This window comes from Rhodamnia argentea, chromosome 8 (genome assembly GCF_020921035.1).
Source record: "Rhodamnia argentea isolate NSW1041297 chromosome 8, ASM2092103v1, whole genome shotgun sequence".
NCBI classification, from domain to species: domain Eukaryota; kingdom Viridiplantae; phylum Streptophyta; class Magnoliopsida; order Myrtales; family Myrtaceae; genus Rhodamnia; species Rhodamnia argentea.
This window is the reverse complement of record NC_063157.1, coordinates 19,853,816-19,925,904: the sequence shown is the minus strand read 5'-3', so window position 1 is coordinate 19,925,904 and position 72,089 is coordinate 19,853,816. Positions and strand designations below refer to the sequence as shown.

The window sequence follows — 72,089 nt, the reverse complement described above, 5'->3', positions numbered from 1 at the left end:
CGGAGTTGGAACCGCATGGTGCGCAGTGTCGCCCTGTGGTGCCCCCGCAATAGTTCCACGAATGTCTTCAGCCGGTCTCCTTCTAACCCGCAAAAAGAGAAAGCAATGAAGTCATTGCTCCAAGGATTTACAGTAAAAATAAAGGACAATAACAAATAGCTTACAAGATATTTCTTCCTCTGCTGTACACTTGTGGACTGAGTTGGGTCTGGAGTTGGAACCGCATGGCTGCTTGTGTTGTCCTGCGATGCTCCTGCATAATTGGCTTATGTTGTCTCCGATTGTTGTTGTTGGTGGTGCTGTTTCTTAGCTCGACAACCAACCTTATTGTGCCCTTCTCCATGGCAAAATGAGCATCGAATTATTCCACCAACCCCGCTCATTTTGTTACCACTTTTCTCAATTTCTTCCAATCTCCTTTTCTTTTTAGGCCTGCCAATTTGCTTCTTCAATGGTAGAGGTTTTGGGGGTTGATGGTTTGTTTCCTCCCAGAATTTGCTACTCCTCGCTAGGCTGCATCATGAACCGATATGCAGCCGAATACTGATTTTTCTTATAACAATCATCAACATAATCCTCTGCATTGAGGTTCTTCAACTGAATGGCACATATAGCATGTGAACATGGTATTCCAGTCAATTGCCATGCTCGGCAAGAGCATTTTTTCCTTTCCAAGTGGACAACATAATTGTCACCATTATTCTTAATCTCGAAGCCATCGTCCCCATTCCAAATCGGCTCGCAAAACCTACTACCCCGTACACTCTCCTCCAATTTCTTTACAATTCTAGACCCACATTGTGTAGGCCACTTTGTACATCCATCTCTCTACCTATGTAGCCTAGTCATGACCATCACTCTAATGTCTTCCAGCATATTAATTATTGATTTGCACCTGGCTCCTATAATCGTGCCGTTGAATGCCTCACAAAGATTGTTATCAACGATATCGCAATTGAATTCTTCGCTAAAAAAGGCCTTACACCAATGTTTTGCTTGAGTGCGGAACAAGGCTTCAAAGGCTTCAACAGACAACTTATATAGGGCTTGCTTGTGAGCTCTAAAGTCCGCCATGTTAGTGCTTTTTGCAATCAACCAAAATTGCTTCCGTAGCTCATCGCCTCTATACTTCTTCGCCCAATTTGTATATATGTGCCGAGCACACATTCCGTGCTCAGCATATTTCATCAATTCAGCTACAACTGGAATAAGCCCCTAGAAAACCAGCAAACATTAATAACATACATAAAATGAGAATCATTAGAAAGACAACAGTTAAATCACATTGTCTCACCTTTTGTTGATCGCTCATAAATGCCCAACCACTTCCGTCGGTTATGTCAAGATCAGCCATTAGATTTTTCAAAAACCAAGACCAAGTGTCCTTGTTCTCCGACTTCACAACAGCCTAAGCTATTGGAAACATTTGGTTGTTTCCATCTCTTCCAATTGCTGCCAATATCTCTCCTTTGCATAAACCCTTCAAAAAACAACCATCTAACCCAATCACTCTTCTGCAGCCAGCTAAAAACCCTCTTCTGCATGCCTCAAAACATATGTACATCCTGTGAAATCGTGTCTCATGCTCATCTAGTGACGGCTCTTCAACCTCGACTTGAATTCTACTCGGTGGATTTTGAAACCGACACTCCCCGGCATAGTTCCAAATATGTGCATACTCTTGCTTGTACATGCCCATCAATTCACCCATCACCTTGTGCTTAGCTCTTTTGCACTGATTTCTAGACACGTTCACACCTACTTCCTCTCCGACTAGTTGCTTCAATCGAGTCCTGTTTAGCTCTGGCATGGCCTTAATGGTATTGAAAAAGTGCTTGGCCAACCACACACTTGTCACTCTATTATTACGAAAATCGATACCACGCTTATGCTCTTCCTGGAGTGACCGGATTTGAAATGAGCCAGTTCTTCTATCCAATGCAGCATATATCATACATGGACAATTATCTTGTGCACACTTCACCCTAATATAGTTCTTCGTATTTCTAATGAACTTTAGATTCCTCTGCTGAGTGATTGAATACTTTATGATAGTCTCTCTCAATTATTTTGCATTATCAAATCTCATTGATAAGCAAAACAAAGGGCTTGCAGAATTTGAATCGTAAGAAGGGTACTTACTTGACCTTTTCCCACTTTGAAGCGCACCATCTTCATTGTCATCTAAGCCGCCACAATGATTCTCACTACTTTCCTCATTTTCCATATCATCAGCATCATTGACAGCAGCTCCATCTTCCCCGCCCGCAGAAGTACCCTCATCAACTACCCCAACTTGTCCTTCTTTCCTTTGTCGAAATGCTCTTACTTCTTCTCTTGCTTGTGCAATTTCTACATCATCAGCATCACTTGGGCATTGTGTATGCAGCAAGATTTCCTCATCTTCATCACTGGACAATGTAACTTCCCAAGAGCTCACATTTATTTGAGTCGATTCTTCAGCTACTGTGTCTTCATCATCAGATATGCCACCAATTCTTTCAAGTTAGCTGACACGCCTCTAACACGCGAGCCGTATGGAAAGCCCGATTGTCCTCTCGCTTGTAGATTTTTTTCTAAAACAGATGCATCCCCATCCCGGGTTTCCACATGAGCTTCCAAAATTGCTTCCTCACCTCCATTGCCATCAACATACACAGACACCTCTTGACCATGAAGAAAATAGTAAACAACATCCCTAACACCACTATCATCATGCAAGCGTCTCATTCCATCCTTCGGACTTTGACCAGGTATTGCATAATATAGCTTAGTAATTTTGCATCGCAACTGTTGCACTATATCCTTCTTAAACTCTTTATAAGACAATCGACTCACACCGATGAGGACAAAAGCCACATCTCCACCGACATATTTAGTCTCATTATCTCCAATTACAAACTTCCCATCGTAGAAAACTTTGACCGGCGCAGTTGTATCGCCCATGGTAACACTGTTGATTTAGAAAATAATTATTTCTATAACGGACACCACAATGCAAGCTATGTTGACACTGCATGAAAGATAAAATATATTTTTTATATAACAAGGACCACAACACAAACATGCAATATAAAAGAAATAATTTTTATAGCATTCTCTATCATCTGCTAACAATTTTGCTAGCCTTTGCAGCCAATTACAATTAGTTTTTTCCCCATCACAGGGACCACAACAACAGAAATCTTTAACAATGCGGTTATAGAAAAACAATCCTTTTTTATAATGGGGACCACAACCCTCGACACTGCACAAAAGAAAGAATAATTTTTTCCATGACAGACAAGGACCACAACAAAGCAAAGACACGACAACTTCATCACTCGGTCCCCACTACCCCATCACATTCAGTAAACAACAATCTCGTTGTCGACCAATGGACACAAAACGACATAAGGTACAACTCAGAAAATGAAACTCACCTTTATACTATGCCAGCGATACCCTAATTTTTCCCTCCAACGGATCGCCTTTCTCGCCTTTTCTTTCGCTTTCACTCACTGTCAATAACGCCAAAATGAATAAACATGTGTGTCGTTTATTAATCACTTCACACAAACAAAAAATCACTTACCTTTGCTTGTGTCGACCTCGGTTCGTCACGCGACAAACACTTCCTCCGCCTTCGTAGACTCCGACATGAATCACAAGAATAGAGTAGGGCCTTCGATCGATTTGCTTGAGACACTAAAGATTGATGAAGATCGGAGCCCTAATTTCATTTGGCGAGCGTCGAATCTATCGGACAGAAATCGATTTGCGAGAGGGAAGGTTTGGAGCCCTAATTTTCCTCGAGCCAATTTTGATCGTTCTCTCTCTCGATCTCGAAGGCAGGTTTAAGAGTTGATCGTGCGGCGTCGTTTTCTCTTTAAGAGGGACATGCTGGAGAAGAATTTGCACGGTGGACTTGTAACTCTTTTTTTAATTTCCACGTCACAATAAAACATTAAGTAAAAAGTCCACGTAGGATGTTTTGCCGGAGATGGCACTCAAGTGATCCCTTTTGCTCCGATTTGGTACTTAGGTGATCGAAAAAAAAGTTGTGGCACTCAAGTGATCGCCGTACAAAAGTTATGGCACTTGTACTATACTTACCCCCTTTTCAAACACATTTGAATATGCATTTGATATGAAAAATCCCCACGGAGAGTTAATTTTCATGAAAATGACCCGAAGTTCTTCAAATGGGATTGTTTTAAATGAATTTTCAAAAGGAGGTTGCCACAATGAGAAGAGATAAGTCATATCCTAAACACATCCTACAAACACTTGAGGGAGATGAGTGCCAAAGATTGAGAGAAAACCTTCACCTATGGGTATAGGGATCATTCGTAGTGATTATGTGGATTTAAATTATGAAAGGCACCTTCATTTCATATCCACATACATATCTCTAATTCCTTGCGAGCCCTTTTCAACCAAAAGGAGATTTTTTAATATAACCCTGTTAAGAACCACCCTACATTAGGGGCACAATTAGAGATTCGTTGTTTAACACATTGGAAAAAAAGATTGAAAAATATTTTATTGTACTAACTTGCATTAATCTTTTTGTGATAGCTCTAAGTGATATCCCGTAGAAGCTCGAAACCTTGAGCTAGATGCTCCCTTGGAACCTCCTCTAGAACCTCTACTTTGGTTATCTATTTCCGTTAATTTTCACAATACCTGAGTCAATATAATTCCATGAAGGAATTAGAGACCCAAGCCATCTACTCGAGTCCAGCAGTTCCACACTACTTAATACAGCAATAGGCATAAAGTTGACAATCACTCAACCAGAAAGCTCTAAGCACACCTTAACAGGGTAACATTAAACACGTAGCACTAAGCCAATCAATTATGCCAATCACAGGTACATTTTCAAATGCCATGCATAACGCGCCTAACCCTAGTAAATACCTAGGGTCTCTCTATCTAACCATCCCAAAGTCATCGCTCTTTATCACTCCATATCTCATCCAAACTTGGATCGAGCTAACCTTGCTTTGATACCAATTCAAACGGGGATGTCACGGTTCGAACCCTACGAGCTCGTTACCATCCCCTCTAGCCACGCTTACGTACGGTTCTCCAGGATTGAAGACCAACAAACTCTTACGGAAGCAGAAACCATTCCCGTACGTAAACAAACAACAATACGACAACTTGGGACGGTAAAAGAAACTTATATACATATCCACATATCCCTTACACAAGTCAACCCTAAGGCTTTAGAGGCTACTATACAAGCCTATGACCACCTATAACAAAAAGATCTAGTGGTTGAAGCCTAACTTTCCTATAAAAGAAAAACACTCAACAAAAGTCAAGAGGCCAACTACACTAGGCCCCATCAACGCTGTCATCAGCTTCAGACCCTAAAGTTTCCTCCATCTCCTCATCTATTTCAGGTGGAAGTTCCACATCCGATGGCTCAACGATCTCCACATCCTCTTCTGGCATCGGGTCTTCTAGGTCGGACTTCCAATCCTCGGGACCGGTGTCCGAGCTCGTTACTATACCATCGGGAGGGGCAGCTTGAGTGGGGTCCCGTTCCCCAACTTCGTCGTAGGGGATGTTAAAACCCCTCAACGATCCTATTAGTATGTCCCCATGCCTATAAGTCCAAGCCAGGTATGTATGTGATTTCCAAAAGTTCTCTCCGACATCTACCCGGATGGTAGTAGTATGCCTATAATACACTTTGTCTTCCCCCATAGGATATTCTGTAACTACCGTCTCCATATCCCGGGGAATTCCAAATCTCCAGGGCGGGTCGTTCACCGTCGAGGCAGTGGGTCCGAAAAAAAGATAACCCACGACGGGGTGAGAATAAATCTCAATACGAAAGTTCATAATCCTAGATTATGGCGCTATTGCCTCTAGACACATTCTAGATGAGCAGTTCTCAACCGATCCTCACTCAATCAATGGAACCCACAAAATAAATTTCAGAAATAACCGTCGATCTTTCTCCCAACTTGGTACGCCTTTAGAAGAAATATTACGTTACTCAGAAGGCCGTGTTTAATGCATCAGGCTATGATAAAAGTGGACAAATCCGCGTAATAACGCCTCAAGCTATTATATAGTCCGAACCCGCATAATAACACCTTAGGTCAATATAACCCGCATAATAACGCTTGAGGTTAGTATCTCACATTTAATGCCTCGGGATAATATAATAAACAGAACTTTGCGTTTAATGCTTCAAGGTAAAATATGGTCTTATAAATACAAACCCCGCGTAATAACGCTTCAGGGTAAAATTCCACACTCATGCTCAATTATTCCTTATAAAGACCATATAATAATAATAATCCCTCGATCACTCGACTAATACCACACGATCATATAAAACCTCCCGATCGATCAACCTTAACCACACGATCTCGCTAAACTTCTCGATTAGCAGATCAAGACCACAAAATCTCACAAATTTTCTCTAATAAAATATTGGGACCATGCGATCTTTCTAATTTTTCCCAATTGCTCAATCGAGACCGCTCCATTTAATTATACTGAAGAAATATTCTATCGGGACCACGTGATTCATTCACGTTGAATAATTAATAAATCGAGACCACCCGAGTAAATCACACTAATGCAATAATTAATTTCCACTATACGATCAATTTATGCTAAAATAATAATCATTCTATACCATACAATCACAATTATGCTAACGTAGCAATTAATATATACTGTACGATTAAAATTATACTAACGTGCAATTAATACGAATCATACAATCAAATCATACTAACATAGCAATTTTGTTGGACCGTACGATTAAATTATGCTAACGTACAATTTATACGTACCACACGATTTAGATGTCATAAAGTAGGATTAAATCATAGCCATACGATGAATCCATACAAAGCAACTTTCAATCATAGCCGTACGATTATTCTAAGTAAAGCAACTTTTGATCATGGCCATCCAATTCCAATCATGGAATACTATTCACCTCAAGACCACAAAATTTTCTCTCTCTCCTCTCTCCATTTTCAGCCACCAAGCTTGAAGAACACAACCAAGGAATTTTTCACTCAAAACTACTCAATTCTAAGTCCTTTAGCATCCTAAATACCTAATCAAGATTTAGGAACTAACTTACTTCAAAATCTACCAAATTCTTCGGTGAAAAGTTGAGAAAATTTTTTATCCAAGCGGCGGCTCCGGCGGTCCTCTCTCTACCGGCTTTAACCCATGACAATCCGGTGACTCCGAGTAGCTCACGGTGGTAGCTCGGCTTCGGTGGTTCAAGGTGAGGTCTGTGGTTGCTTGGTAGAATTTTGGTGGTGGTGGCGGCGGCAAAGGGAGAATTCGGCCAAGTGAGGTAGAGAGAGAGTAGTGAGGGAAATGAGGCCAATAATGAAGATGAAGATGAAGACAATAATGATAATAGGTTAGGATATTTTAGGTGGATATTTTGGTCTTGAATTATTGGTCTTGAAAAATGAAGAGGGAGATATTTATGGAGTCCATCAATAATTCACTTAATTTGCTCTTCAAATGCAAGAAGGGTAATTTGATAATTTCTTTCACCATTGACTAGTCAAATTCGGCCATGAAGGGAAAAATGACCAAAATGTCCCTTGACTAAAGTGGAGAAATGGGTATTTTCCAAGGGTAAATAGGTATTTTCCCATTTCCAATCCTAATTTCATTTTTCCGAACACTTTGGGGCAAACAGCAAAGTACTGTACTCCGGATGAGATAACGTCCAAAATTTAATTATTAGAACTCTTGAAGGTCCGACGTCTAATGTCGAAGTCCGATTCGCGATCAATCTCAATTAATTAAAATTTCAGCGTATTTCAAACTAACGGATGGCTTTTAAGAGTTACATGTATCGACCCGTGATTAATATCACGTTTAAGAATTACTCGAGCCATAGCGACTTTGGTTTTCATTTAACTGGGAGGGTTAATCACTAGTCTCAATGGACACGATCGTTAGAAAATAATTTAGGGACGTTCGGAACTCACATGAGGTCAAATAGAATCACCCATGATCCAAGCGTAGAGTATCATCCGAATCGTTCCTTAACCGTTCAGGATTGGCCTATATTGGTCCAAAATATTCCCTCAACAATTTTCATGACCAAAGAGACAATCAAGGATCAAGTTCTTAGGTCAACGTACTTGATTTTTTTAGCTAGCCATTCTCATTTGGTTAGTCTTCTCGAGAGGGATCAATTCTAAGTGAGATTTAGCTTAAATACATCAATGAGACATTTCATTCATTCAAAACTTCAAAAGTGAGTTGAAATACAGGATGTCACATAAGCACCTCGACAGCTGGCCCCTGGCATATGTTGGCATGTGCTAAATGGCTCATCCGCGTCGGGCGTGGATGTGTTAGTCGGTGTCTCCTTTTGGTTGCTCGTGTGTCAGAATTGGACACCAATTTGAGCTCCTTTCCTCTCAGTTTACTTCGGTTATCATTGGCACTGGAAAATGGATTCGTCGTCCCTCGTCCGGCTGTCTCAGCACGTGAAATTGGGCTCTTTGGGATTGGAAATTCGAGGCCTACAAAGCCCACCCCTTGCGATCTTCAATTGGGTACATTTGGGGTGTCAATTTTGGCGTTCTTCATTCGGTCTCCTTTGGAGCAAACATGCACGCGAAACTGAAGAGAAATACATTCTGTTCTTCCGCTGGGTCCACCCAGGTTGACAGGGTCGGATCTTCCAACACGGTTGACCCGATTTGACAAAAGTGATTTAATTAAGTCAAAATTAGTCCAAAATTTCACAATTTTAATGTCAAAATTGAATTGTAAAACATGGATATAGTCTTAAAATGACCATCTTGAGTCCATTCAGTCCAATTTAGCATAAAACCCCCCAACTCAAAAGTTTGACCCGAGTAGGAATTTGATCAATTGAGGTCTCTAATGACTAATTTGAAAAAAATTGATCTCACCCATGGTATTATAATGATATTTTGAATGAAATCGCCTAATTGATCACAATTTTAATGACATGGACCAAACTGAAATTTCAAATAGGTCTATTTTTCAATTTGTTCCATTCGTGGAAATGATTGGACCAAAATGCAATTAAAGGTATTAGAATCAAATTGCAAAACTAGCACAAAGTGAAAAGAACACTAGAAAGGACTCAATTTGAGATTTTCGTTCAACTAGAGACCTAAATGCAAACTTTTTGAATTCAAGGTTCCCGATTGAATTTTTAGGATTTAAAGTGACCATATCAAATTGGGATTAAAATAAAACTAATTGTTATTTTTTTTCATATTTTTCTGATCACAAATGCTATTTTTCTTATTTTGGGGGTATTTTTTAATTAAAAAATTGACGGAAATTTAGAAAAAAAATTCAGAAAATATTTTTTTGTTCAAAATTGGTTCCCTTGGCTTAGCCAAGGCTTCCAAAGTTTATTTTGCAATTTTATCAATTTTTGTTGATTTTTGATCAATTTTCTAAAATAAAGTGACTAAAAATCATGTCTCAACAATTGTTTTCTATTCTACAAAGATCTTCTTGGTGTTAATCATACCATTCTGTAATCTTGCTAGGGATCAATTGTACAAAAGTCAATGTAGTGACTTAATCCAAATAGTGTGATTTATCTTCTAAAGGATTAGCATTTGCCATTTGTGACTTGTTGAGGAGATTACTAGTGCAATCTAGCCCATATTGTGGCTTTTAGTCTATAGAATGGACGTAAGCTTTGTGAATAAACCGAACACTATATATTGTTGTGTGCTCGTGTCTATCTTGATTTTTCCGTATCATAGCACACAATCTATTCGCATTACTTTGAATATCTGCTGAACCAAATATTTTGCCATTATTCGATAATTTCCGCATAAACTGAAATAGTTTCAAAATAACCTATCCCCTCTCCCTCTCTAGGTGACATTGTTAGGTCCAACACCAAACATGTTGAAATTGACTTCCACTTTGTCCATGATTTTGTCACCAAACAACAACTCATTGTATAATTTATCTCCACGGCTGAACAACTGGCTGATGCTCTCACCGAAGCTCTTTCTACAGCACGTTTTGAATTTTTACAAGACAAGTTGAAAATTTGCTATCTTGACTCTTCCACTTGAGGGCATGTATTAACTAAATATAGGTCTATCGATTTTGGAAGTCCATCGTATCTTTGGAAGTTGAAAAGTTTTTCATTTTATGTGTTTCTTTTTTTGCAAATAAATCTTCCAAAATATACTCTTGGTTATATAAATATCCACCTAAGTTTAATGGAAATATAAAGCCATTGTTTCATCATGGTTCATGGGAGGAGGAACCGCTCTTTAGGGTTCAATCTTGTATAAGCTAGCTTGAAATGCCTTTCCTTACCACACATGGAGAGCTAGAAATATATAAGTCTCACAGCTATTCTATTTGTGAGATTGTTCATGCTATTAAATGTGACGTGAGATATAAATTTTATTGTCAAAGGAGAGGAAGCTTGCTGTTTTTCCTAGTGCTCAGAAGACTCTTTGCTTGAATTGGGGGTTTTAGAAGCTTTTAATCATATAATGGATCATGTTCATGCATATCATGTCTTAAGTGTTTTTTTGGGCATAAATAACTCTTGTTAAATTTGGATGGATAAGCGTTCATTGGTTTAAATAAAAACAAAAAGTAGACAATGCAATAGATAATGAATGAAAAAGAGCAAGCAAGCCCAATCGTACCTTGATAGTTGACACAAAGATTATCTTTTGCATATGTTTCCTATCGAATATGTATGTGGATAGAAACTTATAAAACTAAAGATAATGAATCAAAGGCAAAGGAAAACAAGACAAATACAAAGAATTCGGGAATTGGTAACACCATCCGTATCAATTTACAAACCATCTAAGCTCATAGGACAGCCATACAAATGTGAATAACGACATAGGCCAACCCGACATATAAATTTTTCTTAAATCCCCTAAATTTTGAGGTACAATTGGGTCCTTAAATGTACTCCCTCTATATAATTGATTGATCAGTAGTCAAGTAATAAAGATCAAAGATTTAACACCATAGGATTTGGAAAATTACGCATGGAAAAACATCAATCACATCTCTCTCTCTCGCTCTCTCGGGATAAGTACGGTACAAGTGCCATAACTTTTGTATGGCATTCACTTAAGTGTTATAACTTTCAAAACGTTCCCTTGAATGCCATGTCGGAGCAAAATCATTCACTTGAATGTCATTTTTGCCGAAAAAGCTGATGTGGACTTTTTCCTATTATTTTATTAATTTCTCGATGCCACATGGATTTTCTTTACATTTGCTAATATTTTATGAAACTTTTTTTTATTTTTTATTCATTTTGATGTTTTTATTTTTTAAAATTATTTAATATTTCAAAAAAAAAAAAAAAAGAAACCCTTAGGTTTCTCGGTGGTGGCCACGAGGTCACCGGCGAGGGTCTCGCCGGCCACCACCAGGCCGGCCTAGGGGCCGTGGTCTGCGCTCGCCCGGGCCGGCGAGGTCGCAACGACCTTGGCCAATGAGGCCGCGACGGCTCTGGCCAATGGCTGTTGCAGCCTTGGTAGTTGCGGGCGAGGGCCTCATGCTCCTACCGGGTCAATGGCCGAGGGCCGTCGCCTCGACCTCACGACGGCTCGGAAGGTCGAGGCAACAGCCCTCGGGCCATTAGCCGGCCAGGGCATGACGCTCTCGCCCAGATCCGGCGAGGGCTTCGCGCCCTTGCCCGCGATTGCCGAGGTCGTGACGGTCGTTGGCTAGGGCCGCGTAGCCTCACCGGCTCAGGGCAAGCCGACCCTGGCCCCTAGGCCGGTCGGTCTTGCCGGCCACCACCAAGAAATCAAGGGTTTGGCCTTTTTTTTTTTTTTTTTGAAATTTTCAATAATTAAACAAACCAGAGAAATAAAATTTGCAAAAAAAAAAATTTAATGAAAATTTCCATGTGTACATTAAATATTTAAAAAAATCGGTTCGCCGGCGCTACGTTAGCTTTTCTAACGTCCACGTTAACAATGATACTTAAGTGAACAATTTTTGAAAGTTATGGCACTTAAGTAAACGTTTTGAAAGTTATCGTACTCAAGTGAATGCCGTACAAAAGTTTTGATACCGATAGTATACTTATCCCCCCTCTCTCTGCCTCCATTACTAGAGGAAGGACTCCGTGTTCTCCATTTGGAGGAGATAAATTTACTGATGCGAGAAATTTCGTTTAGTCAGAGTAGAGTAGAATGGGAATGGTTGACATGCGAGAAATTTCTTTGTGGGCTTTGAGGATTAGAATTGATAAATCAAGTGCGTATCTTAGACATTGAAGCAGAAACCGGAAGACGGTTCAAACTGTTGGAAAGGTCAGACAAATGGTGCCCAAGAGCATTGTGAATGTCACTTAGCCGGCAGCCACATGTGGCGGGGAACCCAAGGCCGTCTACGAATCCTATACGCATCTGTCAAAATTCTCACTATCTTTTGGACCGCCTACGAGTATATTTAAGACCTCGCCATTAGTGTCATACAAGCGGGGGACGATTTCCGCTGTTCAAAATGACTACTCAAATGGCCCCTCTTTCAAAGCTTCTCCTGATGAGTTTCATCAGCTGTGTTGTGTTGATGCCCTTTGGAGGAGCGTCTGGTGAAGATGGCAAGGCAAGACGAAATTCTTGTCGCTGCGTCTTGGAGCGAATTCAACGTTAGACAGTTTTGATGTTCATTTCGACTGTGTTGATGATTATGTTTTGTGCATTGAGACAGGTTTATGTGGTGTACATGGGCGGACTTCCCAAACAAGCAGACTTCTTGGCGACGTCGGTGCACACCAGCATGCTACAAGAAGTAATTGGCAGGTTGATATTCTTTGTACTTTCATTTCCTTTCATCAAGTTCTCTAAAGCATCATGAAACTATGTAGCACATTTGATACTTAGTAAACTTTGTCAATTCTATTAAACCAATCAGCGACACATTTTTCGCATTAGTATTATCACTGGGTAGTGCCTAATGTGCTTCGTGCCCCTCAACTTTCTCCTAGAGGATACGATATTAGGGAAAAAGTACATTAAAAGTATCATAACTTATGCACGGCGTTTACTTGAGTGCCATAACTTTCAAAACATTTATTTAAATGCCATAACTTTCAAAAATCGTTCACTTGAGGCTACGTCGGAGTAAAATTGTTTACTTGAGTGCTATAGTAACTTTTCCGCGTGTGCCACGTCGGCTTTCCGGCTTGCTACAGTAACTTTCCGGCATGCCACGTCAGCTTTCCGGCTTCCACGTCAACATGGCACTCAAGTGAACGCTTTTTTAAAGTTATGACACTTGAGTGAACGTTTTGAAAGTTATGGCACTCAAGTGAACGTCGTACAAAAGTTATGACACTTCTAGTGTATTTTTCCCTGATATTAGATAAACTTGAATTCATTCAAATAGTTAAAAGATGGGTCTATCCTACATGAGGAATGCCCAACAACTCGCATTAATTCTCGATCACATGATTGCCAATAACCGATCGCGTAACATTACTTCTCTCACAGTGAACGATCTTATTCAACATTGCATTTCGAGCTATACATTGGCTTTGATCATTTCTGTGTGTTGACAATGTGGGATTAAGAAGGTCCCTATAGCTAGACATGGATCATCTCGGTGCAGATCATAACCGAGTTTAACCTTGTCATTGAACCATTTTCTTCTGCAGTCACGCATCGGAGTCGTTAGTGCACAGCTATTCGAGGAGCTTCCACGGATTCGCTGCCAGACTCACTGAAGACGAAGTTGCAGAAATCGCAGGTTCGAAATATACCTAAGTTCCATTGACGATAACAGTCCATTCATGACATCGTTCGATGTACTGTAATAATTCGTCAACCTATGTATAATCCTCATCAGGAATGGAAGGAGTAGTGTCGGTGTTCCCAAGTGAGAGGCATCAACTACAAACGACGAGGTCATGGGATTTCCTGGGCTTCTCTCAGAGCCTGCAAAGACTACCGACTGAGAGTGACCTCATTGTTGGAATGTTTGATTCGGGCATTTGGCCTGAAAGTGACAGCTTTAGCGACAAAGGGTTTGGCCCTCCTCCAACCAAATGGAAGGGCACTTGCCAAACCTCCAACTTCACTTGCAATGAGTACTGCATTATGCATCATCTTATTGCTATCTTACGTTGTGTAATGTGATAGTTGACGGAAGCTAATTTCTCTTTCCTGGGTTGATTGTTTTGTAGTAAAATCATTGGAGCCAAATACTACCGGCAAAACACGACACATTTACCAGGGGATTTAGCTTCGCCTAGGGACACCGAGGGTCACGGAACTCACACTTCGTCGACAGCAGCCGGTGGCTTGGTAAGCGGAACGAGCCTATTTGGCCTCGGCTCTGGGACAGCCCGAGGAGGAGTCCCTTCTGCCCGCATCGCCATGTACAAAGTGTGCTGGGCTGATGGCTGCTACGACGCGGACATACTTGCCGCGTTCGATGATGCCATCGCCGACGGAGTGGACATCATCTCCATCTCCATCAGCCCATTTGTCGCCCACAATTACTTTGAGAACTCAATCGCAATCGGATCTTTCCACGCGATGAAGCATGGCATACTCACATCAGCGGCGGCAGGGAACTCTGGCCCTAAACCGGCGACTACCACTAATTTTTCTCCTTGGTTTCTCTCGGTCGCAGCTAGCACGATAGATCGAAAGTTCGTCAACAAAGTTCTATTAGGAAACGGAAAGTCTTATGAGGTAAAAGAACCCTACAAATGCCTAATTTTCACTTCAAATACAGATCTGAATTCGTACATTTCTCCTAGTATATCTGCACTACTAAATGGTAGTATGTAGTTAGCACTTATACATAATGCGATTATTATATACAGGGAGTCTCAATCAACACTTTCGACCTCAACAACACGATGTATCCCCTGATATATGGAGGAGATGTCCCAAATATTGCACAAGGATTTAATTCGACCAGATCAAGGTGTGTGTCTGTGTATGTTGTTAGAAAGAGTGAGATTGAATTATCACTATGCATCAAATTAATGAACATAGTATATATATCTTGTAGTCTCTGCGTTAAGGATTCTCTGAACAGCGCTTTGGTGAAGGGTAAGATCGTCTTGTGTGATGCACTCACTTCCGCGGACGCCGCACTAACAGCGGGCGCCACCGGCTCAATAATGCGAAACTTGGGAAGCACGGATGTGGCGTTTACCTTCCCAGTGCCTGCCTCCTTCTTGAACGCTGCGGACGGGAGTGAAGTTTCTCACTACCTGAACTCAACTAGGTAAAGCGTTTTGCAATCTCAACCCATTTTAACGTCCTCAAAAAAAGAAGGATGTGCTGGCTCAATAATGCAAAATTTGTGGTCAGACACTTACTAAAGAGTGAATGATGTCGGGAACTTTCTTTCCTTTTGTACTAGAAACCCTACAGCAACCATATTTAAGAGCACAGAGACCAAAGATGTGTTGGCTCCGGCGGTTGTTTCGTTTTCGTCGAGAGGCCCAAACCCAATCACCAGTGACATTCTCAAGGTATGATCGGACCCGCGGAGGTGATTTGACGCATCAATTAAGAATTGAGGAGGAATTTGTTCAATTACTTATAATAGCCAGTATTGACATTCATACATGTTGTGTGCAGCCTGATCTCACGGCCCCAGGCGTGGACATTCTAGCAGCGTGGCCCCCGGCTTCGACCATGACCGAGTCATCGGGCGACCCAAGGCGCGTTTCTTACAATATAGTTTCCGGCACATCCATGGCTTGCCCCCACGCCACAGGAGTGGCCGCTTACGTCAAAGCGATACATCCGATGTGGTCTCCGGCAGCTATTAAGTCAGCCCTGATGACAACAGGTAGTGCCTGAAATTGCATTAGTGAACCATGGATGATCTTTTACTCCTCAAAACACTAGTAAATTGCACGAGGCATAATGGGTCGCGAAATACACAATCAATAAAATTTAATTAGCTACGAGTTTCCCATGGGCGATTCTCCCAGTACACCTTCTGGCTTTCGCAGCTTCTCCAATGAGTCCTCTCAGGAATACCGACGCTGAGTTCGCATACGGAGCTGGTCACATTAACCCCTCGAAAGCAGCGGACCCAGGTTTAGTGTATGATGCCGAGGAGGCAGATTATGTGCAATTCTTGTGCGGACAAGGTTACAACGCCAGCAGCCTAAGACTCGTCACCGGCGACCAAAGCAGCTGCTCCGACGTAAAAAATGCAACCGTGTGGGGCTTGAATTTACCTAGTTTCGCGCTGTCGACTCAGACCAAAGGCTCCAATATCACAGGAGTCTTCCACAGGACCGTTACTAACGTAGGCAGCCCGAATTCCACTTACAAGGCCACCGTGACGGCTCCACGAGGGTTCAACATTCATGTCGAACCACAAACCCTCGCGTTCGAATCCGTCCTACAGAAGCAGAGTTTCGTGGTGACGGTGGAGGCCATCTTGGAAGCGGGAATGATTTCTGCGTCTCTGGTGTGGGATGATGGTGTTCATCAAGTGAGGAGTCCGATAGTTGCATTCCTGGTTTCCTCCTAGATTAATCGCTGGGTTAATATAGTTTACGTGCATTTGCACAACCTACGTTCATTGCCATTGATCTTTTTAGGTGCAACTAATGTTCAGTGGAAGAAAGTGATGTGCCGGATAATAAGAGGAGCACTTGTCTTTCGATTGTACAGGAAAGCTCCTTAATTTGGACCATTTAAAGCTGTTAAAGGCTCAATTCTGGTTAGGTGTTTCTACTAGTTTTCCTGGGAAGTTTGTATCATTAAATGTAGTTGCTGAGTATTAATCTTGGCGTTTCTTTATATATTGTGCCCTTGTATACATCTGAAAAGTGAAGCTATGCTAGGAATTATTGTCTAAATCACAGAATATGGCTTACTTACTAACCATTTTATATTACGTCGTGCATGAGCTGTGACACGGCATGGCATTAGTCAGTTCTCGATGCCATGTCGGTTCTCGAAAAGAAATTATGAGAATGAACTAAATCGAATCCAAATCATTTAAAATGGTGGATCACATGTGAGCCCCCCACATGTACATACAGCTTCAATGACCTCATGAACTAAAACTTCTTTTATTTCTTTATAAGCGGATGCTGAAAACATGTCTGATTTCTCTCCCGCCTTATAAAATATACAGAAGCGGATAGTACAAGCTTGATGATCCAAACGTAGAAGTTGTCAATCGTAATAATCTAAATGCTATTCCTATCTCCAAGAGTAACTTCCTCTATATATCTTGCATAGAGCTAAAATTGGAAACCAGACATAGCCGGACAATGGATACACAAACAGAAGTCCATTGCACGATTCAGATTCAATTTATTAGAAATACTAGATTTATTGAATAATTTCTCTTTTTGAAAAGCCCTTTTATTATGGCCAACGCTTCTCACAACTTTTGAACCACTTGAAAGTTGGCGTGCGAGGGCGTTGCAGCCCTCGTCGGTCTTGGTCGAGGGTGTGGCGACCGTTGCCTAACTCAGGTGAGGGCCACAATGCCCTTATCAGCCCTTATGATTTGGAAAAAATTGTGCCCAATTAATTTTTGTGTTTCTCCATATATCATGCGCTTGTATATCATGCCCGATTGTCTTACGTGGAAGCACCAATCGCGCCCTTCAGGCCCATAAGGTTAGGAAAAAAAACTAACGAAAAGAACAGAAAAAGGAAAAAATATAAAAAATCAAAATGTTATTAAAATATTTAAAATACCCCAGTCAATACCATCAATGTAACGTTAGCATCGGCCAGTCAAATGGACTGAATTGGTACAAATGCAAAAGGTTTAAAACTAAATTGACAAAAACAAAAAAAGTTTAGAACTGAATTAGCAAAATTATAATAGGTTTATCACTTTTTTAGTAATTTTTTCCAAATCTGGTGTGGACTAAGCAAAGGCGTCCTTCGAAAGCTCTTTTGAAGATTAATCTAATTGCCTAATTCAGTTTTTGTATATCTTTTTTTTTTTTTTGGTCGGAAGTAAAATTTCCAATTCACATGAAAGAAAGGTACATAATTTCAACGAAAAAATACAATTCCCACAAAGAAAGGAAATTTGAAAAGTGAATAAACTTGGTACCAGAGATTTGCTAGACGGATCCGCCACAATATCAAAGTACAATTAGCTGCCAATCAACGAATCTTGCATCATCATCAGTGATGAACACACAACGAGATTTCCCTTTCCAGTAGCTACAAGTTTGCCAAAAGGTAGTACGCATTTAGGTTCAGCAGACTTAGCACCAATCACCGTAAAGAGACATCAACAATAATAACAAGTTGAAAGAGTACAGAGAATTCCTAATAAATTTCATATCTATATCCGATCAGAATAAAAAAGCATTACAAAAGAGATACCAGTTCGATCACAAAATCATTTTTAGATAAGCCGATTGTTGAACGTAGCAATAAAGAAGCCTTCGATACTTACAGAGCGCTCGATTATCCAGAGCACGTATCTAGAGCCGAAGCGAAAGAGCTAATCCAAAGAGAGCAAATTCTCCTGAGGCCTCGCGCTTCGATCGTCAAAGCTCATAGGGCAAACCACTCCACTTGCGAACAGAATGTTGACCGTATTGTCCATGAAATCAACAAAGACGTCTTGAAGACGAAGAGATAAAGCGATAGAGAGACAGAGTGAAAGAAGGAGAGGTGGAGGTGGAGGTGGAGATGGAGAGAGAGAAAGGTCCCTCTCTCCCTTAACTAAACTTTAGAAAAAGGAGTTTGACTTTTGTACACATACTTTGCCATAGATTAGCGATAGGGCCTGGATGAGGGAGAGGGCGTTGCAGACTATCCTCGCCAGCCAAAGCCAAGGTCCCGACGACCCCGTCAGCGGGAAATTCGGGAAGATGAAAAGAAAAGAAAAACAAAAATAAAAGAATAGGAAAATTTTAAAAAAATTTTAAAAAATCAACATCTTTGTTAACCCCATCCGACACGTCAAATCGCAGATCACTCCACGTAAGATAGTTGGCATTCACGTTAACAATTTTTAGCATAAATTAATCGAATAAGTTATATTAAACAATTATCAAAAGATTTAGGACTACATTTGACAAATTGAAAAATTAGGGCTGCATTGATAGCAATATATATATATATATATATATATATATATATATATATATATATTGTCTAAAGGAAGATTTTCATCTTATGTGAAAGAAATACATCACTTTAAAAGAAAAAAAAAAATCCCACAAAGCAAGTAAATCTGAAAAGTGAATCAATTTGGTATATAGCATCGAAGCACAATCGCCCGCCGAACCAAATCTAACATCATCGGTGATGAGCACACATCGAAAAATTGAGAGAACACCAGAAATGCCAAAAATTGTGTACGACGTTCACTTTAGTATTAAAAGCTTTCGCTGAATAACTTAAGTGCTAAATTGGAGAAAAAACAATCATTTAAATGCCTCCAGCTAGATATTCGCCCAAAATTAATACATGACATTTACAATTAATTTTAAATATAAAGTGGCATTTAAAAAAACATGAAGTCTACGTGGGCACTAAAATTTCAAACAAAATTAAAATAAACTAAAATTAGATTTAAAGATAAGCTAAAAACTAAATTATTTCGAAATACAAATTTTGTCCAAAATAAATTTAAAAATAACTTTTGGCATTCTTGGTGTCACATCTCGAACCCTATGAGCACGCCAACACCCTCTTTGGCCATGCTTGAGTACAGTTCTCCAGATCCAATGGCCAATAATATTCTAAACTAAACATGAATGATAAGCACATGTAGAAGCGAAAACAAAACTCCATACAAAACAAATAAACATATGATGCTTTGGGACGGTAAAAGAAACACTTATAAACATAATCACATATCATTTTACAAAAGCCAAACCCAAGGCTTTAGAGGCCACTGTACAAACCTATGACCACCTATAACAAAAAGGATCAAGTGATCGAATCCTAACTCCTAACTCAGCAAGGTACCCTCAAAAAGTCAAAAGGGCAACTATCCTAAGCCCCATCCTCTCTATCCTCTGAAGAAGTCTCTAGGTCCTCCTCCTCATCAGCCTCAGAAGGCAACTCCACATCTGATGGCTCCACGATCTCCACGTCCTCTTCTGGCTCCAAATTCTCCGGGCCGACTTCGAGTTTTCAGGACCAACATCGGGGCTTGTCACCACGCCCGTCGGAGGGGCAGCCTAAGTGAGGTCCTATTCCCCAACTCCATCATAGGAAATATCGAAACCTTTCAATAGTCCTACCAACATGTCCCCATGATTGTATGTCCACGCCAAATAAGTATGGGGCTTCCAAAAAGACTCTCCTACATCTACCCGGATAGTCGTAGTATGCCTATAATAACCTTTGTCTTCCCTCACAGGATACTCCGTGATTATAGTCTCCATGTCCCGAGGTATCCCAAATCTTTGTGGTGGCTCGTTCAATATTGAGGCGGAAGGTCCGAAAAAGGAGTAACCCACGACGGGGTGAGAATAAATCTCAGTAAGAAAGCTCCTAACCCTAAGCTAGGGCTCTAGTGCCTCCGGATACATCCTAGGTGAGCAGTTCTAAACAAATTCCATCTCGCCTAACAAAACACACAACATAATTCAAGAAATAAACTTCATTCTCTTTTCCAACTCACTACGCCTTTAACAAGGCCACATTATTTAAAAGCCCGCGTTTAATGCATCAGGCTACAATATATGTGGATAGACTCGCGTAATAACGTCTCGTGTCGGTATAACCCGCGTTTAACGCATCAGGTTAGTATCTCGCGTTTAACGCCTCAGGATAAATATAAAACCCCATGTAATAACGCTTTGGGGTATAACATGATCTCATAAATACAAAACCCGTGTAAACACACCTCGGGGTATAATATAATCTCATATACTCAACTACCTCGCGTAATAACGCTTCGTGGTATAACATCTCACAATCCCACTTGATTCTCCTCTAAAATAACCATATGCCAACAATATACCCTCGCATCCTCAATCGAAACCACATCTTCACATTCAACCCTCAAATTGGTCAATATACACCATACGATCTTGCTGAACTTCCTGATTAGAAGATCGAAACCATACGATTTCTCTATACTTTCCCGATTGCCCAATCGAAACCACACGATCTTTCTAATTATCTCAATCTCCCAATTGAGACCACCCAATCTAATTATACTGAAGCAATACTCAATCGGGACCATACAATTCACTCACGCTGAAGTAATAAACAATCGGGACCATCCGATTAAATCACACTAAAGTAATCACCCAATCGGAACCACACGATTAAATTATACTAAAGCAATAAATAATCTGCACCATCCGATTAAATTATGATAAAGTAACAATTAATCGGTACCACCCGATCATGTCATCATAAATTAACATTTAATATAAACCACACGATTAAATCATCATAAAACAAGATTGAATCTAAACCACATGATCAATCATGATAAAGTAACTTTCAATCATAGCCGTGCGATCAATCATCATATAGCAACTTTTAATCTTAGCCACACGATTAATCAATAATGGACTCATTACATCAAAACCACATGATCTCTCTCTCTCTCTCTCCTCTCATTTTCGGCCAAGAACAAATCAAGAACCATTCCACCAAAATTTTCACCAAAACTACTCAAATCTATAACCATTAGCATCTTAACTACCTAATCTAGGTTTAGAAACTTGCTTACGTTGAATATAGAGCAAAATCTATTGTGACAGTGGTGAGAAAATCACGGCTGGAATGGCGGCACCAACGGCGTCCTTCTCGGCCTAGGCCGATCCTCAATGGTCCAGCAGTTCCGTGTGGCTCACGGTGGCAGCTGGTGCTCCAGTGGTGGCTGGTGGTTCACATGGGGCTGGTGGTCGAACAGCGGTGGCCGGACGACGGTGATGGTGGCAGAAATGGTGTTCAGCCGAGCAAGAACAAGAGAGAGAGAGAGTGAAGTAAGAGAAATTTTCGGCAATAATGAAGAAGAAGATGAAGTCCATTATTAGAATAGGTTACAATAATATTTAGGTAGATATTTAGGGCTGAATTATTGGTTTGGTAATGATGAGAAAGCTACTTGGGGGGCCCACCCATAATTCACTTCAATTGCTCTTGAAATCCAAGAAGGACGTTTTGGTCATTTCCTACTCCAGTTAACTAGTCAAAAAAATTTGGCCACTAGGGAAAAAGATCGAAATGCCCTTTGACCGAATTGGAGAAATGGGTATTTTCCAAGGGTAAATTGGTCATTTCCCATTTACAATCCAAATTTCACTTTTTCGAACACTTTGGGGTGAACCGCGAAATACCCATACTCTAGGTGAGGCGACATCCAAAATATTATTATTGGAATTCTTGAAAGTCCGACGTCCAATTTCGAAGTCCGATTCGCGATCAATCTCGATCAATTGAAATTTCAGCGTATCTCAAATTAACGGGTGGCTTTTAGGAGTTACGCGTATCGACCTGTGGTTAGTATCACGTTTAAGAGTTACTCGAACCATAGCGACTTTGGTTATTATGTAATTGCGAGGGATAATCACTAGTCCCGATGGACGCGATCGTTAGAAAATGATTTAGGGACATTCGGAACCCATTCATGGTTAAATGGAATCGCCCGTGTTCCAATCATAGGGTATCAACAAACAATTCCTAAACCTCTCTAGGATCGGCTTATATTAGTCCAAAATATTCCCTTGACAATCCTTATGGCCAAAGAGTCAATCTAGGATCAAGTTCTTAGGTTTACATACTTGATTTTCCTATCTAGCCATTCCCCTAGCTAGCCATTCCCCTTTGGTTAATCCTCTTAAGAATGATCAATTCTGATTGAGATTTAACCGAAATACAACAATGAGACATTTTATTCATTCGTAGTTTCGAAAGTGAGTCGAAATACAGGATGTCACACTTGGTATTCTTCTCCCTCAAGAAATCTCTCTTAGTAGCTATGACTTTGCCAAAAGGCGATAGAGTCCAAGGTTCATTGTCCCCAACAGTATCATCGTATAGAGACAAAACAACATCAATAAGTTAAAAAAATAAAAAACGCCTTGTAAATCCTAGATTTATATCTAGATCGGGATAGAAGAGCACTCAAATCTAGTTCCAATTCTAGATTGGGAGAGAATAATCGTAAAAAGATATCAATTGACTACAAAATCATTTTCAAATAAGCCGTTTGCTGAAAATAGGAAAAGAAGCTTCAAAAACTTGCGCGCTCGACAATCTGAAGCAAACACCCGAAGCCGGAGAGATCGAGTAGATATCAAAAGAGCAGATTTTTTTGAGAAACTTGTACTTCGATCTTCGGAGCTCACTTTTGTAGAGGATGTCGATCGCTTCGTCCAAAAAATTAACGAAACAATCTAAAATATGGAGGGATAAGGAGATTTAAAGGAAGAAAGAGAGAGGAAAAGCTGGGAACGAAGCTGCAGGGAAAAAAAAGGTGGGCGGCGGCTATGGAAAAGAAAACTTAGGGAAGAAGACCAGGCTCGCGGATATGGACCGTATGCCTTTTGCTTGATCTGTTGGTAAAGGCGACAGCCGCACAACAAATATATGCTTTTTGGACAATTTCCCCGTGAAGTCTTCCACTCTCTCGATAGTTGTAACTTCCTTTGTGTGCCGGAATTTTGAAATATGTGCCACGATGGGGTGTGGACAGGCCACCAAAATATGCCCTCCTCTCTTTCCATAGAGCGCTAGAGGTGAATTCTTGAAGACCATCTTTTAGTGCAATGTGTATTTCAATTTCCTTTTTACGGAAATTTGCCTTCTCTTTTGCAGCCATTTCATGTCTATGTTTTTGTTTTGGTTGGAGTTAGATGAAAAATCTCGTCATCTGTGACAATTTGTCACAAAGAAGATCATAGGATGTTGTGCGAAAATATGCAATATTTTATCTTATTATGAAAAGAATTTTCAATTTTTCTTTTCACAGGAAAACAGGTCTAGAATTTCCTGTATTTATATTCAGAATACGAATATTGACTTATTCCTTCCTTCCTTGTGAAGAGTTCATTGATAATAGTTGGTCGTCAATAAATTTCACATTGATTGATCCGTCAAGGTATTTATGTTTCCCGCTCTGTAAATTCTAATTTCTGTTTGTATCATGATTATTGTTGGTTAAAATCTTTTCTACTTTATTTACTGTACATTATATGTTACATACGTATAGACATCCATGTCAAAAAATATCATATTTGCAGTCCCATACTTCAACATACGTATATGAAAAAAAAACAACTGACAAAAAGGAGCATGAGATATTGTTTAGAAGTGACAATACAGATCCAATAAGATATATCCTAAAGTGTGATGCAGATTATATATTCGCCCTCGCCTAATGGCTCGCGACCTCTACCAAGGTCGTGGGAGGGAAAAAAAGAAAATAATAATAAGAAAGAAAAGGGAAACAAAAAAGAAAAGAAAAATTAATTTATTAAATTGTTCAAGTCAATCCTAGCCGTGCCACATTGTGCCAAATGACTAGCATCAACATCAGCAATTTCATGACTCCATTTGCAAATCATCAATAGATTTACAACTAAGGCTCCGTTTGTTTTGCGAAAAATGAATGATTTGAAAAATATTTTCTTAAATAAATCAATTGAGTCATTTGAAATAATCGACCAATGAAAAAATATTTTCACTATCAATAACAAATTTACGTCTGAATATTATCGCGAACGATGAAAATATTTTACATTCAGTCCAATTTGCAAGCGATATAAACGATCATTTTCAGGAAAATATTTTTCAAATCATTCATTTTTTATAAAACAAACGGAGCCCAAATTGGCTAAATTAAAAGGTTTATGACTGAATTAACTTCCTTATAATAAGTTTATAATTCTTTTTTTTTTTGGTAACTTTCCATCTACGTCCACGAGGAATCCTATATAACGCCATTAATGGCGCAATTACATGGTTAAGAAAGTTATGTGACTGGGTCCACCTTATTAAACAGTGCATATCTACGGTCTCCTTCAGGGTGAGAGTTAATGGAGAGTCGCTTCAACATTTTCAGCTCTCCGAGGGTATAAGACATGGGGATCCACCGTCCCCTTATCTTTTTTTCATCATGACAAATGTACTTTCCTCGTAAATAAACAAGTCGATATTTATTGATGACGCCATTTCCTTCCTAAATGGCACGATTAGGAAATGCAAAACGTGGTTAACACTCTGAACCAGTATTGTTATGCAACGGGCCAGGCCATAAATTTGAACAGGTTTGGCATCTTCTTCAGTAAAGACTGTTTGAGTAAAGACTATTCGGAACTCTTGAATAGGAACATGGAGGACGAGCAAAGAGCCCTTATTATAGACAAGACTAGTAAATATCTAGGCATCCCTTCATATTAGGGGCACTAAAAAAAGCAGCTGTTTGCATGGGTTTTAGCAAGGGTAAACTCGAAATGGGAGAGATAGAAAGAGAATCTAATGTACAAAAGCAGGAAAGGAGGTTCTCATTAAAATAATTGTGCATGCTACGCCACAGTACGCGATGTCAATCTTCAAGATCCCTATATGGATTTGTAACTCGATTGAGAGAAGAATTGCATCCTTTTGATGGGAACAGAATATTGCAAAAGAAGGAATTCACAAGAGGAAATGGAAGCATTGAAGGCTAGGAAAGATGCGGGAGGTTTGGGATTCAAAGATCTAGTTGTCTTCAATAAGGCAAATCTTGGGAGACGGGCATGGCGACTAATGCAAGCCCCTAATGCCCATGGAATAAGCTCATGAAAGGCATTTACTATACGCGAGGAGAGTTTTGGAATGCTGACAGAACTTAGAAGCCATCGCTCGTTCTGTGTTGTTGTAGTGCAGAACACTTCTAGGCCGATTGGATGGATTATCCATTCCTTACTGCCCCCGAGATGCAAACCGGACCACGGATTGGGTGGTGAAGGCCCGCCGGATCGACCCTCATGCCCGGATTGGCCGACTAAACCTCCCCACTTTCTTTTGTCCTTATTATGTTATGATTCTAAAAACTCTTATGGTACATTTCCCACATGGTCGTGAATGAAATGTTTTATCTATAAAAAAAAAAAAAGCTAGGGAACCCAATTGGATCTCATCCAATGAACGATTTCGATGTGATTTGATTGGGAAAAGTATCCAAAAAGTCCTAAATCTTTTGCACTAGTAACAACTTAGTTATAAACCTTTCAAATGTGATAATTTAGCTCTACACATTTTGCATTTGTGTCAATTGAGTCTATCCAAGTAATTTTAATTGAAAATCACCGATATGGACGTCAATCTTCTTACGTGGCCCTTGTTGGCGCCGATATGGACATTTTTAAATATTTTTTAACTTCTAATAATTTTTTTGGTTTTTTCTCTCTTTTTTTCTTTACTTTTTTTTTTTTTTCTGGACATAGGGCTGCAATGCCCTCGTTGGCCAAAGTGAGGGTCGCGAGTTCGTGCCTAGATTTGGGCCATGTTAGGGCTAGTCGTGCCACGTAAGACGATTGGCTTTCACGTTAGCGATTTTAGGTCAAAATTGGCTAGATAGATTCAATTGGCACAAATAGAAAAGGTTTAGGACTAAATTGATGAAATTGGAAGGTCTAGGAGTAAATTAACGCAATTAAAAGGTTTACAACCGTATTAGCACAAATGCAAAAGGTCAAGAACTTTTTAGATACTTTTCTCCGATTTGATTCGATTTCCCTCGGTTGTCCCATAAACTCACGTGATTTTCACAAGCCAAAGTGCAGCCCTAATTACATTGCTCGTTATGCTCATCCAAAAAAGGGAATTAATTAAGAATAAATAATGTTTCATTTTCGTGTCGTTATAGATTTTTAACTCTCATTTTAATTCACTTCTGACCAACATGCTTCTAAGCAGGCATCTATTTTTCAAAGGAATTTCAATGTTACTTTAAGATGGTCCACATTGACTAAACCAATCGTATTTAATCAAGCAAAGAATCAGTGATGTTCCGTGTGATATCTTTAACATTGCTAGGACTTGTCGAGGGGGAATTACCAAAAAAGTCCAAAGCTTATTGCAATTTTATCAATTTAGTTATAAGCCTTTTTTTTCTATCAATTGAGTTTTAAAATTTTGCATTTTTTTCAATTCAGTCATGAACTTTTTTTTTATCAATTGAATCCTAAACTTTTTGCATTTATATCAATTCAATCTATCCGGCCAATTTTAGCCCAAATCACTAACATGAACACCGACCGTCCTACACAAGACTCACAAGACCGATATTGACAATTTTAATAATATTTTAATTTCAATATCTAAATGGCCGGGCTGGCAAGAGTGAGAACGGTTATTTTCTTTAGGCTTATGGGGTCCTGAAATTTTCTTCCACAAATAAGATCTTCATTTCGTCGCCTGCATGGCTACCTCACGGAGCGATATACTCCTAGAAAGATGAAATTGAAATATGAGTTGTTTTGTTCGGACGATGTTGACCATGACATTGGCGATTAGGGCAAGTCGTGGTCAACATACACAGCTTGAATTTACCCCAGACTGCTCTGGCCTTTAACATGGAGCTTCTGGCAAGTCGAGGTCAACACACAGAGTCACATTGACCAAATTGGTTAGATAGTGAGCTCAGAAATTGCAGGTCGGGATCTTTTCAGCTTGTGGCCCGGCTTCAAAACCGGGCACGGCTGCTTCTGCAGCTGCAACCTCTGCATTTTGAACCAAAATTGCAGGGAAAGAATATACCATAAACTTCACCTTTGAGGTACACCTCGAGAAATCACTCTGCCTTGCAATTCACCAAATTTCAATTACCCACTGGACCCAAGTGTACCCAGCGGCAACCTCAACACGGACTCTACTGGCACGATGTTCTCGCTCAAGTCCTGCAAGAAGTTTGCTCTCCACACGTCACAAATTACTTAATCTTCAATATTGTGAAGCAAAATTTTCACCGGTGCACCACTCGTGTGTACTTATATGCGCGTCAGATGCAAATCAAGACTAGCCGGAGGCGACTAGTAAAGAAAGGAAAGGAAGAAAAGCACAAACGCAACACATCGAATGCAAATGTTCCAGCACCGACTAAGCAACAGCTTGATGAAAGCAAACTAAATCAGGAGAAACTCCAGCAACAAGCAAGCTTCAAGTGATAAAGCCCATAGCGAGCCGTCAACATAAAAAGCATTGGAGCATTACAAGTAGTTACATCTAGCAGCTAGCAATATACAATCATCTAGAATCAACTTGTGCAGCTTGCAGGTGAATGCACTTTTACAGGGGTATATGCACTTTTCGCAGGCGACAACTTTGCTGCTCTACCTAAGAAAAGAATTGACTTCATGCTTATATGTATATGATACGCGTACCCCTACGTATATACATATACATATAACTTAATGGTCAAACAAACTGCTAACCTAACAAAACTGTGCCAAGGCTCCAAAGAATGTCCATAAAGATATCTCAAGTGGGCGACTCCGATAAAAGTAGAGTATGCCACCAGCCGCATGCAACCTTCCTTGGTATACAACCTTCCATGTTGACTTGCGAGGGAATATTGCGATCAATCACATCACCCAATCCAAGCTGCTTGGTTTATTTAATCCACGGCCAAAGTAATTGAAATCAGCACATTAGACTGGAAGATGAAGAAAAACAATGAATGGCACAATTCAATAAAAATTCAACAGGATAGCTATGAAGTTACCTGACCATATTTGTTCCATCCCCAGCAAAACACTTTTCCATCCTCTTCAAGAACAGAAGCATAGATAGTCATAATGCATCCAATGGGCGACAGAGAATTATACCAATGCACAAATTAAGTAGGCAAATATTTAGCAAGAGGCAAAGATAAACATAGTGAATACAGTCTTAACCACAAAGGATGCTGAATTAAAAGATGGGCATGCAAAGTCACTGACATAACAGGGGAGAAAAAACCTTTCTTAACATACAAAATTTTGAACAGGCCTCACAGTCCTGGTTGGTTTTAAGCCACTGCTTAGTTAGTACTCAATAATGATTGAAAACGGACCAGAATGGCCAGCTAAACCAGTTCAACTTGATACCAGAGCCTAGTCCAGTCCGGATCATCTTATTTATACCGGCTCAACGTCTAACTGGTTATTAACTGCACTGACCTGGTTCAAACCGTGTAAACGGTACCACGTCAGACCGGATCCGCTTTTAGAAAAAAGATTAAATGGTTGTGTCTGCAATCCAGAGGGCGCGAACACCTGACCGTTAGGGTGTTGAGGAAGACACACAGCCACACAAGCTGGGTCCACTCTTGAGAAGTTACGGGCAACTAATTGATCTTCAAATGTATTGCCTTTCCTACTTTGGAATAATTGCTAAATTGGCACAGGGAGAACACAAACACTGGAACTCTAGTTTAAAAACACAGGGCTTTACCATCTTGGCTAAAGGCATGCCTGTTTAACTGTTTCAGGTTTACCATGTACAACTGATTCATCCAGTTTGGTCTTCAGTATGGTTTTCAAACATTGGCACTTAAGCTGAGACCCTGACGTAAAATGGACTTCCACAACACTTTCTTTTAACATCATCTCCGTGCAGCACCATAGTCCTTTATCTTGATTGAGAGAAAGAGATGGTATCTGGAGTTAAAACCCTACCAAAGGAGGCCAATCATGCAATCCCGCCTTGAAGCAATCCATACAGGACAAAGAGGACAAAACTCTATTTCTAGATCATTAACAGAAACGACCAAATACTTCCTACTTCCTTTGTTTGATGAGATCTCAAGGTAGAAAAAACTGAGGTCTCTCTAAGAGCAAAGATAACATTCAATATTTGCAACATTCACTCACTATCTTCCTATACCTAAATAGATTCAAATTTCATCTGGAAGATTACCAATTGTTTGTTCCCAAAAAAAAAAAAAAAAGAAAGAAGAAGAAACAAAGTCACTAGTCAATTGACCTGTAATTAATGCAGTATGACGAGCTCCACAAGATACAGCTTTCGCATTGATATGTTCCAAACTTGGAGCATCCAAGAGCCTGGGAATAGTCTGATTTAGAAATACAGGAGACAATTAATATCATGTTTAAGTATGTCCACTAGTTGAAGAACAACATAAAACTTGGATTGGGGCTGTAGTCAGCTGAAAAGGAAGGTTCCCAATACACTATGTCAAAATGCCCAGTGGAATGAAATTATCATTTTGGTAAATGAAAACTACATGGAACTTGATTAATCAGTAAGTTAAAGAAATTAAGGCATATCCCTATATAGAAAGACATTTAACTGATTCTACCATACCTCAGCTTGATCTACCCCGGTTCCCAATTGTCCAAACTGATTCCCACCAAATGCATAGACATCACCGTCAGCAGAAACACATACAGTATGCCAGAGCCCCGCAGCTACTCCGACTATTCTGATGCCCAATAGAGAAGATACGCATGCCGGGCTCAATTCATCATCCGTACTCCCTTGCCCACACTAAAACAAATAACATAAAAATGAAAGCTACATTAATTCTCTAAAAAAATAAGTGAAAAAGTCGCAACCAACTTATTTACATCAGCCTAAACAGGGCTGTATATTCAAGAGGAATAGAATAAGTATTCCCTTTTATAGTGGTCCTCATCTTGAACATATAGTGTGCTTTTTTCTCCATCATTTTCTACTTTACCTGCATGTCGAGCCCAAAGACAATTAATACTTTGGAAAATGGTGGCTACTTTCACAAACATAGCTGGAAGTGCTATGCATGACGCTATAGCAATGAGATCTGTATAAGTAGTAACAGAATATTGGATTCTGTATATGACCAAATAGTCAGAAACACCAGAGCCTTTTAGAAGTTTCTAAATTCATTCAAGCATAGCACATGTGAATATGTATTTGTGCCAAACAGAGGCTTTTCCAAAGCCAGAAATCTATCCTCTTCATACAGAATAGAGTTGTTGAAAGTGAGAGAACAAGATGGAAAGCACTAGTACATAAGGACGACTATAAAAAAGAAGATATAAGACATCTCGTACGGTCATCTTTTTCAATAGTTATTAGCATTCATGTACTATTAAAAAGACTGCCATTTAGCAAGACTTCATCGTAAAGATGGTCAAACACATTGTTCTCAAGAACAGAGCAACATGGGAAATTCTTTTAAAATGATGCCCGTGCATAGCCTGCCATAAAAGATCTACATACAATTCAAACAGAGCTTTTTCTCAGGTTCATAGAGAAGAATGCCATTACATGACATGGACCTGGACCAACCACAAATTATAAACTATTCAGGGAGGAGGTGGTTAGATTAAAAGCATCATTGATTTTGTTTTTGTTTTGGTGGGGGGGTGGTGTGGGAGAGAGAGAGAGAGAGTATCAATTGTTTCATTATCGACAATTCACCTGTCCGTAGAGTCCCCAACCAAATGTGAGCAGCGCACCAGCATCTGTTGAAGGCAATCAACAATATCCATGTCAGTGCTGTGAAATTATGCTTACTAACAGGAGATCATTGCCACACATAACTTATGACTCACTAGCATTGCCAATACATAAGACAAGGGCCAATAACGATCTAGATTGCAGAAGCTACATTAGTGAAAGCAGATTAACTATCAATTATATAAATATTTTCAATATCATGGCCGTCTTGGTCACAACTAAAAGAGCTTCTCCTACATAATTGCCATAGATTCAAATCATGATCTCACTGCCAGCCCAAGTCAATTAGAATATTGCGAACTCCAGATGAAAATTATTTTTGCAGTTTTGTAGAATGCATCACCACCTTTAGTTTTTTCATACATACTTGGACTAGAGTCCCATGGCTTCAAGATGACCTCGGTCTAATAATCTGACATGATCACTCTCTACAAAAATTATGTGCTAAAAGAACCGATGCTTTCTCAGTCTCTCAAGAATTGAGCGCACACCTGTTATTGCTGCACTATGTCGTCCACCACAAGCAATTTGCTTCACATAGCTCCCAGGAACTCTAAAGTTCTGCCCTTCAGAACTCATGTTTCCTCTAGAAAAGCCCATAGATCTGTCTTTTACATATGAAGAAGACTCAATACAAGACACAGGATGTGGAGAGGACACCATTCGTATCCGAGATCCCAAACCGAGCTGTCCCTCGCCTCCATATCCCCAACCCCACACCTGACCTACATCTGGAATGTTCAGAACTAGGATTATAAGCATGGCAGTACAAATAATGAAATTCCTAGGATCGAATGATATTACGAGTAAGAGGAAAGTGCAATCAAGATGCCATAGTGGGAGACCAATAATGCCATTTTTGCACAATTACCTGACAATGCAAGAGTATGGCGCCCACCTGTAGCAACAAGGCCAATCCTCACTCCTGGACTCAATGACACTAAACATGGCAATGCTGACAAAGTCTCATCAGCAGATGATGAGCTTTCAGCTGCTTGCTTAGCTGTTGATATTCTCCTTCGCTTTGTACTTTCTTCTCCAGCACTTTTACTGTCTACCCCAGACAAGCTCCCCCCACTTGACTTTGAGCCTTGAGATCGAGGGCTCGCTGAAAAAAGCGCCAAACCATGTCTTAGTCTATGATAGTCCATAAAACAATTTGATTGTGCTAATAGAGAAATCACTTGAAATCACCTTGCTCGGTCAAAAAAGAAGTTTGCCTCTCTAGAGCTTCCTTTTCCAGGTTCCCCCAATTGTTGGATCACCAAAAACCTTCCCGGAAGGAATACATTCTTTCCACCCCCATGTATAAACTTCTCCATTATCTGCACTTACCAGCTTAAGATGTTAATGAACTGATGCGCGCATGTAAGAAACACCAAGAAACAGAGCAATCAGAAAAGCAAATATTTGGAAACTACTACCAAAACTTACCTGATGTCCTAAAAATTTCTTTTATAAGCTAGACTAACAAGAAGGGAGAAAAAGTTATTACCTGCAACAGCAACACAGTGGGCCCAACCAGCTGCAGCATTTACTACAGAGGCATCAGTAGGAAGAGGAAAAGGCTCTGGTGTTTCCTTCTCGAATACAATAGCAGAAATGTAGTCTTAAGATAATCAGGAAAGCAAAGATTTTAAAGTCAATGGACAAGAGCATCATGAATTAGCTTTAAATACCCCATGCTTCCCAGAAGTCACATAGCTCTGACCAAGATCATCTGTGGATCCCCATGTTATAAGCTTCCCCGAATCTGTTAAAATGACAAATGCGAGAAAGAAACAGCACAACTTACTCAGAAGAAACCTGAGAATCGAGCGGCAACACCCTTTGTGAAGATGTGCAGAGCATGGCCCAAAATCTCATAAACTAGAATTCAGGAATAGAATCGACCAGAATTAGGGACGTTGACCAAACTAAGTAAGAAGCAAGGCCTGCTAAGTAGAAATGGTCGGTTTCCTTTGGGACTTCAAATCATAAAATAGAAGCAGACACGAGGAACAGATCCCATTCACGTGACCAACTTCCGCGAAAAGAGATTGACAATGCAAACTACGAAGAACGAAATCAGAACTTCCTAAAGAACCAAAGCAGATGGAGAAAATTGTGAAGTTAAGAAAAAAAGAACAATGCATTAACAGCTCCAAACTAATCCTCAATCGCAAATTGAAAATTTGTCACTTTCTCAGAAATGTGGTTCCGGAAGGGAAAATCTCCAAAAATCAGCTATTGCAGCTTCTTCCACATAGCGCAGAAATGAAATTCCAATAGAAGCAAATGCCAAGAAGAAAAGACAGAGAGAGAACAAATTAAGAAGATTCGTCTTCCTACACCTTCAATATATCATTGATTACCATTGCTAAGAAGCTGTCAGCCTCACACTCCACACACACGGGAAGAGAGAGAGAGAGAGAGAGGAACCTGAAATGCCCATGGCGAATCCACAACCACCGCCACAGACGTCCCTCCAGGCGGCGGCGGCGGCGGTGGCGCTCCTCACCGGCACTGGCGACAGGAGCGGCGCTCTCTGCGGCAGAGCTCCGGGCAAGTAGCCCCACATGTGGACCACCCTCTCCTGGACCTCCTCCATTTTCACGATTCCGCCCCCTTCGCTAGTCCCCTCGCCATTCATCTCTCTATGCTCCGCTCCAAAGAGAGCCCCACGAGAACGACGAACTCAGCGTCTGGTTCTAGAGAGAGAGAGAGAGAGAGAGAGATTCGAAGTGTCGTTGGTGATGGTGTCGTGCGCGTTTTTGCAAGTGCGAGAAGTGCCCTAAAACCGGAGTCGGCTCTCTTTTCCTTTCAATCCGCCTCGGCGGTTTTTTGGCACCAAAAAAAAGGGTGGGGCCCCGAGGCTGTATCATTTTCAGGAATATGGGGGCCGCCACGTCGGATGCTCGCGTGGCCTCTTGCACACGTGGCGGAATTCTGGCCGGTAGATGCCCGGGCGATTCTCCGCCACGAGTTCCCCAGAAGTTTCTGGAAGCACACCCCCCGCTTCCTGTTTTTGGCTCTCGTTTTTTTTCCCCGCCCAAAAAGAAAGCGAGAAAACATTCCCGTGTAGGAGATCCACGCGCCTTTAGTGGCGTGGCCCGATTGCCGCCGCGACGCGTGTGGCGTTGCTCCATGGTTTTTGTCAATCACAGTGTTGCGCCACGTGTCCCAGTCAGCGTCCTTGGGATCTACTTTGTTCTTTTCTTTCTTTTGTTTTGTTTTGGGAGGGTATCATCGGTGGGACCCTGCTAATACTCCTGCGTGCTCCTTCTGCTGTGCTTCTAGAATTCACGCTCCTGCTGCGTGGAACTTTCAAGGCTGTTCGGTTGGAGCCCCTTGAAATTTATCTTGCACTGCTTATGCTCTTCGAATTGGAAATTTCTCCCCAGCACTCGGACCTACGAGATTAAGTTAGATCACAAGCATAAACCCACCCGTCAAATGGGTGGTTTCAATCCGGATTAGGTCAGATCGAGTCGAGTCCAAATGAAAATGGTTCATCTAAATTTGACTCATTTAACCCGCTTTTTTTTTCTCATTTTTATGCAAGGCAAATCTACAGTACATATCCAACTGACCAATATTGCCAAAACACATTTATATTTGAGGAATTCTGCCTAATTCATTAATTTGTGGGAAGATAACTATTAATCTAGGAAACTCATATATAAATTATGGCAAGAGCACGGAGTGAAGGAACGTGAGACAAAGTGAGGGCAAGAGAGAGCCATAAAAGTAAATTGGATACCCATATAATTTTGGTCTTTGCCATTCTAAACTCATTTATAATTAACTTATTAAATAAGATTAACGCAAGTAACAATTTAGCCCATCGAATATAGGTTAAGAAATAGATTACTGACTCATTTTAACAGATCTACACATGCATTCATTTTGTGGATCTCATGTGGGTCCCACGATATCAACGGCTCTTGTGGGCTCATCGTACTGCATTATATGTTTTTTCCTCATCCAACTCAAGTTATATTCTTCTTAGGCTTGCAAAAAAAGAAGTAAAAACAATATCTTACACCAATGAAAGTTTGCAGAGCCATATAAAACGAAAATCAACAAAAGTCAACTTGGAGTAATTTTTCCAGCGCCATTTTGCAAAGAGGGGAAAAAAAAATACAAGGAAAGTCTAAGTGAAGAACAAAGGAAGTTGGTGTTGATAGGCAACACTAATCAAAGAGTCACACTCATCAATTCCTAGCAAGAAGAAACTTTCACTTGCGAAAAATGGTTGCTTTTGCTGGAAAAGAAGATGTGTAGGCGGGACCAAAAGTGACTCGTTCTAAAGTTAGAGGGCGACATATTGTGAAAGTTGACTATCCTGGTCTCCTCTCCAAGTTATAAAGTTCAGGTGCTTTTTTAATTAGTGAGGGTAGGAGAGATGATTAATGTAGCTGTCCTCTGTTACCATAAGAAAACCACGCCTTTGTACAAAAACATTTTGTTTGATCCGTAACTACTCAGTCCAGTATATATGCAAGCACATGACTACAGTCCCGCTGCATGCTACATGACGGGAAATGAGAAAGCAAATACCGAAAACATAAACTGGAAAGGGATTCACTCACGATATGGCTCAAATTTATGGCCTAATGAAAGACGATGCAACTCTTTTAGTACTATGCTCGACGGTAAAATACTTGGGTTAGCTATGAAAAGCTAGTCCTCTCCTCTTTATTTCTTATTTGGACCTCCTGCCCGCCCATCTGAAAGGTTCTCATATGGACATCTCCAATTTTTGGGATAAACAAATTCCGACGTGCATATTTGGTGGCTCTTAAAAATTTTTATATTGGTAAGGGCAATATTCAACATATTGAAGTTAAAGAAAATTTCGACCCAAAAAAAAAAAAATCTAAAGAAAACGAGTACACGGAACAAAAATATAGACGTTAAGAACAAAGCGGATGATGTAGAAATTACAGTAAATGGTAAAATGGTCAATTTTGTGGGATACCATTCCTCAAATCTCTTCTATTATAGTTAGTATAGATATAGATTTCTGATGGGTTTTCATAATCACAACCAAGCAGTCGAGGCATTGAGCGGGTTTCTATTAACTCCATGCTCTGTACATAAAATTTTTTGTTAGGGTGACTAATGTACTAAGAAAGAGGGCATGCCACATTCAATAGGTCAATTATTGTGTTATGAGAAAGCAAATCCCATGACACCATTAGGGAAGTTTTTCATGATATCAGAAGAGTCGGTACATGCAAAAAACAAAGAACGTGGTGAAATTCCACTTTGCTTCATGGACATGAATATTATCTCTGTTGAAAAGTGGAGGAAACGCATCCCGAATAACATAGGTAGCGGAGTTACACAAAAAATATGCCCAAAACCTTACTTGAATCAACGATCGGAAAAATACATCATAGAACGGACATACTTCGTTTCCACAGATTAAATGTTCCTCTTCATCGTTCGTTTGTTTAACATTCGGGAGATGGGCAGGAATGTCGTCGTGATTTTCACCGTTCTGTGCTCTTCTTATGAAGAACATCTGAAGCAACCAACGATCGAATGAATGTCTTATGTTCTTTTATTCCACGTTTGAAATAAGATAGTCGCCTTTGACAGTTATCACAGAGGATAAGTGGCTACGATAGCCTACATGGGTGGACCACAGTTGTCCCATATGCCCCCATACATCCCAACAAAAAGAAAAGTTCATGAATTACTCTTAATTTATAGCTAAACAACGTTGAATATTGAATTTTTTTGTCAATCGCGAGTCCTAACGCTATTTCAATCGTGTTAGTCATTTAGAATGAATGGTGTTACATATAAGCTAAAACACCATTTTGTTTCACTTTTGAAATTCCCATTTTTCCCTCATTTACATGTCATTCCAACATTATAATGCAATTTTCTTTTATATGGAAAGAAATAAAATTGGCAAAAAAAAAAAAAAAGAAAAAATGCTACAAGTAAGAAGCTACCAACTAATTTTCCACTAAAAAACTAGTGCGATAACTAACCTCATTTTCTCTCTTTTTCTTGTTCTAAGTTTTTTTAAAGTGAACTTTCTCTAAAGTTATTGACAAAACCCCAAAAAAAAAAAATGTTCAATTGGTACTTGTTTTCTAGAAAAAGGATTCGTTTAGCGGTAAAAACAAAAGAATAAAATATCAAATATTTCGTTTCGATATACAAATAAAGTTTGACGTTACATAAGGAATAAAACAAAAATTAGTGTACATATATTTGACGATGCAGGAGAGATCCATGCATGATTAGGATAGCTTGTTATAACGTGTTTCATTCGATGTTTCTTTCTTTTTACGGGGTTTTTTCGCTAATCCCAAATGGTAATTTGTCATCCCCTCTTATGACATCACCGATCTTGTCTCAATTTGCAGATTTCCTTCAATTACTCACGACACGTCGACTCCTGAATCTTCTTAAAATCAAGGTAAGGAGAAAATAACATAAAAGTACTAGATTGACACGCGATCATACATGTCGCCCTGTATATGTCAAATTCAATTGCCACGTGATCATATATTTCGTTTGTACAAGTCATATTCGATTGACACGCATTTTTACTCCTGTCATATCTGATTTCCATGTCATCCTACATGTCATAAACACGTGTCCCATTAGATAAATACATCGTACGCTCAAATTATATTCGATTACCTCCCGTAATTTGCACGTGTCATAGTTAGATTATCGCATATCATTCGCACACGACATATTTAATTACCGCATGTTATTCGCCTCTATCTGCACATGTTATATTTGGTCGTCGCATGCCATTTGCGCGTGTTCTGTTCAATCTCGAGTTGTCATTCGCATTTGTCATGCCAGATGATCACATGTCATTCGCAAATACCATATTTGATATTCCACGTCGTCTGCACATGTCATTTTATCATCATTCATGTCGTGTTCGATCACTACATGTCATGCCTTGATCTTCGGACATGCAATAACCCTATCAAACGTCTCGGGTCATATAATGGCGACATTCCAGGCACGTCGTCGGCTCTTTCATTTTATCTTTAATTAAGCGCATGCGGAACGTGCTACTTCTCCAAACAATAAATAAAATAACGGGGGCAATCAGCAGACAACCAACAACCAATCAAACAGCAAAGTTTGTTGTATTCATATGCCATTAACCCTCGGAAGTACGTTTATACACAAGCCCTACCTCGGGTCCACCTCTTACAACCATAAAAAAAAATTAAAAAAAAATACCAAGTTAGGGTCGGGGTTAACACTACTCCAAGCTACTCCAAAAAGAGACTAATGTCCACATCCCGCTCTCCATATTTAAGGGCCTGAAAAATGGTTAATAATAACGAGTGAGATGTAAAATCTCCGTAAGTCAATGCCTAAGTCCGAGTAGGGTGCTAATTCACTCAAGGTGGTCTAAACATGCAGATTCACGTCAATAGCATACCATAATATGCGACTCTCACAACGCCCTAGCTACCACATGATCGAACACAAGTCTCAACGATCGGCTATCAACCACATGCACACTCATCCCGCCTTGGCATGCACACTGTACAGCATTCATCATGGCATCATATAGTGACACATAGGCCAAGGCACACAATCAAAACACCCATCACGCCCTCGCATGTAAAATGCAACATATGTGTTCCGGTTATTAACGGTTATTTAGCCCCAGCATACTAGACGGTTGATGCTCTTTCGGTATGAACTAGCCCGGTGACACGGACTATCGTGCATCCGATAAGCCTATGATTCCGAACTCCCGCCGGCACGAATGTATTAGGTGTCGTCCCAGGACACCCCCCGGTAACATTTTTCGTCCCTAGGATACCCTTGGGTGACTGTTCTCGTCCTCGGGACACCCTCGGGTGATGTAACCATCATATGACCACACAAGCACACCCGACAATCATACTAGTTCTTATCTTCGCATTTAGCCTAAAGCAAACATGGTCATGCCCAAAACTCGGGTCACTGTCTTTTTTCATGCTTAAAAATTTAATGAGAAATTCACACGTGGTCACAAGAACACACATTTTCTATTAAACTTGGCATTCCAATATATATATATGGAGCCAAGGGCACACAACAATCATCCAATTATCACCTAATAATCACTCAATAATAACTAAATAACAATAATTAATTATTCTGGCCACGGTTAATTAACCTAACTATAATTAATTAATCCAATTATAATTAATTAGTTCATCTTAATTAATTAACACAACTATGATCAGTCAATTCATCTCAATTAATTTACCCGACCATAGTTAATTAGCACCACAAAATTAGCTAACTCGACCTCGCGTGATTATTCCAATCATGATTAATTAAAATAACCAAGGTTAAATAAAGTAACTATGGTTAAACCAAGGTAACTATGATTAATAATAAAGTAACTAAAGTTAATTAAAAGTAAGCATGATTAATTAAAAGTAACTATGGTTAATTAACCCAATCAAGGTTAACTTAACCTAACCATGGTTAATTAATTTAACCTAACCACGCTTAAAATAATCCAATCACCATTATTCTAAACTAATCACAATTAACTTAAACTAATCTACCCTCTAAATATAATTAATGTTCTAATCAAAGATTAGAGGTTAACTCACAACTAACAACGATCGGCGACGATAACAATGACGGAGACTTGCGGGTGTGGCAGCAGCACGAGGCTCGTGAGCTTGCGGCCGGGGGCTTGGGTCCGTGGCGGCGCGCGGCACAGAGACTCATAGGTCTAGGGCTGCTCGGCTTGTACAACATCCGTGCTATGGGTTAGCGTAACGCGGGCAAAGGGCCCGTAGGTGGGTGCGCTATGGTTACAACGAGGTAGTCGGTGGGTGTGGGTGGTCCGGGCGGCGACAACTAGGCGTGGGTTGCGGCTCACGACTCGTCGGTAGAAGGTGGTGGATGGAACGCGATAGCGAGATGGCTCGAAGGACGGGCGAAGCACGTAGGCGGTAGTGAGGGCAACCGTTGACGACGAAAAGAGGAGGGGGATGGCGCTGGAGGTGGTGTTGTCAAAAATGGAGGGGGAAGGGGAAATGAGGAGTTCAACCAAGAGAGAGAGAGAGAGAGAGAGAGAGAGAGAGAGAAGCGATTTGAGCGAGAATTAATGGGGGTGGGGCACATGGGTCAAATCCCCATTAATGGCTTTTGTTTTATATGAATAAAGCAAGGGTATTTTGGTAATTTGATAAATAAGGGCAGGTTAGTCATTTAGCACAAACGATTGAGGGCATATTGGTAATTTCATAGGTTCGATCAGGACTAGGCTCGGGTGTGAAGGGTTTCGATACTTCGATCCGACTACTTGGCTGCTCGAGGATAAATTTTTTTGACCAACGTATAGGATAATCCAATATCCATTTTAGACGAATAAATCATCGTCCAATTATTGTCCCTCAATCCTAAAAAATTCAATATTATTTACCGGTCTGAAATTCGTGGCTAAAATCTATTGAATTTATTTACCTTACGTACGTCGAAATTTCAAGACGCCACAACTCTTCCCTCCTAAAGAAGTTTCGTCCTCGAAACTTAGCTTTTATATTCCCTCCTTGTCAAAAGCAAGACGCTTATGATCATCATCTCACTAAACTAGGTGGCCTTACTATTCTTCCACTGCTCACTCTGATCACTTGTTTTCCTTAATTGCCACATCTCGTAATCTTAACATTATTCTAAGGCATCACCGACCTCCGTAACTCATAGATTCAACTGGCATTTTCATCATGCCATCACCTCACGATGCCATTACGAACCTTTCATGTTTGTTTCACAACTCTTTGTTCCACATGCCTGCTTGTAGTTTCATTGGTTACGGGCCTCATACAAACCACACCCCACCACGACATTATTGGGTTGTTGGCCAACTAGCTCGTGTGGGTCTCATTACATTTAAGGCTACCCCGATTACACAGCAAAGCCCTCTCCGATTTACATTTGGGGGCACAACCCGATCTTTACCAACACCACAAGGCACATAAGCATCACTTGTTTGCGGCATCTCGATCCACTCATCATCTTTCATCCGTCGCTCAAGATGCAATGCTATGCAATTTCGAAAATATTTTTTATTTTATTTTATTATTATTTTCACTTTGAAAACCAACTTTAATGTAATGCATCTTTTTAATAAAGGTCGGACTTAGCCCGATACCTATACCCACATTTTTCAACGTATGGCTTAGTTCATTCTTGCCCCATCGCCATCTTAGAAGCACACTAGGAGCCGCACCTTGTATAGACCTCTCTATCCCTAGCCATATGTCTACAAAGTTGAGCCACGCTTGACACGTCCCATACCATGTCTTACGGTTTGTAGGCATCCCGTCTATCTCGTCCCATACCGAGTTCGCTTATTAAATCTGACAAAATAATGATATAATCATGCGTGCACGTTTCTCAATTTCGTTTTAAAACAATAAACATGTGCAATGCATGATCGTCTTCACTACTCATCACACATTACTCATTTTCACATCAGTCCTTATCAATCCGAACTTTCTAACTCCACAAGCGACCATCACACCAAAGATCAATTACCTATGATTCATCTATATACCTCAAGTTCTAGTCTCTATTCAAGTCATACCATTCGATCACACTAGCCCTTAGTCCAAATGTTCTTCGTTCGCTTTCTTGCGAACATCACATCATCAATCAAGCTGCCAATAACAATCGATAAATAAAACTTCAATGTCAACCAAACAAGTCGCCTCAACCGACGGAATCAAAGGAATCAAGGTTCCTCTTCGGTTTCCAACAAATTCGAAACTACCCCTTCTAACGGTTTAAATTGAATTGCCTTGCGATATCAATCCATCGTAGCTCGCTACTTAGTAAACCAATCCATACCAATGATGACATCAAAGTCATACATCGCCAGCACAATCAAATCTATCCTTTCCTTATGACCACTTATAACCAATTTACACCCGGAAAACTTACCGTAGACACCACACTATCCTTTAGTAGTGTAGTAATCTTAAAGACCATTCCCAATGGTTTCGGACTCAACCCTACTAACTTAACGAACTGCTTAACAACAAACGAATGCGTGGCTCCTATATCAAACAACGCATAAGCTATATGATCATGCAATAATAATGTACCCGTAACGGTCGGCAAGTCCATCGTCTCCTTTCGGGTGATAGCATACACCCGTTCTTACACATGGGGTCGATTCGGGTTGTCCCGCGGAGCATTCCCTCACGGTTGTCCTCCTTGTGGCGGTGGTGCATGTACTCTCATTAGTCTTTGCGGGCAATCCCTCACTTGGTGGCCATACTTACCACACCCAAAGTAACCTCCCCCTATAAAGGGACACGAGGCTGTTCCATGCCTCCATTTATAGAGTCGGCACTTACCATTGGGTTTATATGCCGGTTTCTCCATAGCGTTCCTTCGATTGGACGTAATGGGATGCTTTCCTCCTATCATAAGCCTTTTCCCAAAACGATGGCCATCGCCAATAGGGGGTGCAAACTGCTATCTAGATGTTGTTGTCCTTTCAATCATGTTCCTCTCCACAAGCTGGGCCCTCTTATACGGCTCATTGTAGTCCTTAAGATTCAGCGGCACCAATAGATTCTTAATCTCGGATTTCAACCTATCTCGGAATCTCCTTGCCTATCCATAGGGTCTTCCACCATCTTTGGTACGTACCTCGACATCTTGGTGAACTTCGCCTCATACTAATCTATGGATATCTGGTTCTTACGCAGACACAAAAGTTCGGCCATCTTCTGTTCTCTCCCACAAGTCAAAAAGTACGTTCCATTGAAGGCTTCAATGAAGGCATCCCACACCGAGACCGTATCTTCTAGAAAGATACTTCATCGAGAGGCTTCCTACCAAGTGGTAGTGTTACCTTGCAATTGGTAAATAACCAGCGTTACTTTATCCTCCTCGAACATCTCAATAAGGCAAAGGCCCTCTCCAACTCCTTAATCCACATGGTGGCAGCCTTTGGATCCCCAACTCTCGAAAAAATTAGGTGGCTTGAGCTTCAGAAATTGCTCCTCCAACTTATGCATCGGTTGCTCACCAATCCCATTTCTAGTCAACGGGACTCCATTTGGAGTGGCAATAGCAGCAGTTTGGTCTTTACTTGTTACCCCACGATATCTCCTAAGGCTTCCAACGCTTGTAGAATCCTGTCCACTCTGGAATCCTCTTGAGTTACCATTCCTCTAGGCACCCTCGCATTATGGTTGCTCATCTTGCAAGAACCTTACGAAATCTTGCTCATCCCAAAGTCAACACGTAATGAGAACTCGAGAACAGTGACCTAAAAGTCACTCAATTAACAAACATAAGTATGGGGTTTTAATACTAACTATCCCAAGACCCAGCGCACCTTATCACTCCAGGCCATGACCAAATGTTTAGGCTAACCTTTCTCTAATACCAAAATCGATGGGGATATCAAGCCTCGACCCTCGGGCACACAACAACCCTACCAAATGTCTCGGGTCATATAATGGCGACGTCCTAGACACTTTGTTAACCCTTTCATTTTATCTTTTAATTAAGTGCATGCGGAACGTGATACTTCCCCAGAGCATAAATAAAACAACGGGGACATTCAGCAAGCAACCAACAACCAATCAAACAGCAAAGCTCGTTGTATTCATATATCATTAACCTTGGGAAGTACGTTTATACACAAGCCTTAACTTGGGGCCACCTCTTTCAACCATAAAAAAAATACTAGGTCGGGGTCGGGTTAACACTACTCCAAGCTACTCTAAAAAGAAACCAACGTCCATGTCCTGCTCTCCACAACCTAATGGCCTAAAAAAGGTTAACAACAACGAGTGATATAAAAATTCCATGAGTCAACGCCTAAGTCCGAGTATGGTGCTAATTCACTCAGGGTGGCCTAAACATGCATGTTGACGTCGATAACGGACCATAGCATGCGACTCTCACAATGCTCGAGCTACCATATGATTAGGCGCAAGTCTCAACAATCAGGCATCAACCACATACACTCTCATCCCGTCTTGGCACGCACACTATACAGTATTCATCATGGCATCATATAGTAACACACAAGTTAAGGCACATAACCGGAACTCTCATCACGGTCTCGCATGCAAAATGCAACACACGTGTTCCGGTTATTAACGGCCACTTGGCCCCCGCACACTAGATAGTTAGTGCTCTTTTGGTATGAACTAGCCCAGTGACATGGACTGTCGTGCATCCGATAAGCCATGTGATTCTAAACTCCCACTAGCACAAACATATTAGGCGTCGTCCCTAAGACACCCCCGGGTGACCTTTTTCATCCCCAAGACACTCCCAGGTGAGGTAACCATCATGTGATCACACGAGCACGCGAGACAATCATGCTAATTCTTATCTTCGCCTTTAGCCCAAAGCAAACATGGTCATGCTCAAAACTCGACTCACCGCCATTTTTCATACTTAAAAATGTAATGAGAAATTCACACGTGGTGACAGCAACACACATTTTTCGTCAAACTTGGCATTCCAATATGGGTGATTAATTATCTCACACACACACACACACACACACACACACACACACACACACAGAGCTAAGGGCACATAACAATCATCCAATCATCACCCAATAATCACTCAATAATAACTCAATAATAATAATTAATTATTTCGGCCACGGATAATTAACGTAATCGTAATTAATTAATCCAATTATAATTAATTAAGTCAATCTTAATTAATTAACCCGACTATGTTCAGTCAATTCATTTCAATTAATTTACCGGACCACGGTTAATTAGCACCACAAGAATTAGCTAACTCGACCTCGCTTGATTATTTCGATCATGATTAATTAAAGTAAACAAGGTTAAATAAAGTAACTACGGTTAAACCAAAGTAACTATTATTAATAATAAAGTAACTATAGTTAATTAAAAGTAACCATGGTTACTTAAAGTAGCAATGATTAATTAAAAGTAAATATAGTTACTTAATCCAATCAATGTTAACTTAACCTAATCATGGTTAATTAATTTAACCTAACCATAGTTAAACTAACCCAACCACATTCTAAACTAACCACAATTAACTTAAACTAATCTGTCCCCTAAACATAAGTAACGTCTTAATCGGATATTAGAGGTTAACTTACAACTAACGACAGTTGACGACGACGGCAGCTACTCTGACGCTATAACTACAGCAACTTGCGGATGCGACAATGGCACGAGGGTCGCGGGCTTGAGGCTAGGGGATCGGGTTGGCGGCAACGCGTGGCATGGCTACTTGCGGGTCTCGAGCGGCTTTGCTTGTATAGCGCCCGGGCCGTGGGTCGGCAGAACGCGTGTAGAGGGGCCGCCGGTGGGTGAGTTACAATTGCGGCGAGGTGGATAGTGGGTTTGGGTGGCTTGGACGGCGACAAAGGACGGTGGGTTGCGGCCGGCAACTCGCAAGTGGACGGCAATAGGTGGATCGCGGCGGTGAGGTGGGTCGGAGAACGGGCAGAGCATGGAGGTGGTGGTGAGGGGCGGCCGGTGACGACGGAAGAAGGAGGAGGATAGCGGTGGAGGTGGTGTCGCCAAAAATTGAAGGGAAGGGGGAAATAGGGAGTTCGGCTGAGAGAGAGAGAGAGAGAGTTGATGGGGAATTAATGGGGGTGGGGTCCATGGGTCAAATCCCCATTAATGGCTTTTGTTTTATATGAATAAAGGAAGGGCATTTTGGTAAATAAAGGCAGGTTAGTCATTGGGCACAAACGATTGAGGGCATATTGGTAATTTCATAACTAGGATTCGGTCGTAGCTAGGCTCGGGCGTGAAGTGTCTCGATGCTTCGATCCGACTACTCAACTACTTGGGTTTCACTTTCTCTAATCAACGTCTTAAGATAATCTGATATCCATTTTAGGCGAATAAATCAACGTTCAATTATTGTCCCTTAATTCTCAAAAATTCAATATTATTTATCAGACTGAAATTCGGGGCTAAAAGCCATCGAATTCATTTATCTTACGGACGTCGAAATTTCCGGACATCACACTACATGTCGCTTAATCATCTTATTCAATTATTACATATTTGATCTTGATTTCTGTGTTATTCAATCATGCATTTTCGATTGTTAGGTAATGTCTCATTCGATGTTCAAATAAGGCCTATCATATTGTTGAAAAAGATATAGTTAACCACAAGATGATGAAATCAAGAGCAGTAGTGCACTGGGCTCACATGAGTTTGGCGCACCTAACGAATCTTTTTTCTCATTTTCCGGCCGCTTGGTTAGCTCTGCCAAGTGCCAAGTGTCCCAACCACAAATGAGAGGAAAAGTACACTGGAAGTGTCATAACTTTTGTACGGCGTTTACTTGAGTGTCATAACTTTTAAAACGTTCACTTGAGTGCCATAACTTTCAAAAATCGTTCACTTGAGTGCCATGTTGACTTGGATGCCGAAAAAGGCGATGTGGCATGCCGAAAAGTTGACGTGACTCACCGAAAAGCTAACGTGGCATGTCGGAAAAGTTGATGTAGCATTCAAGTGAACGATTTTGATCCGACGTGGCACTCAAATGAACGATTTTTGAAAGTTATGCAGCACTCAAATGAATGCCGTACATAAATTATGGCACTCACGATGTACTTATCCCCACAAATGACCCACCCGCTTTGACTCAAGTTATGGGGTTTGTCTTCCCCCCCACCACAAAACCGCGAACTTGGGCCTCATTTGATATTGGCCCAAAAGGAATGGGCCCTAGGGTCCCACGGGAGAAACATGTGTCTGCCTGCGCAATCATTTGATGGGTGGTGGTCAACCAATCATCTTGTGGCTAGCGATGAATGATGATTGGGGGGGTCGAGTGTGGGGCCCTCGAGAACTTGAGCGGTGGATCTTGCACGCTCGTGTGATCCAACAATCTATACACGACTCCCACCCAAAAACAGAGGACTAATAAAGAGCTTGGCCATCTTTGGGACGCACATTTTGTGGTGCCCACCTGCAGCTTCCATTCAATTGGGGAGTTCGATGATGCGCGAGCTTTTGTGTGACCGCATTTGGAAAAGAACTCTGCATTCTGGTCCCATCATCGTATGGCTAGTATTGAATCACCAGAAAATTTTGTCAACTACATATATATATTAAGAATAATGTAATTACTTTACTTAATAGAAACAGAGAGTTAAGTTACAAATGCTTAAAGTAGATTTAAAATAGAAAGTTAAATCATTTAACTTGCTTTTTATTTGCTTAAACATTTCTTAATTAGAAAATCTTTGATTACATTGATAGCAAATATTTTTTTTATTCAGCATTATTTTCACTACAACAGTGTTTGTAATTTCTAAATGCTAGTTCTGTTTTTTTTTTTTTTTTAATTTATATATTTTGTTGCTCCATGAATCATGATTTAAACTTAAAAGGGTGGATGGAGCAACCGGAGCTGATGATCCCTAATGAGCGTTCCCATAAAAGTACAACACATGCTATGAAATGTTCAAAATGGACAATAATTGCACTGGGCCACTTGCGACCCAAAGGTCCGAGATCAGCAAGTTCGTTAATGCTGACCCTACCAAAGTGCTAACGATCAGGAGTCTCTCTGTACGAGTTATGCATTGGTCAGGCAACACAACACAAGCCAATTAAAGGTCTCAAGATGTGAATCAAATTCGTGATATCATGGAAGCAATTTAGTGAATGAATATTAAGTCGTTAGCATTAATAAAAGAACACAATTAGTTGTTCACAACATTAAAAACTACTCTTTTTCTCAATTCAAACAATATCATTACTGTTTACACAGAAGTAAATTATAATTATTGAAAGATGAGCAATAATTTTAAAGCCATTAATAGAAGCTCATTCGGAATTGTCTTTAATGCTAAGGCAAAATCTCTATTTGTGCTTCAAATTCGCCTTCTATTCACATAACGGGGAGGGATCACTATTGATGTAATTGATATATAGCTATTGTCATTGCATTTTCATCCCTCAAAGCAGAAAATGTATGTTTTAAATATTAGAACCTGCGGTCGTTTAGGCCCAAAATTACCCTCTACTATTTCGAAGTTAGAGATAATCAGAACCACTTGTGTGATTATGCCCAAATAGGGTTTTAATGTGAAAATTTGTTCTTTTGCTTTTGAAAGAATAAGCAAATAAGATATCTATTGAAGCGCAAATCAGGCCTCTAGATTTTCCTTCTCAAATTGGTGTAACCGCTTAAAGCTGAAAGGAAAGATAACGAAGAGATCTTTTATCTCTTGATACTCTAAATCATATGAGAACAGACAAGATGGCAAAGGTGTGAATTACACGAACGCTATGGCCAAAAAATTGACACAGAATAAAGATTTCTTTTTCTTTTTTGGTAAAAAAAAATGAAGAAGTTGCATGATGTGTGTCGAAAGAAAAGTGTTCAAGAATTGAAATATTTGTGATAAGGTTATTTGTAAAAGAAAAAATGATTAAAATTTAAAATTAAGTACATGACAGATGAAATAAAAAGATTAATCGACACATGTTTTCATAAGTAGCGCCGACACCGACACGTGATATGTAACACGATACGATATGTTGATACGTCATTTTTAAAAAGAATATGAAATTCTGATACGTTTGAACATGTTGTATATTGAATGCATATTTTTATATATACATGATAATTTTATCATATATATAAAAAAATATCAGTAGTGAGTTTTTTCTTCTTATTATGCTAGGGATTTATGATTTTTTTTTTTTTTTGCTAGCTGGTATATGAATTTTGAGATAGCTAGGTATATAACTTAAGTGTGTGTATATATATTTTTGATAGATTTACATTTTGACTCTCAATTTATTGAAAATATTTAAAATTAACCATAGGTATTGAAATGGCGTGTCGGGATGCTAGACTCGCGTGTTGCTAGCGTGTCCGGAGCGCTAACCACGTGTAGGATGTCTTATAACTATTGACCATGTGTTGGTCGCGTGTCAATGTCCAACAAGCATCGAATATGACAGGGAGGCCTCCAGAAGAGTGTTTGTACTTCCTAGATTCCAATTAGTATTGACAATTCTGTTTGGGAGAAGAGATCAAGTGTGATTCAAGGAATTGTTGATTTATATAATTGTATAGCCTCTACTGCTTTCCATATTTTCACACACACGCAAGTGTGCCATTTTCGGTAGCTTCATGTTACCATATTTAGAGTAGCTCATAATTTAATTGGCCCATAATTCATTACTTTGGATCATTGGAGAATACCCAAAAAAAAAAAAATCATTGGAAAATAATGTTTTCAGAAATGCATATCTTCACAAAATATTGGAAGAAACCCTAGGCGCTTTTGGGACCACTCTTTCACGTAGACCATCGGCCGGCCAATGCAAAAATTCAATTTGAGCCGCGCAAACGAGTGGGACGACGACGTGCCCCACGCAACATGATTTGGGAGGGCCCTTCACTGACCTATATAATGTAGTAATGCTCTTGTTCAATCTTGTTGATTCTACGTGGGACCTTGTCATCACCCTTTTTTTGGTTTTTTTCTTTTCCATTTTCTTACTTTAAAATCTAAAATGTTCGAAATGAGCCATAGTTACACTGCATCATATGCGACCCTAAGGCGTGAGGTTGGCGAGCCCATTACTACAGCCTTATTAAGATGCTAGCAGTCAAGAATCTCTTCAACGAGGTATGACGCAGCCAATCGACATCGACATCAGTAGTTTAGAAGCTTGCTTATGACATGAATCGAACTCGTGACATCGTGCGAGCTATGTAGTGAATGAGTATGAACTAGTAGAATTAACAAAAGCATCACATTTATTTCTTAATAACTAAAAAAAAAAAATCCTCTTGTCATACAATATCAATCATGTTTATTAGACGTAAGTAGATTCTAATTATTGAAAGAGGAAAATTTTTTATAGGTGATAAAAGTTCTAATCACATAAAATGAGAGGAATCACTACTACAGATATGTGGGTACTATTGTGTTGCAATTTCATCCCTCACATCGGATAATACAGGTTTAAAATAGAAGAATATGACCTCTTTCAGGCCCAAAATCTGCCTATATTAATACGGAGTTAGAAATAATCAAAATCACTTATAAGATTATGACAAATAGATATTTTTTTTTATTTCCAAATAGTGGATTATATTGTTTTTCATTTTGAAAAATATTATATTTCTGCATAGTGTTTTAATCATTAGGATCTTAGTTATGGTGCTTGTTGACACTTGATTTTTATCAAGTTTAAATTTAGAAAATTTTTAGAAAAATCATAAAAAGTCAAAAAATTGCAAAATCAACTTTGGAAACCTTGGCCAAGCCTAGGGAACCATTTTTAAACAAAAAATATTATTTCATATTTTTAAATATTTTCTGAAAATAGAAAAATACTTGGAAAATGGAGAAAAATAGCACCCGAGGCCGAAAAATACATGAAAATTGTCAATATTTTTATTTTAATTCCCTTTTCATTTTGACCTCTTAAGATTGAGAAAATTTGATTCTAGACTATGGGCTACTTCATTAAGCGTAATTTTGAATTGAGCTTAAAAATACTTTTTGAGTCATTTAAATTCCTTTTTTTTTTTTTTTTTCACTTTTTGCAAGTTGTGACATTTTTCTCAAGTCATTTGCATTCTTTTTTTGCCCCAAAATTTTACAAAAATTGTACAATGGCACGGATTGGACTTAATTGCACAAAAGTCTTACAATTTAGTCCCTAGACTCAATTAAAATGAAATTAATCAAAATCTAGGACTGTCATAGCAAACCAAGACCACTAGTGACCTTTTGAATCGATTGGCAAGTTGTGGGTCTAATTATGCCATTTAGGGTTTGAATTTGTCAATCTTCAATATCGAGTCAAAATCCAAATTTTAGGGTTTTTATATAATTCATTGCATAATTTTGGGGAAAAACACATTTTAGGTAGAATTCATGCCCCTGAGTCCAATTTTGACATTTAATTTGAAAAATCTTGAGGTCTTAGATGTCAATTTGGTCAATTCAGGTCGACCAAGTCTGTTTGGGTCGATTAAATCCAACCCAATGACCCAACGATTGTTCTTCCCCAGCCATTTCTTGCGTGATTTGAATATTTGCGGGCCCCGCCATGATCGAAGGAGCATGGGGAGGGGTTTTGTTTACCATGCTACCCCGCACCGATCGGGACCGATATCAAGGCCAATAGTCTCCGAAGGGGGGCATAGGAGGCTGGTCAATGCTATGGCAACCTGCGAAAGTTAACCGTGACATTTCCCGTCCAAATTGGTTGTCAATCATGCTCGTCGGACCCGCTAAAAAACTTGACGGAATTCCCCAACGACCCCTCGACGTCGACATGCCAAAATGCACGTGATATCATGTGTGATCCAAGTCGGCGACACCTCGCCCAAACGTGTGTGAATTTTTGAATTGGGATATAACTAATTCAATGCATTTTTTTATCAAGAGGAAGTTAATTTTGGTCACGGATGCAACAGAATAGAGAGAGAGAGAGAATTCTCTCTGCAATCGCCATAGATGAAGCTTCGAGCTTGAAGCTGTGGAAGTTCAGCTCGGCCAATCCAAGCCAAATTGGAGCGTTAGACCACTACCGGAAGCTCGCTTGAGCTCCAAGAAGTCGATCGCACCAGCTTTCACCGCATGTGATCTCCAAAACCGGTGAATTGAACTCTCGAACTTCGCTCTTTACATCAATGGTGTAGCTCGTCTCTAGCCTTCATTTTGTGAATTATTGTGTGCGTTATTATTCTTAGAACTTCACTAAACATCATCGCATTGTTTTTCTACATCGATCTCGCAAGAAAACCCTAAGTTGAACCTTCTACCAATCGCGGTTTCAACGCGACTTGGCCAGCCAAATATGGCGATCGCAAGTGCTCGAGTTAAGACTTTTGAACTTGATTTGAGTGTGCTCGAAGCTTTGATTGGATAGTTATGCTCGATTTTGTGAGTTTGATCCACCATTGATGCGTCTTGTGCGAGCTTCATACCTGTCATTCTAGTGGATAATATGGTTTGATTTTCGGATATGTTAAACTGGAGTTCACGTCGAGTCGATTAGCACCGGTTTGAGGCCAATTGGCCGAGGTTTCACCGTCGATCGGTGCGGGAGAGACCTCGGTCGTCCATTCACTCTTGGTCGCATGAGGAAGACGAAGACTAGTCGGCCCTCGCCGACTTGGTCAACTTCTACGTGGCACTAACGTGGCTTGACACATGGCAACCACGTCAACCGAGGCAAATATTCTGATATATTTTGAAAAAATAAAAATAAAACCTAGATCGGACGGTTGGCATTAGGCCACGCGTCATGATCCGGCAATTTTTTGAAAATAAAATAATGATTTTTCATAATTATAAAACCATTTTCGAAAATAAAAAGCAAAATTTCATTTGATGGTCAAGAATTAGTCTCGCCGTGCAATCGTGGCCGTAGGTTTTAGTAGTTAGATCGAACGGCTAAGAACTAGTCTCTCTGTTCGATCTCAGCTGTCCATTTTAGTAATCTGATCGAACGGTTCAAGATTAGTCGTCGCTTGATCCGGGCCGTAGGATTTAGTAATCTGATCCAAGAGTGGTGGCTGAGCTACATGAGTTATTCCGGATCATAGGATTCAAAATTATAATTTTAAATTCTGAAAAATAGATAAAAAAAAAATGAGAAAATCAGAAAAAAAAAATAGAAATATGAAAATGTCGCCGTTTTAGGGTGGTTTGGGACCCTTTCGGTCCGGGCTGGGCATATGGTTTACTAGGGCCGGTTCAATCCGGCCCAAAAAATTAATAAAATTATTAAAAAATCAGAAAATTCAGAAAATTAGTACAAAAAAAATCATAAAAATTCTAAAAAATTAGAAAAAATGGGAAAAATTCAGAAAAATTCCAAAAAATCACATAAAGTGGGAAATGTCAACATTCAACTGTCCCAACACAATTTTGTGATTTTTGGATTCCCGAACCTTCAAAAATGATCATTTTACCCCTCTAGACATATGGTCTCAAATTTTTTCCCGAATCAATCGCGAACCTTAGTGGGTCATTCTCTAAGCCATGTTAATGTTGATTGGTGATTTGATGCATTTTGTTTGCATGCTATTGATTCCTTCATCTATGCACTTCCTTGATTGATTGTATCTGATATGATAGAAAACTCCCATTTGCATGATACCCTTTTGATCGTTGGAGCCTACCTCACCTCTCGACGCACTTGCATGAATTTTTAGATTAGAAAATCACTCAACTTAGGTGCCGAAAGAGCGTCGATAACAATCTCGATGTAACCAAGTCCCCGAATCCTTTTGTCTGATTTACGTAGAATCGAGCGGACTCTCCCGACCGCCCGATAGGGTTTCCGATCATACCCTCCAAAAAATGATTGGTGGTGACTCTGTTGGCATGCATACTAAGCATATGTCACCCGATCACACTAAGGTCGACCCCGCTTTTAAGATCCTCCGTCGCGATTTGGGTAAAGGGCCTTGGGAGGGCCCACGTCCGAAATCCATCTATTACAAGTTAGACAACGATAACCCATTAACCTTTACACTCGATATCCCTTCTCCGTGGCCGAGTCCGTCGACGGTCGCGATAGACCGGCGACTTCATTTGGGATTTAGTTTGAACCTTAAGAGAACTTAAGGTGATAAAAAAATTTGAGTGCTTTCTAATCTCATTTTCTCTAGATGTGCTTGAAAATGAGGTACGTCCCCTAACGAAATGTGTTAAACATTGATGCGGATGGAAGTTATAAGGGGAGACGTATGTGCTAACGTGTTTCGTGCGGATTTGGAGTTTGGGGTTGGTTGTTTATTTTACGCACTTTGGAAGCGTTGTTTTGATATCAAACTACTGTGCAATACCTTGCATATTCCGAGGATCACGACCACGTGCACACAAACGCCTAAACCCAAGCTGCAAAACTCCTTCTAGTTCACAATAAATAGGGATTGATGTGCAAAATTCTTGCGTTTGATTGCGATCGGGTTGATCACATTTAATTCCGCTTACTATTTGAGATTGATGAACCTACCCACTTGTTGTTTGATTGCGCTTGTGGGCGGCTCATCAATTCGTATCGTGGGAGCTTTATTAGGTCCATACCCAAGCCTCCTTTTGATTTTTAGAGTTAAACCCCCACTTTTCGCATGCGCATGTGAATGGAAAGTTGGTATACCTAAAATTGAAAATAAAAAAAATGTACCATTGATTAGTAAGGCTTTTGCAATTTAAGCTTGAAAATTTAATTTGTACATATTTCAAGTTATGCACATCATGCATCATTATAAACATGTCATGCATCACATCAAAATCATTTGAATGATTGGCTTAAATCCATTCCTAGGTTAGAAAAACGGTTTTTCCAAGTCACTCCGAGATTCCCGAGATGTTTGCATGGGAACGAAAGGTCGTCCGATGCCATGACACCAATGATGTAGAGAAGTTTCGAGCATTATCATTTGTCCGTGCAAGGGAACTCCACCGATGCAATCTTATCCGAGTCAATAATTGCTACTATACCCGATGCGCACACAAATTGGAGTTTGAATATACGAAGAAAAGGATCTACAAGCTGTACATGAGGTTGATGAAGCGACCTCGCACGGTTAAGACAACTCCTAAGCATTCCCCTATCAAGAAAAGAGAGGTCATCATCATATCCTCTAAAGATGAGGAAGATAACAAGGATGATTGCTCGCATTTTCTTGGATTAGTGTAGATCTCATCAAATGAGGACCCTAATGAGGATTAGATCCGACTTGGGGTATCTTTAGAATCTTGCATCTATTTGATTGGTATTTTATTTTCTAGATGCTATGTATTGGATTATATTCCTTGGGAATCCCTTTATCCTCTTTCCTCGGATTTGGTTGTATTAGGAAACTTTTGAGTTGCATTTGCACCGATGGAACTCTTTTTAGAACTTTAGTCTATAGATGTGATATTGGCTTTGTCTCCAATCATTTCGGTTATTCTAATCAATTATATGAACTCTTTGAGTGAAATCTAGTTTAAAACTGTTTATTTGACTTCTTCTAGTCAAATGAGAGTGTTTAACCCTTATTTCACCAAAAGAAGACATTGAATTGAATTAGTGCACGTTCATGGCATTTGCAATCACATTCCATGCGTTAAGCATTATAATCTGTGATAATTGATTCTAGGATAATTCTTTCGCATATTAGAGACAATGGGGAATGGAGATATCAAAGTTATCCCGATCTAGCTCAAAGAACCGACGTAATGGTGAAACCGCCTCAATTCGATCAACCAAGTATATGTTTAAGGGCATTTGGGAAGATTGATGGATCTTATCAAGGTAGAGTACCAGCTCGCACTTATTCAAGCTTTGGCGAGATTTTGGGATTGCGCACCAAGACTTTCAACTTTCGAGGATTGGAGATCACACCGACTCTTGAGGAGAATACCGCCATTATAGGGGTTAACTTTGACAAACACATAGCACAACTCTCTTTAGATATGGATCTACTCATTCATTGTCCAAATTCCTCCGTTTTAAGATTCCCAAAATAGAAGAGGCCTACAAATCCAATTCCGGTAAGTTTACCCTTTTATTCCTTTTTGACAATTACTCTTCTCTTTCAACCGATACTGGTCATAGGTTAGGTAAGGTGTTCATCTTAGCATTCTTTATGTTCGTCCTTTTTCCTACCTATAGGACTACCTTTGATCTGTCCATGGTCCATATTGCCCAACAAGCTTGTTATCACTGGAATTACTCTTACATGATTTTGGCTGAGACATTTCTTTCCCTAAATCATTTCCAAACCGCCGATAAAGGCACTTTTCAAGCATTCAATGGTCTTCTACACATGTGGTTCATTTCCCATGTCAAAACCTTCGGACTTCGCATGGGATGTTACGAGATTAGTGAACATGTCCATCCACTTAGGTCTTTCCTAAAGTGTTAATCCCTAGTTCCCGAACTTTCTTTTAAGAAATGGTCTAGGTTACTTGAAGATTTAAAACCAAAACAACTCCGATGGCGGTTGACTTAGCCCCGGATTTTAGAGGCCCGTATTACCGATGTGCATGGAAACCCTATTCCTTTGTTGGGTTGCACGGGCGGAGTGGCATATTATACGATCCAAGTTGTGAGGCAATTTGGGATGCTACAAGAAGTCCTACTGGAAGTATGTCCCAGAATCTTCTCATTTGATGCGCCGCGTGGTGAGCTCACCAAAGAAGCGAAGAAGCTCTACCAAACCAAAATCAAGCTTATTATCATGCTTTGAAGAATTCTCCACTACAAGAAGTGGAATGGCCAGATCATCTAGATGGAGAGATGAGTATTCATTGAGCTTCCAAGGAATATATCAAGATGTTCAGAGAGCATTGTCAATCTCCGGTTGAGTCATATGTTCCCGAGTGTGTAATTCCTCACGAGCCGAAAGATGAGCCATATGTACACGAGTACATGGTTCCTTATGAACCCCGGAGTGGAGCCATACATATCGGAAGACATGGGGCCGTTATCTCTCAAGGAGAATGAAGAACCTTACATATGGGACTTGGATGGATCGGAGGACTTTGAGGATACTTCTGATCCTAAGCGTCCCCGGTTGGGATAGATATATTCCCTGTTAGTCTTAATATGTGAATGTTGCATCTTATGACATTTTGAACACTTTTAGAACTTTCTAGAATGTGATGAACTCATGTTGATTCCATTTATGCATATCTGATGCATTCATGAAGATCTACCAAAAAATAGTTATCACGGATTGATCCTTTCTCAATAGCATGATTATTTGTGATGAATGGAGGAAGAGACTTTCTGGTAAGATTAAGGCTCACCGATAGGCATTTTCCCTCATTATTTTCAAGTAAACATAGTATTGAAAAGATTTTGAAGCTTTAAGTCTTGAATACTTATTCTTTCAATTCTAACTCATATCTTGAAAAACATGTGATATATAGCCATGAGGACTCATAACAAAGCATGATTATTAAGAATGGAGCTAGAAGAATTCGCTTTTTGTGTAGCAGGATTGGAAATGCGGATGAACGCCGTGGCCACTATGGTCGCGAATCCGAAAGCTATGTTAATTGCAAGGTAGGGAAAATACCCAACTGGTTCGAATGCTAATGTACAACCAAGTTCCTCAAATGATTCTAACACTACTCGGACTCATCATGCTGATCCTACTTAGGATGTTGAGATACCACTTAAGGCCCCGACGGTGATAATTGATCTAGAAAGGAAAGAAAGGAAAGTTCCTAAGGTGGATGATGAAACTAAGAGGCTAGCGAAGATAGAGGAGTGCTTGGCTAGTCAAGGTTATGAGCGTTCAAGATTCAATAAAGTAACGCCATTCGCTAAAATCGAGGTACCAATTGATTATAAAGAGCCGGACTTTGTGAGGAAGCATAATGGGACAGGATGTCCCAAGGCGCACCTCAAGTATTATATGCGTCACGTGACACAATACTCAGATAATATCCCCCTCTTGGTTAACACGTTCCAAGAAAGCTTATATGGTGCAGCTTTAGCTTGGTTTATTGAATTGGAGCCCAAGAGCCTCGTCGATTGGGACAAGTTGGCTGATGAGTTCCTTCGGCGGTATAAATTCAATACGTTGACCGCCCTCACTAGAGAAGACTTGCTGAGAACTACAAAGGGTAAGAATGAGGCTATTTGTGCATACGCGCAAAGATGGAGAGTGACACCACTAAGTTTAACCTTGTTAACCCTCCCATAAGGAACATGGTAGGAGTACCAATGAATGGGTGGGCAGTCATCAGATTTCTCACCGATAATCCCGATAAGAACAAAAGAGACTCTTATAGATTCATGGTACTGAATGTAGATCATTTTTTGAGCAAGTATTATCTACGGTGGCAAGACTAACTTGGATAAAAAAACACAATTGTGGACGGCAAAAAACAGGAGTGTGGATAATGCATTGTCACTTGGATGTGCACATTACATGGGGTCTCGCAATGACATTCCTGGTAGAGAATGGAGCTGGAGAGTTGCAATCCATAGAGTCGCCTCTAGAGGATCTACTTCCATGTTGAAGAACAATACTTCTAGAGGAACAAAATTGCCCGAGTTGGGAAACTTTGTTCGTAATGAGCTATAACAAGATTTACAGTGTAGTTTTTTTCGCCCCTATTTTTGGCTATTGCTAGTCCTTTTTGCCTTTTTCATTTTGCTTTTGCTAAATTACTAATTTTCCTAAGATTAGGGGTTAGATTTTTTTTTCCCATAAATAGATTTGGCTTCATTTTCTGGGTTTGTTTTTATAGTATTTTTTCATATCTAACAAAATCTTTTTTTCTCATTTTCTGGCGGCCTGATTAACTCTGCGAAGTGCCAAGTGTCCCTACCACAAATGAGCCACCCGCTTTGACTGGACTTTGGTACGGTCCGTAAGGCCAGGCGTTTGTCTTCCCCCACCACAAAACCTGTGAACTTGGGTCTCATTTGATATGGGCCCAAAAGGAATGGGTCCCACGGGAGAAACACGTGTCTGCCTGTGCAATCATTTGATGCGTGGTGGTCAACCAATCATCGTGTGGCTAGCTGTGGATGATGATTTGGGGGGGATCGAGTGTGGGGCCCTCGAGAACTTGAGCGGTGGATCCTCCACGCTCGTGTGATCCAACAGTCTGTACACGACTCCCACCCAAAAAAAGAGATTGGCCATCTTAGGGACGCACATTTTGTGTTGCCCACCTGCAGCTTCCATTCAATTGGGGAGTTCGATGATGCGAGGGCTTTTGTGTGACCGCATTTGGAAAAGAACTCTGCATTCTGGTCCCATCATCGTATGGCTAGTATTGAATCACCAGAAACTTTTGTCAACTACATATATATATATATATATATATATATATATATATAAGAATAATGTAATTACTTTACTTAATAGAAACAGAGAGTTAAGTTACAAATGCTTAAAGTAGATTTGAAAATAGAAAGTTAAATCATTTAACTTGCTTTTTATTTGCTTAAACATTTCTTAATTAGAAAATCTATGATTACATTGATAGCAAATATTTATGCAAGATGCCAATGAGGCGTTGGGTGAGTTGGTGAGATCCCTAAGCCTTAGACAGTTAAACTGATGAGGTCCCAGGTTCGATTTTTTTCGGCCGCATCTTAAGGGACTTAACCGGTGGCATTGGTGCTCATACCCCCACCACTCCGAGGAATAATCCATTGCACGTGAAAAACCTCGGTTACCAAAACAAAAAAATATTTATTCAACATTATTTTCACTAAAACAGTGTTTGTCATTTCTAAATGCTAGTTCTGTTTTTTTTTTTTTTAAATTTATATATTTTGTTGCTCCATGAATCATGATTTAAACTTAGAAGGGTGGAAGGAGCAACTGGAGCTGATGATCTCTTATGGGCATTACCATAAAGTCCAACACATGCTATGAAATGTTCAAAATGGACAATAATTGCATTGTGCCACTTGCGACCCAAAGGTACAAGATCAACAAGTTCGTTAATGCTGACCCTGCCAAGATGCTAACAGTCAGAAGTCCCTCTACACGAGGTATGCCATGGCCAGGCAACATAGCACAAGCCATTTAAAGGTTCGCTCAAGATGTGAGTTAAACTCGTGATCTCATGGAAGCAGTTTAATGAATGAATATCAAGTCGTCAAAATTAACAAAAGCAACACAGTTAGTTCTTGATTACATTAAAAACTACTATTTTTCTCAATTCAAGCAATATCTTTACTGTTAATGCCAAGGGATAACAGCTACTTGCGCTTCATATTTCGCCCTCTATTCATATAACGGGAGAGGGACCACTATTTGATCTAATCGATATATAGCTATTATCGTTGCATTTTCATCCCCCAAAACAGAAAATATATGTTTTAAATATAAGAACCTGCGGTCTTTTAGGCCCAAAATTAGCCTCTACTAATTTGAAGTTAGAGATAATGAGAACCACTTGTGTGATTATGTTCTTTTGCTTTTAAAAGAATAGGCAAATAAGATATCCATGGAAGCGCAATCAGGCATCTAGATTTTCCTTCTCGAATTGGTGTAACCGCTTAAAGTTGTAAGGAAAGATCTTTTATCTCTTAGTACATTTTTTTCAAGTTGCGAAATCCTGCTCCTTCGTTACGCGTCCCCACCCCACTGCCCTAGAAGATGGGGAATTGAAACCCCCCCTCCCTCTTCCCAAATGGAAAGAGTGGTTATTGAGGCAATCTCCTAGTGGTTCTCTTGATACTCTCAATCATAGCTTTAAACTATGTCTCAAATGGTACTAGCAGTGAACACCTACAGCCAGAGGAATCTGCATATATACGTGATACACCTACAGCAAAGGTGTGAATTACATGAACACTATGGCCAAAAAATTGATACAAAATGAAGAAGTTGCATACATATACGTGGAAAGAGAAAAGTGTTCAAGATTTGAAATTTTTGTGGTAAGGTTGTTTGTAAGAGAAAAAATGATTAAAATTTAAAATTAAGTACATGATAGGTGAAATACAATGATTAATCGACACATGTTCCCATCTAAGTAGCACCGATATGGACATGAGAGACGACGACACACCGGCACATCATTTCTAAAAAAAATAGAGAATTCCAATACGTTGTATATTAAATGTAATACTAGTGGTGAGTTTCTTTTCCCGTTAGGATTCACGATCAGGCTAGGCTAGGTATGCTAATTTTGGGATGGCTGGGTATAGGACTTAAGTGTGTGTGTGTGTGTGTGTGTGTGTGTGTGTCTATATATATATTTGATAGATTTATATTTTGACCTCTAATTTATCGAAAATGTGTAAAATTGACCACATACGTGTCGAAAGGGCATGTCGGGATGCTGAACTAGAGTGTCGCTGGCTTATCCAAAGTGTTGACCACATGTCGGATGTCTGACACTTGTTGACCACGTGTCGGTTGCATGTCGGAGAGTGTCTATGCTTCCTAAGTTCCAATTAGTATTGAGGATTCCGTTTGGGTGAAGAGATAGAGTGCGATTCCTTAAAACAAGGAATTGTTGCTTTATATAATTGTAGAGCCTATACTACTTTCCATATTTTCACGCACATGCAAGTGTGCCATTTTCGGTAGTATCGAAATAAAATATTTCATGTTACCATATTTAGAGTAGTCCATATATTTAATTGGCCCAAAATTCATTAGTTTAAATAATTAGAGAACCATCTTTTCAGAAGTCCATATCTTCACGAAATATTGTTAGAAACCCTAGGCACTTTTGGAACCACTCTTTCACGTAGACCATTGGCCGGCCAATGCAAAACGCAATTTGAGCCGTGCAAAGGGGTGGGCCGACGTCGTACCCCACGCAACATGATTTGGGATGCCCTTCACTGACCCATATAATGTAGTAATGCTCTTGTTCAATCATTGGGATCGTATGGTTGCTAACGCTTGTATGAGGTCCCAAACAAGCGCCCAATAAATTGATATGATTGATTTGTAGCCGAATCAGATGGGGGCAACATGTTTTTTTTTCTTGGTAAAGGATGGGGGCAATATGTCGATCTTCAAGTGTACGGAAAAAATCGGGCTAATAATGTCACTCTATTTGATCCTGCCCTCTATTAAATCTACGTGGGACCTTATATTCACCTTCTTCTTCTTTTCCATTTTCTTAATGTAATTGTAAAATATGAAATGTTCAAAATGAGCGATAGTTACACCGCACCATGTGCGACCCTAAGGTTCAAGGTTGGCAACAGCAAACCCATCACTGTAGCCCTACCAAGATGCTAGTAGTCAGGAATCTCTTCAATGAGATATGACGCTGCCAGCCAACACAATATTAACCATTTGGAAGCTCGTTCATGACATGAATCGAACTCGTGACATCGTGTGAGTCATTTAGTGAACGAATATGAACTAGTAGAAATTGACAATAGCATCACATTTATTTCTTGATAGCTTAAAAAAAAAAAAACTCTTCTTAAGTTGTACAATATCAGTACCGTTTATTAGACATAAGTAGATTCTAATTATTGAAAGAGGAAATTTTTTTCAAGGTGATAAAAGTTCTAATCACATAAAATGAGAGGGATCCCTACTACAGATACGTGGCTACTATTGTATTGCAATTTCATCCCTCACAACGGAAAATACAGGTTTAAAATAGAAGAATATGACATCTTTTAGGCCCAAAATCTGCCTATATTAATATGGAGTTAGAAATAATCAGAACCACCTATACGATTATGACAAACAGATATTTTTTGCTTTCCAAATAGTGGATTATATTGTTTTTCATTTGGAAAACTAGTATATTTCTGCATAGTGTTTTAATCGTTAGGATCTTATGGTGCTTAGCTAGTATGAAGTTCGATCTAATACCCTAACAAAATCTTTAAGAAGTTATTTTTGTATCCGTTGACACCCGATCTTTAGCCTATAGGTCATTAAAAGGTAAAGACTCAAGATTAGGGTTCCGATCACTATAAAACCCGATTGTAGACCAAAAAGTGTCATTTAGCATTAGAAATAGCTTTAGCACCTCATCCGCATTTTGTTTTGCATTCAAAGTTCAAAAAGTCAAAACGTTGACTTTATAGTTGACCTATTTAGGTCAAAATTTGACTGAAAAGTCAACCTTGCGTCAAAAGATTTTTTTTTTGCACAAAAAGCTTCTAAATAATGTCAATTTCAATTTTGCACTTAAAATTCACAAAAAATCAAAGTTTGACCCATTAATTGACTCTTTGACCAAAAAGTCAAACTGACGATCGACATTTTGTCAAAAAATCGAGAAAAATCAACAACCTCAAAATCAACTTCTTTTTACTTCAATTTAACTTTGGCATTTCGAATTTTGCAAATATTAGATAGGAATTGATTTTTTTCTCAGTTAGGAAATATCACTTCTTAATTGATCAAAAATCAAATTAACTCATTTCTTGTCATTTTTAGAGATAATCGTCTTCATGACATTGAATCTAGAGATTATACTACATTTAATTGTGACTTCAATTTTGAAATTCATTGGCGAAATTCAAAAGCCCCAATTTTGAGTTCGGAGTGGTCGATGATTGAGTTTTCATGATTAATGAACAATCGCTTTGATCCTATAAAATTGAGTGTATGGAACACAAATCTAACATCAATTTTGGCAAATTAACTCATACACATGTTCAATTGAGATGAATTGCAATCCCACGACTCACAATTTGATGGGGGTTAACTTGACCCATTCTCTCTTCTTTGTAAGAGTTTTCCCTATCCTTAGGGATACATAACCCTAAGGCTTTGTTTGGTCGTTCGGATTTCTGATCGGGATAGGAATGGATAGGATAGGATAACAAATCCAAGGATTTTGTAATATCTTATTTACTTGTTTGATTAACTACGGATTTAAAGTCGATAAGTAGAGGCAAGGTACGGCCGAAATCGACTCTATTTTACCGAACATCAAGATGCTTTATAAATTATTCAACGATGAGTTCTGACATTATAGTTGACCTATTTAGGTCAAAATTTGATTGAAAAGTCAACCTTACGTCAAAAGTTTTTTTTTTTTGCACAAAAAGCTTCTAAATAATGTCAATTTCAATTTTGCACTTAAAATTCACAAAAAATCAAAGTTCGAACCATTAATTGACTCTTTGACCAAAAAGTCAAACCGACGATCGACATTTTGTCAAAAAATCGAGAAAAATCAACAACCTCAAAATCAACTTCTTTTTACTTCAATTTAACTTTGGCATTTCGAATTTTGCAAATATTAGATAGGAATTGATTTTTTTCCCAGTTAGGAAATATCACTTCTTAATTGATCAAAAATCAAATTAACTAATTTCTTGTCATTTTTAGAGATAATCGTCTTCATGACATTGAATCTAGAGATTATACTACATTTAATTGTGACTTCAATTTTGAAATTCATTGGCGAAATTCAAAAGCCCCAATTTTGAGTTCGGAGTGGTCGATGATTGAGTTTTCATGATTAATGAACAATCGCTTTGATCCTATAAAATTGAGTGTATGGAACACAAATCTAACATCAATTTTGGCAAATTAACTCATACACATGTTCAATTGAGATGAATTGCAATCCCACGACTCACAATTTGATGGGGGTTAACTTGACCCATTCTCTCTTCTTTGTAAGAGTTTTCCCTATCCTTAGGGATACATAACCCTAAGGCTTTGTTTGGTCGTTCGGATTTACGATCGGGATAGGATTGGATAGGATAGGATAACAAATCCAAGGATTTTGTAATATCTTATTTACTGTTTGATTAACTACGGATTTAAAGTCAGATAAGTAGAGGCAAGGTACGGCCGAAATCGACTCTATTTTACTGAACATCAAGATGCTTTATAAATTATTCAACGATGAGTTCTGACATTATAGTTGACCTATTTAGGTCAAAATTTGATTGAAAAGTCAACCTTACGTCAAAAATTTTTTTTTTTGCACAAAAAGCTTCTAAATAATGTCAATTTCAATTTTGCACTTAAAATTCACAAAAAATCAAAGTTCGAACCATTAATTGACTCTTTGACCAAAAAGTCAAACTGACGATCGACATTTTGTCAAAAAATCGAGAAAAATCAACAACCTCAAAATCAACTTCTTTTTACTTCAATTTAACTTTGGCATTTCGAATTTTGCAAATATTAGATAGGAATTGATTTTTTTTCCCGTTAGGAAATATCACTTCTTAATTGATCAAAAATCAAATTAACTCATTTCTTGTCATTTTTAGAGATAATCGTCTTCATGACATTGAATCTAGAGATTATACTACATTTAATTGTGACTTCAATTTTGAAATTCATTGGCGAAATTCAAAAGCCCCAATTTTGAGTTCCGAGTGGTCGACAATTGAGTCTTCATGATTAATGAGCAATCACTTTGATCCTATAAAATTGAGTGTATGAAACACAAATCTAACATCAATTTTGGCAAATTAACTCATACACATGTTCAATTGAGATGAATTGCAATCCCACGACTCACAATTTGATGGGGGTTAACTTGACCCATTCTCTCTTCTTTGTAAGAGGTTTCCCTATCCTTAGGGATACATAACCCTAAGGCTTTGTTTGGTTGTTTAGATTTCTAATTAGGATAGGATTGGATAGGATAGGATAATAAATCCAAGGATTTTGTAATATCCTATTTAATGTTTGATTAACTACGGATTTAAAGTTAGATAAGTAGAGGCAAGGCACGGTTGAGATCGACTCTATTTTACTGAAACGTCAAGATGCTTTATAAATTATTCAACGATGAGTTCTGATAAATGGGTTATTCTTGACCAGAGGTTTGTGCCTTCCGAATTCGGGCACAACATTGATGGAGCGGCACCCGTAGAATCGAGGGTCTTTATTTGGAGTCGAATTCTTTGGGAATGACCAGCTAGCCTTACTCGTTGTCTTGTCGAGTCAGTAAATAAGTGCTAAATAATCTAATTATGTGACCTCTTTTTGCAAGTTGACTATCCAAGAGAGCCCCTTTGAATGTACAAGAAAGCCCTATCGAATATTAAGACCCCTTTTGAAAGTTAATGATCAACTTTGAATTCTTCATAACATGTTGAAATCCCTTTAGAATGTTGGAAAGATTGTAGAGATACCTAATTTTGCGACCGGAGACCTTAGCCTAGTGACGCCGGAGAGGCGACCACACTTGATGGTCGCCATTGCCAAAGAGGTGGCACTTCCGTTAGAGAGGCGACCCAGCGCAACGTAGAGGTGGCCTAATGCGAAGGAGAAGGGGTGGTTGTGGGAAAAATCCAATTCTTCTCGTGTCTACTCTCTTGAGAAATATTATCATGATTTATCCCACCCCGTCCCTTAGGACTATTTTTATCTTGGCTATATCCTATTCCAAATAGTTGCCAAATAAGGGATAGGATAAAACATATCCTATTGTGATTTATATTCTAGTGGCCAAATGCGGCCTAAATTCTTCACTTCTTCTCCATTCATGGTGCCCCAAGCTAGTTTGAATCACCACCACTAACTTTTTCATTAGAAATTTCTCCATCTATGCCGTTTTGTATAGCTCCTCTCTACTTTCTTTAGTAACCTTGGTTGATTCCCATGGAAACCCTAATCAAAATCAACCCAAACAACATAATCACCCTCCTCATTTTATTGATCTTTTTTTTTTGTGTCTCTTTCAGAATGAAGCTTTCCTCTTACAAGACTAGTCTACTTTTTAAAAACCTTAGCCACAATCGATTTATAATCTGAGTGTTCCTTCGCCTTTTCTCTTTGCCCACGTCCTTTGGGCCTTCCTTTCCTCCATTCTTTGCTTCAAGTACCTCGCTCATCACTTCACATGTGATTTCCTCATTCTCTGGCCAGGGAGATGGAGGACATGGATGGGCCTCTACTCACCTGAAAAATCCCTATAGAAAACTTGGTTGGTATAAAAAACCTAAAGGCACTATTAATGTAGAAGAAAGAACAGTGGAGGAGATGCTAGTTGAATGTACTAGCAACAAAAAACAAGGGATAAAAAGATCAGATGGTGAGAAAGGTCATTAATGCTTCCATGTTCTGGTAATAGAGCAAATACATGGAGGAAAAAGGGTTGCAAAGAACTCAAAGTGACTACAAAGAAAAATTAAAATGTGATAGGTAAAGTTGTTGAATGGATTTTGGTGGCTAGCCCTAATAAGCCATTGGTTGACAAATGAAATTCTTGTGCTAAAACTGTCAAGGGTTGGGCATATCGGTAGGGATTAGCAAGGGTTTACCCATCTTCTGAAATGATCAAATTAGTCTGAATTTTAAGTTTGCTTCATCGATATATGTGGAGTTTATATGCAACATAGTGGGAGAAAGAAGAAGTATGCATGTCACCTTTATACATGCTCCTAATGATTTTCCGGGAAGACTTCGGTTTTGGAGTGATATATAGCAAATCAACATTTGCAACAACTTTTCTTAGGTTTGTCTAGGTGGCTTCAATGAAGTTCTCCAGCATTGGGAGAAGGTAGGAAAGAAAAAAATCAGAATTATATAAATTGAAGGCATTCTGCGAAAGTTTAAACTCTTGTGGTTTGATGGATATTGATTGTAAAGGATGTGCTTTCACTTGGACAAATAACAGAGAGGGTGAAGCATTTGTAAAAGAAAAAATGGATAGCGTGCTCAGTAATTTTGCATGCAGAGTTGAATCAGAAGCTGAAGCATGTGCATCCCTAGCAATTGGGTTAGATCATAGCCCTACTTTGCTAACCATCACAGCAGAACCTGTCAAATGAAGAAGGGAATTTAAAGTAGAAGAGTTTTGGTTTAAGGATCGTGATTTCAAGCAGGTGGTTAAGGAGGCTTGGTTTTCTCCTTGTGAGTTACAGGCAAGTCTACCACAAAACTCAGTAAAGTTGCCTTAAACCTAAAAAAATGGAGCAAAAGTTGATTCAAAAGCGGCAACCACAAGATAGATCTTTTGAAGAAGGAGATCGAGGAAATTACAAATATTGCTAGTTCGGGGGATAGTGTACAACGAGAGATTCAATTGAAAAAAGAGATTGAACAACCTTAGATGAAAGATGAAATGAATTGAAGTATGAGATTGAGGATTCAATGGATGAAGTGGGGGTGGGGGGGGTGGTTCTCTCATGCGACAACCATCTAGAGAAGGATGAGAAATTCGAATTTCTATATTGAAAACCGAAGATGAGTCATGGGTTCATGACAAAAGAAGACTATAGCAAATGACACTTGACTATTTTGAGGGATTATATCTCTCAGCAGACCCTAGAAACTTCCAACCTATTTTGAAATGTATTCCTGCCTCAGTCGAGAAAGAGATGAATCAACAGTTAATTATGGACATCTCTCCAAGAGGTGAAGACTGCAACTTTTCAAATGGGTGCTTTGAAAGCTCTTGGACCGGACGGTTTTAATGGTAAATTCTTTCATTTTCACTAGGAGGATATACAAAATGATGTTTTTAAGGCTGTGAAAGATTTCTTTGATTCAAGCTGCATGAATTATGAGTTGAATAAAACACTGATTACTCTAATCCCAAAAGTCCCAAACCCATAGATATTATATCAATTTCGTCCCATTAACCTTTGTAATGTAGCCTATAAAATTATACCTAAGATCTTGGCCAATGGACTTAAACCTTGGTTGCCCAGTTTAGTTGAAGAGAAGCAAAGCCTTTTTGCAAGTGGGAGACAAATCCAACACAATATTTTGATTGTCCAAGAAGTTCTACACCATCTAAAGACAAAAAGGAGAAGAAAAGTTTTAGGTTGTTTTGAAATTGGATATGAAAAAGGCATATGATTGTATAGAATGGGATTTTTTGGAGGCTTGCATGCGAAAATGGGTTTTAATGAAACTTGGATCTGGTGGGTTATGCAATGTGTGGCTACGATCTCATTTAACGTTAAATTTAATGGTTAACCACTCCCTTCTTTTCAACCTTCCAAGGAGTTAAGATAGGGAGATCTTCTCTCCCATTACTTGTTCATATTGGTGACAAATGTTCTGTCATTACCAATGAAGAAAGCATTCTCGGATGGGACTATAAAAGGAATATAGCTAAACAAAAATTTTCTTACATTATCACATCTATTTTTTGCCAGATGATTCCATCTTCTTTCTAGATGGGAGAATCCATGAATGTCAGAACTTAGTGGAGGAGATTGATCTTAACAAGTCAGGTATTTACTTCGGGGAAAACTGTCCAAATCAATTGAGAGCTAATATGGTACAAGAGCTGCGTGTTCCAATTTTAGGAAAGACTGGAAAATATCGTGGTGTTCCTTCATATTGGGAGACACTAAAAAAAAAATGTCTAGCTGGATATTGGGGAGAATGAACATGAAACTGGAAGGTTGGAAAAAAAAATTACTTTCTAAGGTGGGCTAGGAGATTCTATTAAAAGCAGTGGTGCAAGCAATTCCACATTATGCTATGTCTATTTTCAAAATCCCCGTTTCCATTTATAAGGCGATAGAACAAAAAATAGCCAATTTTAGAAACGATTGGAAAATATCTTGGTGTTCCTTCATATTGGGGCACACTAAGAAAGAAATGTTTAGTTGGATATTAGGGAGAATGAACATGAAACTGGAAGGTTAGAAAGGAAAATTACTTTCTAAGGTGGGCAAGCAATTCCACATTATGCTATGTCTATTTTCAAAATCCCCATTTCCATTTATAAGGCGATAGAACAAAGAATAGCCAATTTATGGCGAAAGAATAGAGAATAACATTTAGGAATTCATTGGAAGAACTGGGAGAGCTTAAAATTGAGGAAAGATCGGGGAGGAATCAGTTTTAAAGACTTGCTTACTGTTAGCAAAGCCATGCTGGGAAAACAAGCTTGAAGAATGATGCAAAACCCTACATATTATGGAGCAAAATCATTAAAGGAATTCATTTTTCTCATCTGGTTAAGGGATGCACGAAAGGAAATAGACCATCATGGGGTTGGTGAAGCCCATTAGTGGGGAGAAATGCAATTTCCAATGCAGTAAAATAGATAGTGCGAACCGGGGAAAATATTGAAATCCGAAAAGACAAATGGCTAAACTGAGGAGTATTAGGAGGACCGACAGTCTGAGACAAACCAAGGAAAGTGGCTTATCTAATTGATCAATAAGAAAACTCATGAAGCACAATAGAGCTGAACAAGTGTTTTTTTTTTATGAGGTGACAATTAAAGAAATTCTCAAAATACCTTCGAGAACTCAGTCCTTTAATGACCAACTTGTTTGAACAAATACTGTGTCAGGTAAATACACAGTCAAGAGTGGATATAATCTAACTAGAATGAAAGAGAAGAAGTCGAAACAGAGCATGGCTTCTTCCTCTATCCAAATCCCTCGAAATTTCTAGATCAGATATGGAAAATGCTTGCAACCCAAAAAATCAAATTTTCCTATGGCAAATTTGTCAGAATGGGTTACCTATTATGAAGAACTTACAAAATCGCAAAATGGTAGCAATCCTCTCTGTGCTTTGTGCAAACAGCATGTAAAAATGATCGAGCACCTCTTTCTCCTTTGTCGTTGGGTGAAGGGAGTCTAGGAAAATCAACACATAAATATCAAGATTTCTTCTCGAGGTCTAAATAGAATGGATCTATGGCTGACGAAATTTCAAAACAGTTCCAATAACTTACCTTCTCTAGAATTAGTGGCCTTCATACTTTGGTTCATTCAAGCCTCTAAAAATCACTATATTTTCAAGAAGTAAACCCCTGATCTAGAGAAGATTGTGCAATAGACAGTTGCTTTACATTCATATTACAGTATGTGTAACTCAAAGAAAGAATCAACGCAAGAGGAACTTACGGCGAATAGTTATTGGAAACCCTCAAAGGCCGGAGCTTTAAAGGTAAATATAGATGGGTCTTTTGATGGAGAAACCATGGAAGTCACGGTTGCAGGTGTATGCAGAAAATCAAAGGGATGATAGTGGACGATTTCTCCAACCGCGTTCTTGCTTCTTCAACTCTCCAAGTAGAATGTCGAGCTTTTACGGAAACCCCAGTCTTCCTCTTGTCCAGAAACCTCGAACACAATCAGATCCTCGCGGATCTCTCCTCCTTCTCTTACCAAGGATATCTAAACCTGATAGTTGGCCAACTTAACAACATTAAAGAAAGGCAAAGGGTGGGCACATCATGTACGTACGAGGGTTGGTTTGGCTCGATTTTACAAATGGCCTTGGGGGGAATGCAAATAGGATTTGGTAAAAAATACTTTGAAAAGTAACTTTGAGCTAACTAGTGTTTGACAAAAAAAATTTGCAAATGAACTTTCTCACAATATATTTTTTAAAATAAAAAAGAAAAACCAAACCTAGGCTAAGGCCGCCGGCAGCTGACGAGCCGAATCTGGCATCGGCGGCTGTTAGCTGAGGTCACCGAGGGTCGGGCGATACCAAGTGATAGCCGCTTAAGGTCGGCCGACCCTTGGCTAGGGTTGCTTGAGCCTCGTGAGCCTAGGTAGCCATCGCTGGGGCCGCGTAACCGAGGGCCATGGCTACCGATAAGTCGGATCTAGCTTATCGGCCTCCTAAGGTTTGATTTTTTATTTTATTTTAGTTTATTTTTTTATAAAAAATATTCTAACAAAAAATATGGGGGTAAAATCGAAATTTGAAAGAATAAGTGAGGACAGTTTTGGGAAAAAAAAATTCTAGCTCTAGAATTTGGCCAAATATTGAAAGCACATAGTTGGTCCCTACTAGCATTGAGTTTTCAGTTTTTCCGAGGCCAACTTTCATCCCAAAGCCCCTTGGAATTTATTGCCAAACATTTTTCCCAATGGGCTTTGGGAAAGTTGAACTAAACCTACTTAAACAGTTTAAGTCTTCTAGCTGGATTATGATGCCCATATCAAGTTGCGTGGGATGTATGGCCACTGGCTCCCTTCTCATCCTTGGATTTAGCCTATTGCAACCATGAAGCAAACTTAATGGTAGATTGGGTTGCTAAAGCCCAACGAAAGCAAACAATCACTTCAAACCGGCTTTCTTCCCGACCTTTGACTTATTAGACTTACTTTATACTTATGCTTATTTTAATGGGCTCAAAACCTTTTACTACTAAATAAAAGCAAGGTGTTGTTTTGACCAAAAACACTTGACCCATACTAGCCTATCATCCAATTTGAGAAATAGAATTTCAATTTTGACATTTGGGCAAGTTCAAAATTTGGTCATGAAGCTCATGGGGCCAATTTGATAGGGATTGAGGAAATTCATGTATTAATTGGTCATTTGAATTGGTCATTTGACCAAACCGGGCCAATCCAGATTATT

At 39.5% G+C, this 72,089-nt stretch overlaps 1 protein-coding gene, 1 long non-coding RNA gene and 1 pseudogene across 2 annotated transcripts; 2 read left to right on the top strand and 1 right to left on the bottom strand.

Annotated features, from left to right (window-relative positions):
- The first annotated feature begins 12,045 nt into the window (after nt 1-12,045).
- LOC125316248 lies at nt 12,046-29,400 on the top strand. The gene is made up of 3 exons (XR_007199555.1): nt 12,046-12,057; nt 22,845-22,852; nt 28,877-29,400. It is a non-coding gene; the product is annotated as an uncharacterized LOC125316248 (long non-coding RNA).
- On the top strand, nt 12,502-16,643 carry LOC115727943 (cucumisin-like). Its single transcript, XM_048284157.1, has 10 exons — nt 12,502-12,563; nt 12,705-12,800; nt 13,655-13,746; nt 13,846-14,086; nt 14,183-14,696; nt 14,831-14,944; nt 15,035-15,240; nt 15,379-15,490; nt 15,600-15,813; nt 15,980-16,643. Exons 1-10 carry the CDS (start codon nt 12,502-12,504, stop codon nt 16,507-16,509), a joined length of 2,181 nt encoding a protein of 726 aa, XP_048140114.1. The 3' UTR covers nt 16,510-16,643.
- LOC115728002 lies at nt 27,784-34,172 on the bottom strand (annotated as a pseudogene).
- Nucleotides 34,173-72,089: the final 37,917 nt, after the last annotated feature.

Excerpts from the sequence above, each read along its gene's own strand:
- LOC115727943 (XM_048284157.1), top strand. The coding sequence starts at position 12,502 with ATGACTACTCAAATGGCCCCTCTTTCAAAGCTTCTCCTGATGAGTTTC. Across the intron at positions 12,564-12,704 it reads AGTTTCATCAGCTGTGTTGT|ACAGGTTTATGTGGTGTACA; the intron begins GTTGATGCCCTT and ends TTGTGCATTGAG. Across the intron at positions 14,087-14,182 it reads TCCAACTTCACTTGCAATGA|TAAAATCATTGGAGCCAAAT; the intron begins GTACTGCATTAT and ends ATTGTTTTGTAG.